The sequence below is a fragment of the Triticum aestivum genome, chromosome 6A, assembly GCF_018294505.1.
Source record: "Triticum aestivum cultivar Chinese Spring chromosome 6A, IWGSC CS RefSeq v2.1, whole genome shotgun sequence".
In the NCBI taxonomy this organism is placed as follows: Eukaryota; Viridiplantae; Streptophyta; class Magnoliopsida; order Poales; family Poaceae; genus Triticum; species Triticum aestivum.
The window spans coordinates 85,862,515-85,934,603 of NC_057809.1; the positions used below are offsets into that span (position 1 = coordinate 85,862,515).

Genomic DNA, 72,089 nt, shown 5'->3' on the forward strand with positions numbered 1-72,089 from the left:
TTGTGATATCTTCCTATGAGTCCCTAATCTTGATCGTACACGTTTGCGTGTATGATTAGTGTATGATTGAATCAGGGGCATCACAAGTTGGTATCAGAGCCGACTGCCTGTAGGAATCCCCCTTCCAACTCCTTGGCCGAAGTCGAGTCTAGATGTTGCAAAACTTTTACTAACATGGCTGTGTGGCTTACGGGCCCACGTCGCCATTGGGTGGTATTAGGATCTTTTATTCCTCGACCTATACTCTGGGACTCTGATCTCTCTTCTAATCGGGTTAAATTATTTTACTAACTCTAACTCTAGGATCTCGTGATCGCTTCCGCCCGGAGAGCACCTTATTACCGATGATCGTCTACTGCACCGGGAGACCCTGAAGATACTCTTCGCTGTTAACCCGAGAACTTGTGTTCATCGCGTTTGCAATTCCCCTTCCACCGTCAACCCTTATGGATAACTACATGCAGTTGTCATTCTTACATTCATCCCTAGTTGGTCTTGTTATTACAAGATACCCCTAAATACTCGTCGTTGTTTCGATAATCCTTTAAGCTTACTGCCTTGCTGTTCTTTGTCACATGAATACCCCTATGGATAATTCTCACACTTATCGAGTATCCACTCATCCCACAGTTGTTCATGTGTTTCACAATGGTCTTCGAAATACTATTCAATCCTTCAAAAATCCTTAGTAGCTTATTACGCTGCAATACTTGTCTGCTTGCATTATGGATGCTTCCCATATGTCTGGCAATATTCGTCAGTATCCTTAGACATCGTCATTTTGATCCTATTGATTCGACATGAGTGCGAATGCACGCAATCATCAGTTGATCCTTTCAAATTATCTTTCTGGCTCAGACGTCATTTTTGAACATGAGCTTGTTCTCGACCAATCGGTTTGCTGTCAATTGTACCCTTAGGTCTATTGAACTTATCCACCCTGGATCAGAGCGTTTGCCTCTGATCCTTCTATTTTGGAAATCATAATTCCTTTTATATCTAAGCATCGAATCATTCAGGTGTTCTATAATCTGATGCCCTTGCATCTTTTCTTCAACTGATTGTGTGCCGATGCTCACATCAGCTCTGCTATGGACCGTCATATCCTTTATTGGATTATTATTCGACGGTGTCCTCCTTATTCAATAACCTTGTGAGCCTTTTCTCGGATACATAATGCTTTGGTAAATTGTATCCTCTGCTTTCTCAACCATGCTCTGCCTTCGAGCTTGAGTTATTTACTCCTGAAGTTTGTGGTTTATGTTCCAAAGAGGCCCCGATGGATTGAACCTATGCCTTTTCTAATATGTGTGAACCCGAAAGTTTTCATGAGTCATACTCTTCTGGTGCTTCCCAGATAAAATTTCAACACTACAACTTCGTCGTAAACGAGAAGTGAATGAAAGGTTATGCACTACAGAAGTGGGAGTCGACCTTGAACTTTGTGTTCATGCCCATGGATCCGATGTGGAACTTATCATGGAAGCTTCTCGCAAAATATTTAATCATTTGGGTAATTCTTTTGGTGTCAATAAATTGGATCCCTTGCAGCTATGGTTCTGACCATATTGTTCTTCCTTGATCCCATTTCTCGGCCAAGTTTAAGCATTTGTCTTCTGCGGATCAATGCCCCAGTCCAACCTTTATTTTGATCTACCTTCAAGTATACCCCCTGGTATCTCGAGGATATCAACCAATTGCACTATATCTTATGCATTCCTGATGAAGTAGCGCCTTTCCCCGTCATAGTCACTCCATGGGTTCTGGGTTGCCGTCAACCGAGAACACCGATTAGTGAATCGAACCACCCCTATGATTCAGTACTCCTAGTACTTTGTGGTTGAGAAGTTTAATACTCCATCACGTCATTCCTAGTCTGATCGACTATATCATTTTGTGCTAAATTTTAACTGTGCTACCTGGTCCTTCCTCCCAGAGCACAATTTTCGATGATGAGATAACCTTATGCCGCTCTTCCTCGTCGTATCATTTCGCCTTGAACAGCAAGATCGATTTCGAGTTTGGGCCGTACCTTTGGTTCCAATAACCTTTTGCTTCATCATTCCTTTGACTTGATGTCATCGCCGATCGATTACATCTTCATGAAATCTCTCAACAAATGCATCATGATCATCATCACCATTCTGAGCTCTTCCAGGATATCAATTGAATTCATGATGAGAAATACCATCCTTGCCCTCGATGATTTGTGTTATCATCGACCATCTTATTGCCTTTCGTTCAACACAAACTTGTTCGTGTTTGGTGTTATACCTTGATTTCCTTGCTATCTAGCTTAGGTTATGTTCTACCTTGTAGTATTACTGTCTTCTATATCAATAATGTTGTGAGGATTGCTCCACCTCTTAAGAATTCTTGGTATAGTGATACTTCTCACCATCACCATTCTTTCTTGGTCCCTATGTTGATTCTAACCGGGATACCAATGAGTGAACGACGCTGTTTGGATTCTACCCTTCTAGCAACCCTATTGCTTCGAAGTTAATGATTGAAAGTTCATTCTTAGCCTATCGGTTATTGAATCCCCATTCTAACCTTGATCATGCTCCCTATGCCCATATTTCGGGTGCACCTTTCAACCAATGTTTAATTGTGTATGTTTTCCTCGAGCATACACCATCATATCATTTGATCTGACTAATGTTATCTCCTTGTTTACATAACCGTGGAAATCCATCTTTTGGAAATCTCGACTAGTTGTCGCTGAGTCCATCAGCCACCTCCCCACCCTCTCCTTGGTTTAAATGATGAACTCTTGTTTCAGAACTCGCTTCCATAGTTCATTTTCCGAGGATCTTACAATGTCATCTCATCAATTTGTGTTGCAGCTTTTCTTCTCACGCATCTTGAGTCTGAGGTATCCTGACACCAATCAGACCTGAATCCCGATCAGATATGATGGTTGGGACATTTTCCAAGAGTTATAACATTGGTCTTTATATGACCCGGTAAGATGATGACATGCCTAGCACACCTGGCCGGAGCCCTATTGTTATAGTTCCCTTTTCAGCAAGGTTATCCATTCTTGCATGAGGAAATTGTAAGACTTATTCTACAAGTTGTTCCTGATAAATCCTTCGTGTATCCAAAGTCTGACCTTTGCTTGAAGACAATGTTAATGCTATCTCGAAGCATGTCTGTGGTACTCCGATTGTCGATAAAAACATTTGAAGCACAATGCTAAATTTTCCTGCTTGATTATCCAAACACTGTTGTATGGGTAATGTCATAAAAAATTTCTCCCCTACCTAAAGAGTTTTCTACATTATATCCTGTCATGGATATCATGCTCTGCTTATCCTTGGAAAGAATATACCCTTGAAATATGTGTTTAAACACATTTTCCTTTCCATTGTTCTGTTTAATCTGATAATCACATTTTCCTTTCCATTGTTTTGTTTAACCTTCTTGAGGTTTATATGATCTAAGCAGTAATAAGTCACTGCTTTTGTAAGCACCTCGGTGTGCAACTCTGTCAGTAAGAACCTGTTACTATTGTTGATGACATCCCGGTATCCACCGATGGACGAGAACTTTGCCTATTGGTCTGCCTCGTTTCAACGAGCAGGAAAGTGGTTCTCTTCATCCCTCGCCCTTGGTACCGATGTTGTTGCCGACATAACTAACATGCTATCCCCTGACATGCCTTGCTTACATGATCATGCAAGACGTCACCGCCCTTCCTACTTTTACCCCACCTGGTGGGCCCATAACCCACAGGTCCCAGGATCGAAACCTGACTCTCCTGTACACCCCCTGTTCCCAAAGTTATTCCTCCCGCGTGGACTCGTATGTAATTCATGAGCCACCTTCCCATGCGATCATCAATTCTGGCATCGGAAACAATAATTATTCCGTTGCTTGAAACCCCTTTCACCTTTTGACTAGGCATTGAACGATTGCCTGGCTGCTTGAAACTTCTTGTTGGACCTTCCAACTTTACTCTCGATGTGTTCTATTTGTTCAACTCGAGAGGTCCTCATATGCTCATTCATGGGTTAATCCCAGGTTATTACCCTTATAGCATTATGTCGTTTCCGATCTACCCCGTTACCTACTCGTAAATATGATGAAGATCCCGAAGAAAGGATGACAACTTCATCATGATGACCTGAAGCAGCGAAATGAAGACATCAATGTAATGGATCAACCTCTTCGAGAAGAGCAACCAAGACTGAGAAGACCCGCTAGATTCGTAACCAAACTTTCCCCCCTTTCACTACCTCTTAAATCTCGGGACGAGATTTCTTGTAGTGGAGGATAATTGTGACGCCCGGATAATTAGGCTACAGTAATCCCATATTAACGATGCCACGTCACCACGGTTACTGTTGTTAAATCTCGTGTTAGTTCAAAACCGATTCAAATTCAAATTTAAAATAAAGTCAAACACTAAAAGATTTCAAAAGTTAAAACTATAATGTTCTCAATGTGACAAATAAACCATAAGTAATTATAGTGGAGGATCCACATTATTATAAAATAATTAGAGGCACTAAAATAAATAAAACAATGACCGAAACAATAACTTAAATGTCTTCTTAATTAATAGAGAATACAAGGTACTTTACTTTTGTCCCAAACTTTTTGTGGGAACAGTTGATTTTACAAATCTAATTGGGGGTGAGTTTCACTTCTTCTAAAAACTATAAACTATTAAATAAGAAAAAGAAAAGAGTAAAGAATAAATAAAAACAGAAAAGGAACAAATGAAAGAAAGACAAATGAAAACAAATCAAAAGAAAAGAACACCCCCTGGGCTCCGGCCCAGCAGGCCATCAACCCCACTGGGCCAACCCACCAGGCCCAACCCCCCCCCCCAATTCCCTTATCCCCCACCGGTGAGACCCCGAACCGCCACCGACACCCCACGACCCCCACTCTCTCTCTCGTTTCCCTCCCCCCCACTAGATCTGGATCGGGGAACGACACCCCGACCCCGTCGCCGATTCCCACCGCTCGACGCCACCCGGACCTTCCTCGCCGGCCTGCCCCTCTCCGCCGCGTCGTCCCCGACATCCCCCTCGACCCCCGCTGCCATTTCCCCTACGGCCCCAGTGAGCACGCGCCTCGCTTCCTCCCTCTCCCTCGCGCGCTCGCGCTCGTCGCCGCAAGCCCCCGCGCGCGCTCACTGCATCGGTCGTGCGCCCCGGCCGAAACGCCCGCGCCACTGCCTTCCCTCTCCCCGGTCTCTGCTGCCGCGCCCGCTGTCACATCCCCTCGCCCGAGCTCGCGCGCGCCCCACCGCCGCGTCCTGCGCCCGCGCTCGCCGTGCCCCACCGCCGCATCCCGCGCTCCGGCCGCGCTCCCGCACGCCCTGCACGTGCCTTGCCCCGAGCGCTGGTCCGCGTCCGCGCGTCCCCTTCCACGCCAGCGCCTGCAGCCGCGCGTTCGGCCGCGCCCCCCTCGCCCCTTGCCCGCGCTCATCGGGGCTCCGCCTGCTGCCTTCCTCCGTCGGAGCCACCACGCTCGCTGGCCCGCCGCTCACCGTGCCACCCCCCTTGGTGCTGTTGCTCAAGCAGTGGCCGCGGCCATAGCCGCCGCCGGCGCCGGACCCCAGTAGCCTGTGGCTGCGCCATTTGGGCAGCGCCCAACGCCCGGCGTGCCGCGCCGCCGAGCCTGAGGTCTGTGGTCGGGCGCCCACACGCCCTTCGCCCGTTACGCCCGATCTGCTTAGGCCCCAGGGGCCACTGGACAACGGGCCCCACGCCCAGAACAAAAAAATGTGTTATAAAAAATAAATAATTAATTAAATAATTAAATTAATGAATTATTTAAAGAATTAATTAACTTAATTAATCCTAATTTAATTAACCTAATTAACTACTGTTAATTAACAGTATAGCCAATGACAGGTGGGCCTGCTGTCTAGTTTGACCAAGTCAAACTGCTGACTGGACTAGCCTACTCATTGACAAGAGGGTCCCACTAGACCCCTTTGACCAGTCAACGGTCCCAGTTGACTGTTGATTGGGAAGTCAACTGGACCCCACCTGTCAGCCCCTTTAGTACATTGTTGTGTACAAGCTGCGGGTACACTTAGCAATTTCACCTTTAATTTTGAAATAATAAATAAATTCAGAAAATTTTACAAATTGTTTAAAACTTTGAAAAATCATATAAAATAAACCGTAGCTCGAATGAAAAAACTTTGTACATGAAAGTTGCTCAGAACGACGAGACGAACCCGGATACACAGCCCGTTCGTCCGCCACGCATCCCTAGCATAGCAAACACGCAACTTTCCCCCTCCGGTTCATTTGTCCGAAAACGCGAAACACCGGGAATACGTTCCCGGATGTTTTCCCCCTTCACCGGTACCACCTCGTACCACGTTAGGGCACACCTAGCATCACGCTTTGTCATGTCATGCATCGTCATGCATTTGTTTGCATTATATTTATTGTTTCTTCCCCCTCTTCTCTCGCTAGGCACCGAGACCGACGCCGCTGCTACCCAGTACGACTACGGGGTTGACGACCACTCTCTCTTGCCAGAGCAACCAGGCAAGCCCCCCCCCTTGATCACCAGATATCGCCTACTCTCCTCTATACTGCTTGCATTAGAGTAGTGTAGCATGTTACTGCTTTCCGTTAATCCTATCCTGATGCATAGCCTGTCATTGTTGCTACAACTGTTGATACCTTACCTGCAATCATAAATGCTTAGTATAGGATGCTAGTTTATCATCAGTGGCCATACATTCTTGTCCGTCTGCCATGCTATACTATCGGGCCGTGATCACTCGGGAGTTGATCACGGGTATATACCTATACTTTATACATGATACATGTGATGACTAAAGTCGGGTTGGCTCGAGGAGTACCCGCGAGTGATTCACGAATTGGGGGCTGAAAGGACCTTTGTCCCAACGGCCCTCTAGGTGGATCGTTGTGGCGGAGCGACAAGGCAGGTTGAGACCACCTAGGAGAGAGGTGGGCCTGGCCCTGGTCGGCGTTCGTGGTGTCTTCAAGATAACACATTTAACGAGATCTTGGTATTTGATCTGAGTCTGGCTACTGGCCTATACGCACTAACCATCTACGCGGGGACAGTTATGGGCACTCGACGTCGTGGTATCAGCCGAAGCCTTCGTGACGTCAGCAACTGAGTGGCGCACGCCGGATTGGACCGTAAGCCTGCTCTTGTATTAAGGGGGCTAGTTCTACTTTCGGCCGCGTTCGCAACGTGCAGGTGTGCAAAGGGCGATGGGCCCAGACCCCTGCGCCATAAGATTTAGACCGGCGTGCCGGCCTCTCTGTTGTGCCTAGGTAGGGCTGCGACGTGTTGATCTTCTGAGGCCAGGCATGACCCAGGAAAGTGTGTCCGGCCAAATGGTATTGAGCGTGTTGGGTTATGTGGTGCACCCCTGCAGGGAAGTTAATCTATTCGAATAGTCGTGATCTTCGGTAACAGGACGACTTGGATTTGTACCTTGACCTTATGACAACTAGAACCGGATACTTAATAAAACACACCCTTCCAAGTGCCAGATACAACCGGTGATCGCTCTCTCACAGGGCGACGAGGGGAGGATCATCGGTTAGGATTATGCTATGCGATGATACTTGGAGGACTTCAGTCTACTCTCTTCTACATGCTACAAGACAGAGGCTGCCAGAAGCGTAGTCTTCGAAAGGACTAGCTATCCCCCCTTATTCCGGCTTTCTGCAGTTCAGTCCACATATAATAGCCTTATTCCAGTTGATACCAATGCATACATATGTAGTGTAGCTCCTTGCTTGCGAGTACTTTGGATGAGTACTCACGGTTGCTTTTCTCCCCCTTTTCCCCTTTCCTATACCTGATTGCTGCGACCAGACATTGGAGCCCAGGAGCCAGACGCCACCGTCGACGATGACTACTACTACTCGGGAGGTGCCTACTACTATGTGCAGCCCGCTGACAGCGACCAGGAGTAGTTTAGGAGGATCCCAGGCAGGAGGCCTGCACCTCTTTCGATCTGTATCCTAGTTTGTGCTAGCCATCTTATGGCAACTTGTATAACTTATGTCTGTACTCAGATATTGTTGCTTCCGCTGACTCGTGTACAATCGAGCTCTTGTATTCGAGCCCTCGAGGCCCCTGGCTTGTAATATGATGCTTGTATGACTTATTTTGTTTGTAGAGTTGTGTTGTGATATCTTCCCGTGAGTCCCTGATCTTGATCGTACACCTTTGCATGTATGATTAGTGTACGATTGAATCGGGGGTGTCACATTAGTCTAAAATCTTTACACTATGTCTTGTAGATCAAATGTCCCACGCTAATGTTGCCCTCAACTTCAACGCGTTCCTAGAGAAAACCAAGCTGAAAGATGATGGCAGCAACTATACGGACTGGGTCCGGAACCTGAGGATCATCCTCATAGCTGCCAAGAAAGATTATGTCCTAGAAGCACCGCTAGGTGACGCACCCATCCTAGAGAACCAAGATGTTATGAATGTTGGCAGTCACGTGCTGATGATTACTCCCTCGTTCAGTGCGGCATGCTTTACAGCTTTGAACCGGTGCTCCAAAAGCGTTTTGGGAGACACGGAGCATATGAGATGTTCGAAGAGCTGAAAATGGTTTTCCAAGCTCATGCCCAGGTTGAGAGATATGAAGTCTCCGACAAGATCTTCAGTTGTAAGATGGAGGAAAACAATTCTGTCAGTGAACACATACTCAAAATGTCTGGGTTTCATAACCACTTGACTCAGCTGGGAGTTAATCTCCCGGATGACACGGTCATTGACATAATCCTTCAGTCGCTTCCACCGAGCTACAAGAGCTTTGTGATGAACTTCAATATGCAGGGGATGGAAAAGACCATTCCTGAGGTATATTCAATGCTGAAATCAGCGGAGGTGGAAATCAAAAAGGAACATCAAGTGTTGATGGTGAATAAAACCACTAAGTTCAAGAAAGGCAAGGGTAAAAATAACTTCAAGAAGGACGGCAAGGGAGTTACCGCGCCTGGTAAGCAAGCTGCCGGGAAGAAGCCAAAGAATGGACCCAAGCCCGAGACTGAGTGTTTTTATTGCAAGGGAAGTGGTCACTGGAAGCGAAACTGCCCGAAATACTTAGCGGACAAGAAGGCCGGCAACACTAAAGGTATATGTGATATACATGTAATTGATGTGTACCTTACCAATACTCGTAGTAGCTCCTGGGTATTTGATACCGGTGCGGTTGCTCACATTTGTAACTCAAAGCAGGAGCTTCGGAATAAGCGGAGACTGGCGAAGGACGAGGTGACGATGCGCGTCGGGAATGGTTCCAAGGTCGATGTGATCGCCGTCGGCATGCTGCCTCTACATTTACCTATGGGGTTAGTTTTAAACCTCAATAATTGTTATTTAGTGCCAGCTTTGAGCATGAACATTGTATCAGGATCTCGTTTAATTCGAGATGGCTACTCATTTAAATCCGAGAATAATGGTTGTTCTATTTATATGAGAGATATGTTTTATGGTCATGCTCCACTGGTGAATGGTTTATTCTTAATGAATCTCGAGCGTAATGTTACACATATTCATAGTGTGAATACCAAAAGATGTAAGCTTGATAATGATAGTCCCACATACTTGTGGCACTGCCGCCTTGGTCACATAGGTGTCAAACGCATGAAGAAGCTCCATGCAGATGGGCTTTTGGAGTCTCTTGATTACGAATCATTTGACACGTGCGAACCATGCCTCATGGGTAAAATGACCAAGAATCCATTCTCAGGAACAATGGAGTGAGCAATCAACTTATTGGAAATCATACATACTCATGTGTGCGGTCCAATGAGTGTTGAGGCTCGCGGCGGCTATCGTTATGTTTGTTGGGGAACGTAGCAGAAATTCAAAATTTTCCTACGTGTCACCAAGATCTATCTATGGAGAGACTAGCAATGAGGGGAAGGAGAGTGCATCTACATACCCTTGTAGATCGCTAAGCGGAAGCGTTCAAGTGAACAGGGTTGATGGAGTCGTACTCGTCATGATTCAGATCACCGATGATCCTAGTGCCGAACGGACGGCACCTCCGCGTTCAACACACGTACAGCTCGACGATGTCTCCCACGCCTTGATCCAGCAAGGAGAGAGGGATAGGTTGAGGAAGACTCCATCCAGCAGCAGCACAACGGCGTGGTGGTGATGGAGGAGCGTGGCAATCCTGCAGGGCTTCGCCAAGCACCTACGGGAGAGGAGGAGGTGTCACGGAAGGGAGGGAGGCGCCAAGGGCTCAGGTATGGATGCCCTCCCTCCCCTCCACTATATATAGGGGCAGGGGAGAGGGGGGAGGCGCAGCCTTGCCCCTTCCTCCAAGGAAGGGGTGCGGCTAAGAGGGGGGGAGGAGTCCATCCTCCCCAAGGCACCTCGGAGGTGCCTTCCCCCTTTAGGACTCTCCCCTTTTTCCTATATCTTGGCGCATGGGCCTCTAGGGGCTGGTGCCCTTGGCCCATGTAGGCCAAGGCGCACCCCCTACAGCCCATGTGGCCCCCCGGGGCAGGTGGCCCCACCCGGTGGGCCCCCGGGACCCTTCCGGTGGTCCCGGTACAATACCGATGACCCCGAAACTTGTCCCGATGGCCGAAACAGGACTTCCTATATATAAATCTTTACCTCCGGACCATTCCGGAACTCCTCGTGACGTCCGGGATCTCATCCGGGACTCCGAACAACATTCGGTAACCACATACAAACTTCCTTTATAACCCTAGCGTCATCGAACCTTAAGTGTGTAGACCCTACGGGTTCGGGAGACATGTAGTCATGACCGAGATGTTCTCCGGTCAATAACCAACAGCGGGATCTGGATACCCATGTTGGCTCCCACATGTTCCACGATGATCTCATCGGATGAACCACGATGTCAAGGACTCAATCAATCCCGTATACAATTCCCTTTGTCTAGCGGTATGGTACTTGCCCGAGATTCGATCGTCGGTATACCGATACCTTGTTCAATCTCGTTACCGGCAAGTCTCTTTACTCGTTCCGTAACACATCATCCCGTGATCAACCCCTTGGTCACATTGTGCACATTATGATGATGTCCTACCGAGTGGGCCCAGAGATACCTCTCCGTTTACACGGAGTGACAAAATCCCAATCTCGATTCGTGCCAACCCAACAGACACTTTCAGAGATACCCGTAGTGTACCTTTATAGCCACCCAGTTACGTTGTGACGTTTGGCACACCCAAAGCACTCCTACGGTATCCGGGAGTTGCACAATCTCATGGTCTAAGGAAATGATACTTGACATTAGAAAAGCTTTAGCATACGAACTACATGATCTTGTGCTAGGCTTAGGATTGGGTCTTGTCCATCACATCATTCTCCTAATGATGTGATCCCGTTATCAACGACATCCAATGTCCATGGTCAGGAAACCGTAACCATCTATTGATTAACGAGCTAGTCAACTAGAGGCTTACTAGGGACATGGTGTTGTCTATGTATCCACACATGTATCTGAGTTTCCTATCAATACAATTCTAGCATGGATAATAAACGATTATCATGAACAAGGAAATATAATAATAATCAATTTATTATTGCCTCTAGGGCATATTTCCAACAGTCTCCCACTTGCACTAGAGTCAATAATCTAGTTCACATCGATATGTGATTAACACTCAAGGTCACATCCCCATGTGACTAACACCCAAAGAGTTTACTAGAGTCAATAATCTAGTTCACATTTACCATGTGATTAACACTCGATGAGTTCTGGGTTTGATCATGTTATGCTTGTGAGAGAGGTTATAGTCAACGGGTCTGAACCTTTCAGATCCGTGTGTGCTTTACAAATCTCTATGTCATCTCCTAGATGCAGCTACCACGTTCTATTTGGAGCTATTCCAAATAACTGTTCTACTTGGAGCTATTCTAAATTGTTGCTCCATTATACGTATCCGGTATCTCTACTCAGAGCTATCCGGATAGGTGTTAAGCTTGCATCGACGTAACCCTTTACGACGAACTCTTTTACCACCTCCATAATTGAGAAAATTCCTTAGTCCACTAGTTACTAAGGATAACTTTGACCGCTGTCCTGTGATCCATTCTTGGATCACTCTTGTACCCCTTGACTGACTCATGGTAAAGCACACTTCAGGTGCGGTACACAGCATAGCATACTGTAGAGCCTATGTCTTAAGCATAGGGGACGACCTTCGTTCCTTTCTCTCTATTCTGCCATGGTCGAGCTTTAAGTCTTAACTTCATACCTTACAACTCAGGCAAGAACTCCTTCTTTGACTGATCCATCTTGAACACCTTCAAGATCACGTCAAGGCATGTGCTCATTTGAAAGTACTATTAAGCGTTTTGATCTATCCTTATAGATCTTGATGCTCAATGTTCAAGTAGCTTAATCCAGGTTTTCCATTGAAAACACTTTCCAAATAACCCTATATGCTTTCCAGAAATTCTACGTCATTTCTGATCATTAATATGTCAACAACATATACTCATCAGAAATTCTATAGTGCTCCCACTCACTTCTTTGGAAATACAAGTTTCTCATAAACTTTGTATACACCCAAAATCTTTGATCATCATCAAAGCATACATTCCAACTCCGAGATGCTCACTCCAGTCCTCAGAAGGATTGCTGGAGCTTTGCATACTTATTAGCATATTTCAGGATAGACAAAACCTTCCGGTTGTATCACATACAACCTTTCCTCAAGAATCGTCGAGGAAACAATGTTTTGACATCCTATCTGCAAGATTTCATAAATAATGCAGTAATTGCTAATATAATTCCAACAGACTCTTAGCATCGCTACGAGTGAGAAAGTCTCATCGTAGTCAACTCCTTGAACTTGTCGAAAAACATCTTAACGACAAGTCGAGCTTTCTCAATGGTGACACTTACCATCATTGTCTGTCTTCCTTTCAAAATCCATATGTACCTAACAGCCTTACGACCATCAAGTAGTTCTTCCAAAGTCTACACTTTGTTTTCATACATGGATCCTCTCTCGGGTTTTATGGCCTTGAGCCATTTATCGGAATCCGGGCCCACCATCGCTTCTCCATAGCTCGTAGGTTCATTGTTGTCTAGCAACATGACTTCCAAGACAGGATTACGTACCACTCTGAAGTAGTACGCATCCTTGTCATCCCACGAGGTTTGGTAGTGACTCGATCCGAAGTTTCATGATCACTATCATAAGCTTCCACTTCAGTTGGTGTACGTGCCACAGGAACAACTTCCTGTGCCCTGCTACACACTTGTTGAAGTGACGGTTCAATAACCTCATCAAGTCTCCACCATCCTCCCACTCAACTTTTCGAGAGAAACCTTTCCTCGAAAAAGGACCCGATTCAAGAAACAATCCCTATTGCTTTCGGATCTGAATTAGGAGGTATACCCAACTGTTTTTGGGTGTCCTATGAAGATGCATTTTATCTGCTTTGGGTTCGAGCTTATCAACCTGAAACCTTTTCACATAAGCGTCGCAGCCCCAAACTTTCAAGAAACGGCAACTTAGGTTTCTCCAAACCATAGTTCATACGGTGTCGTCTCAACGAAATTATGTGGTGCCCTATTTAAAGTGAATGTGGTTGTCTCTAATGCCTAACCCATGAACGATAGTGGTAACTCGATAAGAGACATCATGGTATGCACCATATCCAATAGGGTGCAACTATGACGTTTGGACACACCATCACACTATGGTGTTCCAGGCTGTATCAGTTGTGAAACAATTTCCACAATGTCTTAATTCTGTGCCAAACTCGTGATTCAGATATTCATCTCTATGATCATATCATAGATCTTTTATCCTCTTGTCACGACGATCTTTCAACTTCACACTGAAATTACTTGAACCTTTCAATAATTCAGACTCGTGATTCATCAAGTAAATATACTCAACATCTACTCGAATCATCTGTGAAGTAAGAACATAACGATATTCACTGCATGCCTCAGCACTCATTGGACTGCACACATCAAAATGTGTTACTTCCAACAAGTTGCTATCTTGTTCCATCTTACTGAAAACGAGGCTTTTCAGTCATCTTGCCCATGTGGTATGATTTGCATGTCCCAAGTGATTCAAAATCAAGTGAGTCAAAACGGTCCATTTGCATGGAGTTTCTTCATGCATATACACCAATAGACATGGTTCGCATGTCTCAAACTTTTCAAAAACGAGTGAGCCCAAAGATCCATCAATATGGAGCTTCTTCATGCGTTTTATACCGATATGACTTACGTGGCAGTGCCACAAGTAGGTGGTACTATCATTACTATCTTTTGGCATGAACATGTGTATCACTACGATCGAGATTTAATAAACCATTCATTTAGGTGTAAGACCATTGAAGGTATTATTCAAATAAACAGAGTAACCATTATTCTCCTTAAATGAATAACCGTATTGCGATAGACGTAATCCAATCATGTCTATGCTCAACGCAAACACCAAATAACAATTATTTAGGTTTAACACCAATCTCTTTGGTAGAGGGAGCGTGCGATGCTTGATCATATCAAGCTTGGAAAAACTTCCAACACATATCGTCAGCTCACCTTTAGCTAGTCTCCGTTTATTCCGTAGCCTTTTGTTTCGAGTTACTAACACTTAGCAACCGAACCGGTATCTAATACCCTGGTGCTACTAGGAGTACTAGCAAAGTACACATTAACACAATGTATATCCAATATACTTCTATCGACCTTGCCAGCCTTCTTATCTACCAAGTATCTAGGGTAATTCTGCTCTAGTGGTTGTTCCCCTTATTACAGAAGCACTTAGTCTCGGGTTTGGGTTTTACCTTGGGTTTCTTCACTAGAGCAGCAGCTGATTTGCCGTTTCATGAAGTATCCCTTCTTGCCCTTGCCCTTCTTGAAACTAGTGGTTTCACCAACCATCAACAATTGATGCTCCTTCTTGATTTCTACTTTCGCGGTGTCAAACATCGCGAATACCTCAAGGATCATCATATCTATCCCTGATATGTTATAGTTCATCACGAAGCTCTAACAGCTTGGTGGCAATGACTTTGGAGAACCATCACTGTCTTATCTGGAAGATCAACTCCCACTCGATTCAAATGATTGTTGTACTCAGACAATCTGAGCACAAGCTCAACAATTGAGCTTTTCTCCTTAGTTTGCAGGTTAAGAAAGTCATCGGAGGTCTTATACCTCTTGACATGGGCACGAGCCTGAAATCCCAATTTCAGCCCTCAAAACATCTCATATGTTTCGCGATGTTTCAAAAACGTCTTTGGTGCCTCAACTCTAAACCGTTTAACTGAACTATCACGTAGTTATCAAAACGTGTATGTCAGATGTTCGCAACAACCACAGACAACGTTCGAGGTTCAGCACACTGAGCGGTGCATTAAGGACATAAGCCTTCTATGAAGCAATGAGGACAATCCTCAGTTTACGGACCTAGTCCGCATAATTGCTACTATCAACTTTCAACTAATTTTTCTCTAGGAACATATCTAAACAGTAGAACTATAGCGTGAGCTACGACATAATTTGCAAAAACCTTTTGACTATGTTCAGGATAATTAAGTTCATCTTATGAACTCCCACTCAGATAGACATCCCTCTAGTCATCTAAGTGATTACATGATCCGAGTCAAACTAGGCCGTGTCCGATCATCACGTGAGACGGACTAGTCATCATCGGTGAACATCTTCATGTTGATCGTATCTTCTATACGACTCATGTTCGACCTTTCGGTCTCCGTGTTCCGAGGCCATGTCTGTACATGCTAGGCTCGTCAAGTTAACCCTAAGTGTTTCGCGTGTGTAAATCTGTCTTACACCCGTTGTATGTGAACGTTAGAATCTAACACCCGATCATCACGTGGTGCTTCGAAACACGAACTGTCGCAACGGTGCACAGTTAGGGGAGAACACTTCTTGAAATTGTTGTAAGGGATCATCTTATTTACTACCGTCGTTCTAAGCAAATAAGATGTATAAACATGATAAACATCACATGCAATCAAATAGTGACATGATATGGCCATCATCACTTTGCTCCTTTTGATCTCCATCTTCGGGGCTCCATGATCATCATCGTCACCGGCATGACACCATGATCTCCATCATCATGATCTCCATCATCGTGTCTTCATGAAGTTGCCTCGCCAACTATTACTTCTACTACTATGGCTAACGGTTAGCAATAAAGTAAAGTAATTACATGACGTTTAAGTTGACACGCAGGTCACAAATAAATAAAGACAACTCCTATGGCTCCTGCCGGTTGTCATACTCATCGACATGCAAGTCGTGATTCCTATTACAAGAACATGATCAATCTCATACATCACATATATCATTCATCACATCCTTTTTGGCCATATCACATCACATAGCATACCCTGCAAAAACAAGTTAGACGTCCTCTAATTGTTGTTTGCATGTTTTACGTGGCTGCTATGGGTTTCTAGCAAGAACGTTTCTTACCTACGCATGAACCACAACGTGATATGCCAATTGCTATTTACCCTTCATAAGGACCCTTTTCATCGAATCCGATCCGACTAAAGTGGGAGAGACAGACACCCGCCAGCCACCTTATGCAACTAGTGCATGTTTGTCGGTGGAACCGGTCTCACGTAAGCGTACGTGTAAGGTTGGTCCGGGCCGCTTCATCCCACGATGCCGCCGAATCAAGATAAGACTAGTAACGGCAAGCATATTGAACAATATCGACGCCCACAACTACTTTGTGTTCTACTCGTGCAAAGAATCTACGCAATAGACCTAGCTCATGATGCCACTGTTGGGGAACGTAGCAGAAATTCAAAATTTTCCTACGTGTCACCAAGATCTATCTATGGAGAGACTAGCAACGAGGGGAAGGAGAGTGCATCTACATACCCTTGTAGATCGCTAAGCGGAAGCGTTCAAGTGAACGGGGTTGATGGAGTCGTACTCGTCGTGATTCAGATCACCGATGATCCTAGTGCCGAACGGACGGCACCTCCGCGTTCAACACACGTACAGCTCGACGATGTCTCCCACGCCTTGATCCAGCAAGGAGAGAGGGAGAGGTTGAGGAAGACTCCATCCAGCAGCAGCACAACGGCGTGGTGGTGATGGAGGAGCGTGGCAATCCTGCAGGGCTTCGCCAAGCACCTACGGGAGAGGAGGAGGTGTCACGGGAGGGAGGGAGGCGCCAAGGGCTCAGGTATGGATGCCCTCCCTCCCCTCCACTATATATAGGGGCAGGGGAGAGGGGGGAGGCGCAGCCTTGCCCCTTCCTCCAAGGAAGGGGTGCGGCTAAGAGGGGGGGAGGAGTCCATCCTCCCCAAGGCACCTCGGAGGTGCCTTCCCCCTTTAGGACTCTCCCCTTTTTCCTATATCTTGGCGCATGGGCCTCTAGGGGCTGGTGCCCTTGGCCCATGTAGGCCAAGGCGCACCCCCTACAGCCCATGTGGCCCCCCGGGGCAGGTGGCCCCACCCGGTGGGCCCCCGGGACCCTTCCGGTGGTCCCGGTACAATACCGATGACCCCGAAACTTGTCCCGATGGCCGAAACAGGACTTCCTATATATAAATCTTTACCTCCGGACCATTCCGGAACTCCTCGTGACGTCCGGGATCTCATCCGGGACTCCGAACAACATTCGGTAACCACATACAAACTTCCTTTATAACCCTAGCGTCATCGAACCTTAAGTGTGTAGACCCTACGGGTTCGGGAGACATGTAGTCATGACCGAGATGTTCTCCGGTCAATAACCAACAGCGGGATCTGGATACCCATGTTGGCTCCCACATGTTCCACGATGATCTCATCGGATGAACCACGATGTCAAGGACTCAATCAATCCCGTATACAATTCCCTTTGTCTAGCGGTATGGTACTTGCCCGAGATTCGATCGTCGGTATACCGATACCTTGTTCAATCTCGTTACCGGCAAGTCTCTTTACTCGTTCCGTAACACATCATCCCGTGATCAACCCCTTGGTCACATTGTGCACATTATGATGATGTCCTACCGAGTGGGCCCAGAGATACCTCTCCGTTTACACGGAGTGACAAAATCCCAATCTCGATTCGTGCCAACCCAACAGACACTTTCAGAGATACCCGTAGTGTACCTTTATAGCCACCCAGTTACGTTGTGACGTTTGGCACACCCAAAGCACTCCTACGGTATCCGGGAGTTGCACAATCTCATGGTCTAAGGAAATGATACTTGACATTAGAAAAGCTTTAGCATACGAACTACATGATCTTGTGCTAGGCTTAGGATTGGGTCTTGTCCATCACATCATTCTCCTAATGATGTGATCCCGTTATCAACAACATCCAATGTCCATGGTCAGGAAACCGTAACCATCTATTGATTAATGAGCTAGTCAACTAGAGGCTTACTAGGGACATGGTGTTGTCTATGTATCCACACATGTATCTGAGTTTCCTATCAATACAATTCTAGCATGGATAATAAACGATTATCATGAACAAGGAAATATAATAATAATCAATTTATTATTGCCTCTAGGGCATATTTCCAACAATGTTCTCACCTCACTGATGACTTGAGTAGATATGGGTATGTCTACTTAATGAAACACAAGTCTGAGACCTTTGAAAAGTTCAAGGAATTTCAGAGTGAGGTTGAGAATCAACGTGATAGAAAAATCAAGTTTTCGCGATCAGGTCGTGGGGGAGAATACTTGAGTCACGAATTTGGCACACACTTAAGGAAATGTGGAATAGTTTCACAACTCATGCCGCCTGGAACACCTCAGCGTAATGGTGTGTCCAAACGTTGTAATCGCACTCTATTGGATATGGTGCGATCTATGATGTCTCTTAACGATTTATCGCTGTCATTTTGGGGCTGTGCTTTAGAGACTGCCGCATTCACTTTAAATAGGGCTCCGTCGAAATCCGTTGAGACGACACCGTATGAATTATGGTTTGGGAAGAAACCTAAGCTGTCGTTTCTAAAAGTTTGGGGATGCGATGCTTATGTCAAGAAACTTCAACCTGAAAAGCTCGAACCCAAGTCGGAAAAATGCGTCTTCATAGGATACCCTAAAGAATCTATTGGTTATACCTTCTACCTTAGATCCGAAGGCAAGATCTTTGTTGCCAAGAATGGATCCTTTCTAGAGAAAGAGTTTCTCTCGAAAGAAATAAGTGGGAGGAAAGTAGAACTTGATGAAGTATTACCTCTTGAACCCGAGAGTGGCGCGGCTCAAGAAATTATTCCTGAGGTGCCTGCACCGACTAGAGAGGAAGTTAATGATGATGATCATGAAACTTTAGATCAAGTTGCTACTGAACTTCGTAGGTCCACAAGGACACGTTCCGCACCAGAGTGGTACGGCAACCCTATCTTGGAAATCATGTTGTTAGACAACGGTGAACCTTCGAACTATGAAGAAGCGATGGTGGGCCCGGATTCCGACAGATGGTTGGAAGCCATGAAATCCGAGATAGGATCCATGTATGAAAACAAAGTATGGACTTTGACTGACTTGCCCGATGATCGGCGAGCCATAGAAAATAAATGGATCTTTAAGAAGAAGACAGGCGCGGATGGTAATGTGACCATCTATAAAGCTCGGCTAGTCGCTAAGGGTTATCGACAAGTTCAAGGGGTTGACTACGATGAGACTTTCTCACCCGTAGCGAAGCTGAAGTCTGTCCGAATCATGTTAGCAATCGTCGCATTCTATGATTATGAGATATGGCAAATGGACGTCAAAACGGCATTCCTTAATGGTTTCCTTAAGGAAGAATTGTATATGATGCAGCGGAAGGTTTTGTCGATCCTAAGAATGCTGCAAGGTGTGCAAGATCCAACGCTCGATCTATGGGCTGGTGCAAGCATCTCGGAGTTGGAACATTCGTTTTGATGAGATGATCAAAGCGTTTGGGTTTACGCAGACTTATGGAGAAGCCTGCATTTATAAGAAAGTGAGTGGGAGCTCTGTAGCATTTCTCATATTGTATGTGGATGACATAATGTTGATGGGAAATGATATAGAATTCTTGAAAAGCATAAAGGCCTACTTGAACAAGTGTTTTCTTAGGCATCAAGATATATAGAGATAGATCGAGACACCTCATTGGTCTTTCACAGAGTACGTACCTTGACAAGATATTGAAGAAGTTCAATATGGATCAGTCAAAGAAGGGGTTCTTGCCTGTATTGCAAGGTACGAGATTGAGCATGGCTCAATGCCCGACCACGGCAGAAGATAGAGAAAAGATGAGTGTCGTCCCCTATGCCTCGGCCATAGGGTCTATCATGTATGCTATGATGTCTACCAGACCTGATATAAACCTTGCCGTAAGTTTTGTAGGAAGGTACCAAAGTAATCCCGGCATGGAACACTGGACAGCGGTCAAGAATATCTTGAAGTACCTGAAGAGGACTAAGGATATGTGTCTCGTTTATGGAGGTGACGAAGAGCTCGTCGTAAAGGGTTACGTCGATGCTAGCTTCGACACAGATCTGGATGACTCTAAGTCACAAACCGGATACGTGTATATTTTGAATGGTGGGGCAGTAAGCTGGTGCAGTTGCAAGCAAAGTGTTGTGGCGGGATCTACATGTGAAGCGGAGTACATGGAAGCCTCGGAGGCAGCACAAGAGGCAATCTGGGTGAAGGAGTTCATTACCGACCTAGGAGTCATACCCAATGCGTCGGGCCCGATGACTCTCTTCTGTGACAACACTGGAGCTATTCCCCTTGCCAAGGAGCCCAGGTTTCACAGGAAGACCAGGCATATCAAGCGTCGCTTCAACTCCATTCGTGAAAGTGTTCAAAATAGAGACATAGATATTTGTAAAGTACATGCGAACCTAAATGTGGCAGATCCGTTGACTAAACCTCTCCCTAGAGCAAAACATGATCAACACCAGAACTGCATGGGTGTTCGATTCATCACAATGTAACTAGACTATTGACTCTAGTGCAAGTGGGAGACTGTTGGAAATATGACCTAGAGGCAATAATAAAATGGTTATTATTATATTTCTTTGTTCATGATAATTGTCTATTGTTCATGCTACAATTGTGTTATCCGGAAATCGTAATACATGTGTGAATATATAGACCACAACACGTCCCTAGTGACCCTCTAGTTGACTAGCTCGTTGATCAAAAGATAGTCATGGTTTCCTGACTATGGACATTGGATGTCATTGATAACGGGATCACATCATTAGGAGAATGATGTGATGGACAAGACCCAATCCTAAGCATAGCTCAAAGATCGTGTAGTTTGTTTGCTATAGCTTTTCCGAATGTCAAGTATCATTTCCTTAGACCATGAGATTGTGCAACTCCCGGATACCGTAGGAGTGCTTTGGGTGTGCCAAACGTCACAACGTAACTGGGTGACTATAAAGGTACACTACAGGTATCTCTGAAAGTGTCTATTGGGTTGGCACGAATCGAGACTGGGACTTGTCACTCCGTATGACAGAGAGGTATCTCTGGGCCCACTCGATAATGCATCATCATAATGAGCTCAATGTGACCAAGTGGTTGATCATGGGATCATGCATTACGGTACGAGTAAAGTGACTTCCCGGTAACGAGATTGAACGAGGTATTGGGATACCGACGATCGAGTCTCGGGCAAGTAACGTACCGATTGACAAAGGGAATTGTATACGGGATTGATTGAATCCTCGATATCGTGGTTCATCCGATGAGATCATCGAGGAGCATGTGGGAGCCAACATGGGTATCCAGATCCCGCTGTTGGTTATTGACCGGAGAGCCGTCTCGGTCATGTCTGGGTGTCTCCCGAACCCGTAGGGTCTACACACTTAAGGTTCGGTGACGCTAGGATTGTTGAGATATTAGCATACGGTAACCCGAAAGTTGTTCGGAGTCCTGGATGAGATCCCGGACGTCACGAGGAGTTTCGGAATGGTCAGGAGGTGAAGATTTATATATAGGAAGTCAAGTTTCGGCCATCGGGAAGGTTTCGGGGGTAATCGGTATTGTACCGGGACCACCGAAAGGGTCCCGGGGGTCCACCGGGTGGGGCCACCTATCCCGGAGGGCCCCATGGGCTGAAGTGGGAGGGGAACCAGCCCCTAGTGGGCTGGTGCGCCCCCCCCCCATGGGCCTCCCCTGCGCCTAGGGTTGGAAACCCTAGGGGTGGGGGCGCCCCACTTGGCTTGGGGGGCACTCCACCCCCTTGGGCGCCGCCCCCCTTGGAGATTCAATCTCCTAGGGATAGCGCCCCCCTTAGGGGTCCTATATATAGTGGGGGGAGGGAGGGCAGCCGCACCCTAGCCCCTGGCGCCTCCCTCTCCCTCCCGTGACACTCCTCCCTCTCCCTGAGCATGGCGAAGCCCTGCCGAGATCACCGTTGCTTCCACCACCACGCCGTCGTGCTGCTGGATCTTCATCAACCTCTCCTTCCCCCTTGCTGGATCAAGTTGGAGGAGACATCTTCCCAACCGTACGTGTGTTCAACGCGGAGGTGCCGTCCATTCGGCGCTAGGTCATCGGTGATTTGGATCACGACGAATACGACTCCATCAACCCTGTTCTCTTGAACGCTTCCGCGCGCGATCTACAAGGGTATGTAGATGCACTTCCCTCTCCCTCGTTGCTAGATGACTCCATAGATTGATCTTGGTGATGCGTAGAAAATTTTAAAATCCTGCTACGTTCCCCAACAGTTTCGTACCCTACCATAATCTCTTCATTTGTTCTCCGCTATTAGTGACTTTGGAGTGACTCTTTGTTGCATGTTGAGGGATAGTTATATGATCCAATTATGTTATTATTGTTGAGGGAACTTGCACTAGTGAAAGTATGAACCCTAGGCCTTGTTTCCTAGCATTGCAATACCGTTTATGCTCACTTTTATCATTAGTTACCTTGCTGTTTTTATAATTTCAGATTACACAAACCTTTATCTACTATCCATATTGCACCTGTATCACCATCTCTTCGCCGAACTAGTGCACCTATACAATTTACCATTGTATTGGGTGTGTTGGGGACACAAGAGACTCTTTGTTATTTGGTTGCAGGGTTGCTTGAGAGAGACCATCTTCATCCTACGCCTCCTACGGATTGATAAACCTTAGGTCATCCACTTGAGGGAAATTTGCTACTGTCCTACAAACCTCTGCACTTGGAGGCCCAATAACGTCTACAAGAAGAAGGTTGTGTAGTAGACATCAGGCCCCAACCGGCGTCGTCGATGTAGAGCTTGCCACGGCAACTCTTCGTCATCCTGCCGATGGCGTATCCCTCGATCCTTGGGAAAGAGCCATTCAAGAACTCGAAACCACCGTGCACTGGCCCCACGATGGGCGCCAACTATTGTGGTTTTGTCATGGCAGATGTCCTAGTGTGAGGGCTTAGTCGTGAGACCATTACAACCATGTGGTTAGCTTGTCGGGTTGATCAAATTGAGAGACGCGGATTTACCCAGGTCCGGCCCCTCATGATCGAGGTAATAGCCTACTTCCTGCTTGTTGCTTATTGCTTTGGGATCAATTACAAGGGAGTGGATTCGCTTGGCCTAGCTATTGACCGATTGTCCCCTCCCCCTATCTGCCTCTGGGACTCACCTTTATATATAGGTCGAGGCCCAGAGCTTACAAGAGTTCGGGTCGTATTACGATCCATGACCAAGCATGCTTTTGACTTGTCTTGCTTCCTAAGTAAGGAACCTCCAGGCGGCTTACACTTTTGGGCCTTGAGTCGATGTCTTCGGATATTGGGCCGCAAGCCAGCCTACCCCATGGTGAGCCGCCCTACTAGTCTTGTTCCTCAGCGCCACGACCTGTCTTGAGTCTTTCTCATCAGCTGCCACCTGGAAGACCCGGCCCAGTATGGCGGGTCATATCCCCAACAGTAAGTAAATTAATATGATTGAGCGACATATTCGGAAGGTGCGGCTAAGTATGACGTGGTGGGAAAAACTGACTGGATGAAAAAAAAATGATGGAGAACATGGTGGGAGGGGTAAACCTGTTGACCAAGACTTGTGCTACTAGCCACGGTGATACCACCACTTTAGATGCTCCCATAATACCAATTCAAATAATTCAAAGTTAAATGCTTAAAAAAATCTGAGAAAAATCAAGGATGTTCACAACACACGTGTCTACAATCTCTACAAATTTCATATCCAAACTCTATATACACACCGAGAAACAAAAAAAGGACAAATCCAGATGTAAATAGTGCAGTTTTTCACACTTTTTGTGGTTTTGTCATTGCTGACACTATTCATGCTGAATTTGTCTTTTTTGTAGCACACCTGTTGTGAACGTCCATAATTCTTCTCATAATTTTTTGAAGCATTTAAATTTGAAATTGTTTTCAATTGGTATCGTGGAGCATCTAAGTGGTGGTATCACCTCATATATTCTCCCTATGAGTCCATCGTGTCTCTGTACTTGCCTGGACTGGTAGTCTTTGTTCGTATAAATCACACATATTTTCTATACATCTAGTTTTAAATCCCGGACGTCAATTTTTGCGGCTAACGAAGATTTGACGGATTAGGCAATTTAGCCTATGTGCAAGAACGTGGAATCTTGTTTGTTTTATGTTTTAATAATATAGTGTAAAATAGACATATGAGTCAATCTTTCCCCCCGCTAGAGCCCAAGGGATGGTCTCATTCTCCATACACTGCCACCCTTAACCTTATCTTGGTTGAAAGAAGTCTTTGGGCGACATGTTTGTCTTTTGACCAAGCGGTTCAGCGCAAGGAGGAGGAGGAAGAAGATGAAAGGCTATTAGTGACATGAACAAGGTTTACTTATATGTTCATGGGCCTGGCCCACCCATTTATATACTCAAGGCGAAGACGGCGATCTTAATTAACGGAGTCTCAGCCGCGCCCGAATCCCCAGTACCATTTCGATTTTCTTTCTCTTTTGAACACACAAGTGCCGGTTGGGTGATAATGGGAGGGATATGCGGGAATCATTGCTGCAGATAAACCCATATCCTATCCTACTCCGCCCCTCCCTCCACGTCACTCTCATCATGGCTCAGATCAGAACTGAGATCGACTTCACAGTGCAGCGTTGCGTGCCCGTGACACGGACGAGTCCGTCACCCAGCAGAGCACAGCAGATCGCCGGAAGTGGATAAGCAATAGCGGCACAACAAACCGGGCACTAAAAGAGGGCCGGCCGCGGGACTCGGATAGAACCAAACGTCCACGCCCCGGACTCTCGCTCACTCCCCGTCCCACGGGAGGAGGATGAGATAGCCCCACGACTTACTATAAGAAGGCCCGATCAGCCGACCCAGTCTCCCAACAGTGAGTACACGCCAACGGACTGTGACACCACCGCAGTCACCGCCCGGAGCAGAGAAGGCAGGGAGGGATCGATCGCGGAGGATGGTGGCCCGGGGAAGCGGCGCGGAGGAGGCGCCGCCGCCGACGCAGCAGCGCCTCGTCTTCGCCTACTACATCACCGGCCACGGCTTCGGCCACGCCACCCGCGCCCTCGAGGTCCGCCTCTGTTTCCTCTCGGTGGGCGCGCGCGCGCCCCGACCTGCCCTGCCCTGGGATTTTGATGACGAATTTCCGTTCGATTTTCGCGCAGGTGGTGAGGCACCTGATCGGCGCGGGGCACGAGGTGCACGTGGTCACCGCCGCGCCGGAGTTCGTCTTCACCACCGAGATCGACTCCCCCAGCCTCCACATCCGCAGGGTCCTGCTCGACTGCGGCGCCGTGCAGGCCGACGCGCTCACCGTCGACCGACTCGCATCCCTCGAGAAGGTCCAACCCCAACCCGACCGGCCGTGTTGTTTCTCTTTAATATCCCCCCCTCGCCTTCTACTAGTTGATTGACTGATCGTACGGTGGCCGCGGAATGCAGTACCATCAGACGGCCGTGGTGCCCCGCGAGGCGATACTCAGGACTGAAGTGGAGTGGCTCCACTCAATCAAGGCCGACTTAGTGGTACTTACTTTTTTTCTCCTCCGGCGACTCCTGCCAGTTTACTTTTACTGTTATATGATATCTGAAATCTCCATGAACGCTGCCATGCAGCATCTGAATTCAGAGTTATGTTGTCTGTTGACCATGGGCAGGTTTCGGATGTTGTCCCGGTGGCGTGCAGGGCGGCTGCAGATGCTGGCATTCGCTCCGTGTGTGTCACGAATTTCAGGTGAGTTGTTCCTCTGCTTGCTTCGTTCCAAGTGTTGCGAATGCCATGAGGCTGTACAAACGGCCGAGCCAGTTGTCACTTAGGTTGAGTATTTTAGGGAATCAGTGTTTACTTACTTACTGTAGTCAACTCAACTAATTTATGTCTACTTTCTGCTGCTAACATCTTGATGGCATGGCACATACATACTGATGCATTTTCTGTAACTTCTTGATGATCTCTGTATAAATTGTTATCTGGTATATTTAAGCCACAAAATTCTGCAGCTGTGTGTAATGCTAACAAATACCATATAGTTATAAAAAAACAATACCTTATAATTCAATTACTCCCTCTGTTCACAAATATAAGATGTTTTAACTTTTTCCTGAATCAGATGTATATAAGCATGATTTAGTGTGTTTGTTCACTTATTTCAGTCCGAATGTAGTCCATATTGAAGTACTCCCTCCGTCCCAAAATTCTTGTCTTAGATTTGTCTAGATACGGGTGTATCGTCATACATCCGTATCTAGACAAATTTAAGACACATCCGTATCTAGACAAATCTAAGACAAGAATTTTGGGACAGAGGTAAGATTTGTTAACGGAGGGAGTAGCTTTTATCTGGAACTGACAGGCAGTATGCAAATAATTGTTTTACAATTTTTCATAGCCATCTTATTTGGACTTCCATACAAAAATGCCCTGATCTTTATCTCCAATTTGCAGTTGGGACTTCATTTATGCAGAGTACGTTGTAGCAGCTGGAAATCATCATCGCTCAATTGTGTGGCAGGTGCCCTGCTTGCAGACTTAGTTCCTTATTGTAGCACTTGCTGGCATGCTAAATTCAAGTTTAAAAGTTTTCTACCTTTAGGATAAATCTTCTATATATGCTGGTTTGTTATTAAATGCAGTGTTAATTAGTTGGCTGGCACTAAGTTCTAAAAGCATCCTCCTTCCAGAGCTGAAACCGACATCTGTATTTTTCCTTAATATTGGCCATTCACAGTGTACATATGCAAGCTGCGATTTATTACGTTTGTTTAATAACCATGTGCACCTGTTGACAATAACTGTAGATAGCAGAGGATTACTCACATTGTGAGTTCTTACTACGACTCCCTGGATACTGCCCTAGTATGTCCCCCTGACTGAGTGATAATATTTCCAAAGATCTTAAATATTGGCTTGCACTTCTCATGAATAAGAAGTGATTAATTTTATCTTCTACAGTGCCTGCTTTCCGTGACGTTATTGATGTGCCTCTTGTGGTGAGAAGATTACACAAATCTCGATCCGAGGTCTGTATGATTCTGCTTGAGAATGTTACTCTATAAACTAATCCATATTATTTGTGTCTAACTTCTACAATTTTCATATATCAGGTGAGAAAGGAACTAGGGATTGCAGAGGATGTTAAGGTGGTCATTTTCAACTTTGGAGGACAGGTGGGCCAGTAACTAAGGACTTTTTTCTTATATATGAATGCTTACTTCATTTCAATAAATTAACTGATGTCAGCTAATTACACATATCTGTTAAAATTTGATCTTTGTTTTTTATACTAGTTCAATGTTAATGTCATTATGATGATACTACTCTATTCTCCAGCCGGCAGGATGGAAACTGAAGAAAGAGTGGTTGCCTGATGGTTGGCTTTGTTTGGTACAGTTTGTTTGACGACAATTTATTTACTTCCTTTCAGTTCCTTGCCAACCTTTCTGACTAAAATTATGCTATTTTCTGACAGGTATGTGGTGCATCTGATACTCAAGAGCTTCCTCCAAATTATGTCAAGCTCGCAAAGGATGCGTACACACCTGATTTAATGGCAGCATCTGACTGCATGCTTGGTAAACACAATGTTATACACATTGGTGTTATTTTCTCTGTTTTTCTTTTTCTTGCCCGACACATAACAATTGTGGCTCTCTCATGTAGGGAAAATTGGATATGGTACCGTGAGTGAGGCTTTGGCGTACAAGCTGCCATTTGTATTTGTTCGTAGAGATTATTTCAATGAAGAGCCTTTTCTGCGGAATATGCTTGAGGTTAAAACATCTCTGAGCATCACCTTACATAAATGGCATTTCAGGCTATATAAGACTGTCATTCAAGTACCATGACACACTGTCTTGTATCCTCTTTTGTCCCTTAAAAAACAGCATTATCAATGTGGCATTGAGATGATACGGAGGGATTTACTTACTGGACATTGGAAACCTTATCTGCTACGCGCTTTAACACTTAAGCCCTGCTATGATCGTCCAATAAATGGTGGCGAGGTAATCTACTTTCCGCTCCCAGGTGCAATATTTGTGAATGTTATTCGCCAACTCAATTAGAAATCATGTTGATGATTATATTTGCACAGAACAACCAGGGACAGTTTGGTTTTAAATATAAGAAGCATTTAAATAGCTTGCAGAATCAGTTCTTCCAAAAAAATCAGGAGGCAGCAACTTAGGCCGTGTTCGGCAGCCCTCCGCTCCGCGGCTCTGCTCCTGGAGCGGCCGGAGCAGAGCAGCCTGTAGTGCATTTTTGTGAAGTTGTAAAACTGGCGCTCCGTCCGCTCCCGTATTATACGGAGTTGGAGAGCTGCCGAACAAGGCCTTAACATCCCATTTCCTTTTTTCCTTGGAAAAAGATATAACGTGTTTGCAGCACAGTCCACTTTATGAGATTGCATTGTGAACGCCCTTTCATTCTAAGCTTTTATTTCTTCGTTCAGGTGGCTGCACATATCCTCCAGGATACTGCTGTCGGGAAGAAGTATATTTCCGGCAAGGTGAGTGACTGCACATATAATAATGCTGAGTATGATCATTGGGCTTATTTTACCTTCTGTTGTACCTTGATTTTCGTATCGACTCAGTCTTCTGATTTATTTTCATGTTGTTATGAAGCCATAGTTTTGCTTTATTTATCTCCAAATAGTGTTATACTAAAAAATTCTTGCTTTAACACTTCATATAAGTAATCTGTATATAACAAAAGAAAACTATCATTGCTTGTCCCAATACTTGTTAAAAGGAGATCTACTCTAGAAGTGTAAGAGAAAATTTGTGTGTGAAATTAAGGACTTATCATGCAACTTTTCATGTAGTTGATAACTGCTAAGTTGGAATAAGTGTTTGCTGCTTTGGAAATTTTAAACTATAAACTTTTGTTAAAAAAATTCACATCTTTTGCCCTTATTTAATAAACTTTTTTGATTGTGCAATTTCAGTTGAGTGGGGCAAGACGATTACGTGATGCCATAGTGCTAGGATACCAACTACAGAGGGCTCCCGGGAGAGATGTAGGAATCCCTGAATGGTATTCTCTCTCCGAGAAAGAAATCGGTGTTCGCCCAGCACCCGCGTCTCGTCGGATTAATGGAAGTGCAGAATCGTAAGTTCACATTTCCTTTCTTTTTTCCTTCATACCATTTGCCATTTCTCCAACAGCGTACGCTGTTATGTTCCCGTTTATTTACCTTTACCTTTTTGTCAGATCTTTTGAGGACTTCGAGATTCTCCATGGAGACATGCAAGGATTAACCGATACTATGGCTTTCCTGACAAGTTTATCTGGGCTTGTTGGAAACGATCCGAGGATCCCTGAGAAGCAATCCCGAGAAAGGACTGCTGCTTCTGTACTCTTTGACTTGGAGGTATGCAGTTCTGCATTTTCCAGTCCCTGAATAGTGAATTATGTAATCTGTCCCAGGTTCTGCTTCTTTTCCCTATACTAGACTAGATAATGCAAAAGTTACAACCATGTCTGATGACACACCCTTCATTTTCTTGATACTTGAGGAAAATATTTTGTCAAATGATATTCGTATGCAGTGTTAATTAGTGATTTGTTCTGTCGCAGGAGGATATATATGTTGCAAGAGCACCTGGACGATTGGATGTCATGGGTGGCATTGCAGATTATTCAGGAAGTCTTGTACTACAGGTAATTCTGAAATAGTTTTGTTCTTGTGCTCTGCTTGCATGTCAATTCTACGAAAATAGTAAACTCAATTTTCAGTATGTACAGATTACAGATTCTTCCATTATGTGTTTACTTTGCTTTTAGTTTGTTTCTCCTCCTATGTGTCGCTTCATCATAGGGTTTATCCTGGACTCCTGTGTGCATTGTGAAAGGATGTGCTTACATTTACTATCTCAAAATGCACACGCCTTGCATAGTGATTGATTATTTTTTATTAGATGGTGATTAGTTTAGTGGGTTGTTAGTATTTCTAATATAGGTGTTAGGAAACATTTTGAGGCTCTGTCCTCCTCCTCCAAAATGAATGGGTTATAGCAAGGATTGATTATCTTACTTGATACTTTATCAGCATTCTACTTTTCTTTACAAATACCACCTTAGGAAATTGGTCCATTCAGTTTACTTAAGTAAAATGGAAGAGTGTTAGTTTTTTGGCATGTCTGATTGACGTTGTGGTTGTCCAATTACCAGATGCCCATTCGAGAGGCCTGTCATGTTGCTATTCAGAGAAGCGATCCTGTCAAGCAGAAGCTATGGAAGCATACTCAGGCTAGGCAGCTAGCAAATGGAGCAGTGCCGATTTTGCAAATTGTATGTATAATTAAATCTCCAAGCTTCTTTATCTTCTTATCTTGCACATAGTCATGCGTTCCAACAGGTTTTTTTTTCACCTTTCATTTCTTGCATTGTCCACTGGATAACTAAAAAAATGCAGCATGTTAAGTTTCATTTTTCTTGTTCTTCTGACATTCTCTTTCACAGAGAGCAGCCAGCCAGAGTAGATGCGACATGTTAAGTTGAATGTGTAATATGCTCATTTTGGACAACTGAATGTTTGTGCAGGTATCATTTGGCTCTGAATTGAGTAACCGGGCACCAACATTCGATATGGACCTGTCTGATTTTATGGATGGTGACAAACCAATATCGTATGAAAAGGCCAAAGAATATTTCTCCCAGGATCCATCTCAAAAGTAAGAAAAATGCTTTTCTTTCCTCTCTAAGTGATAACATGGCATTTGCATTCTTATTGAAAAAACTGTTCTATCTCAGATGGGCTGCCTATGTTGCTGGAACAGTTCTTGTGTTGATGACTGAACTAGGTGTTCAATTCACAGACAGCATGAGCATTTTGGTGGGTATTGACCCTTTCTTCTAAGTTTCATCAAAACTCTTGTCATGGTTTAAAATATGTAACAGTTCATCTATTTCCCACCTTGCTCAAATTGGGGAGGTGTGCTTTAAGAATTCATCAACAAAGGACTGCTTGTATGCTCACCTTTTGATATTCTTGTTTGGATTATCAGGTTTCTTCTTCTGTTCCTGAAGGCAAAGGTGTCTCATCTTCTGCATCAGTGGAGGTTGCTACAATGTCTGCTATTGCCGCAGTCTATGGTTAGTACATTGATTACATCGATGCATGTTGCTTGTACGAAAATCTAATAGAATGGTTCTTGTTTTAGTTAATATTATTTGAACTCCCTACTTCGTCTGCAGCTACTGGTGCGCATTCAACTAACTGAACATACTAAATTGTAACCCATGTGTTTTTCTTTGCTGTAGGTTTAAATATTGCTCCAAGGGATCTTGCTATACTCTGTCAAAAGGTACGGTATTTGTAAAGATAAAGTTACCCCTTGATGGGTTCAAACTGTGTTGCAATCATCACTTCATCTTCTGTTCAAGTTATTCATCCATTGGTGAACAATTATGCAGGTTGAGAATCACATTGTTGGAGCTCCTTGTGGTGTAATGGACCAAATGACATCTGCTTGCGGAGAAGCCAACAAACTTCTGGCTATGGTTTGCCAGGTTAGTGAGGGTTATCGTGTTCCAATAGCTGGTTGATACAATCATTCATCCAGTCCAGCTCTGTGATCTTTATATTTATTTTGTCAACTTCCGTGCAGCCTGCTGAAGTGAAAGAATTGGTCAGCATTCCAACTCATATACGATTTTGGGGTCTGGACTCTGGGATACGACATAGGTAGATCTTGTCCTGATTGTGCCTAGTGTACTTCTGAGATGATTTCAGTAATGAACTGAAGCTAATTGCACTCTCTTTTGTGTTGTGTAGTGTTGGTGGGACTGATTATGGATCTGTGAGGGTAGGCACATATATGGGACGCAAGATGATTAAGTGTGCTGCATCTGACCTAATTTCTCAATCCTTTCCGTCTGCTCCTACGCAATCATGCGACGCTTCTGAAGAATATGAAAAATATGGTGTGGATCTTCTGAAATCTGAAGCTTCACTGCAGTATCTATGCAACCTACCACCTCATAGGTCTGATTTACATTACTGAAATTGGCGAAGACTTGTGATTCTGCATTGCGTTTTCCTTGTCGCTTAGATTCACATGTTAATTCTTCTACTACAGATATGAAGCTGCCTATGCAAGAGATATTCCTGAGTTCATTACTGGGGATGAATTTAAGGAGAAATATGGAGATCACAACGATGCAGTAACAGTTATTGACCCAAAAAGATCTTACAGTGTGAAGGCTCCTACTAGACATCCCATATACGAGAACTTCCGTGTTGAGGTTTAGTATCTTGAACCTTATTGCCAATTCTTCTGCATAATAGTTGATGAAAACTTGCAGGATTTTTAGTTTTTTGTTTTCTTTCCATTTTCATGTGTTTACCAATTTTATACTCCCTCCGTCTCATTAGCTGTCGCTGAAATTGATGTATCTAGACAACTAATATGAGACAGAGGAAACATAGCTTACCAATTATTTTAGAGCTCTGAGCTCAAAAGCATTTAAAAAGCTTGTTTTCCCATACAAGCTGCACACAGAGAGGCATTTGGTTTTATCTTAAGCTAGATAGCGTAAAAAAAAGCTTAGATAAAACCTGCAATTATATTATGCTTTCGCAAACAGCTTTAAGATTTTCTTTTTAAAAATATATATCATCTGCTATGTAGGCCTTCAAAGCATTGTTAACAGCAGCCAAAACAGATGAGCAACTTTCAGCCCTTGGAGAACTTATGTATCAGGTAAATTTCATGCACTCTGACACTTGGTTATCAATCTATGTGCTTCTGTATTATTTTAAATTCAGAAATTGTGGCATACTGTTGACCCTCTTGTTTTCTCCTTGATGGCAGTGCCATTACAGCTACAATGCTTGCGGGCTTGGTTCTGATGGGACTGATAGGCTGGTGAATCTAGTACAAGAAATCCAGCACAGGAAGACCACCTCGCAACATGAAGGCCCGAGTCTATTTGGTGCAAAGATCACTGGTGGAGGTTCTGGTGGTTCAGTTTGTGTTATTGGGAAAAATAGCCTGAAAAGTAGTGAAGAGATTTTCGAGGTAATTGTCCATGTATTTTTTTGTATTAGTGAACACCCCGAATTCTCTAATTGTAAGCACGTCAATTACAACCATACTACTAACTCTCCTCTGATTTCTCATCACAAAAGATAGATAAATCTTGAATCCTTCCCCAAAGGATATCACAATTCACCATAGTATCCATGAATACTAACTCTTGTTGGACCCTTTCAGATCCAGAAAAGATACAAAGCAGCCACCGGTTACCTACCAATTGTCTTCGAGGGTTCGTCTCCCGGCGCGGGCAAATTCGGGTACCTGAAGATCCGATGGCGGTCGGCATAAGTATCGCCTGACTTCCAACATTCGTCAAGACAAGAACATCGATACAAGTTGTTCATGTCGAACAACATGGCACTTCATTCCACCAGTAGATTAAACATAGTAGTGTAGTAGTGGTACACAATAATGTCAACAATCTGGTGCAAACTTGCAGAGCAAGTGCCGCTGTTGAATCTGTAAAGGATGCTTCTGATCAAATCCAGTTTGTCACTAGGCAAATTAGATACGAACATGTGATTGGTCCTGGAACTTTGTAGGTTGTTCTGCCCATGGCTACGCGCAGATATTGCCGAATAAAAATGCCAAGATTGCAAGCATGTGTTGGTTTGGCATATATACTTGAAACACATTGTCGAATTTGCCACACCGCACCAGGTTGCGTAATGCGTCTGATCTGAAGGCAGAATCTGACTGTCATCTTTTGTCACAGGTTGCTGCATGTTAGCACAACAGTGCATTTGGTCAGAGATTGTTGAATGTACTCTCTGGATCAGCCAGCCATTTGCGATGGCCACGGGCCATCTACCGACTTCGACTATTCCGAGGCCGCCATCAAGGGCCACTCCCCCTGGCTCCTTGCAGTTGCGGCGACAATAGCTTGGTTATCAAGCACACACCATCACAGCAAAGGGGCTCTGCTTCAGCTGGCAAGTTGGCGACCCGGGAGAGGCCCGAACATGCAGGCGCGGCCTGAGCCCGATCATGAACAGGGTTCAGCGAGTGGTCTGGAACGATCACCCGGCAGAAATCGCAGTAAGAAATCGCTGTTTGGAGAAGTTGACGGCGCAAGTGCCTGACAGAAGATGCTATATTCCCTGTTGCAAAAACATGACATTTTGGACATGGACATGGACGACGTGTTTTCGAACACGCACACGCAACTTTGACCGTCGCCCTTTCATATTCATATGAATATGCAACTTCCAGACACAGCAGCCTCGTCTATTTCTGTGTGTCGGCAGTATCTATCTATCCATACATCGCCGTTGATTTCTGCTCCGGCGTTCTGGCAAAAATGTTCCGAACAACCTTCCGATTGGATATCCCTTTCGCAGGACAAAAGTTTTCGATTGAATTTCTCTTTCGGTGGGTCCAAACTGACCCAGAAACTTCATCAAAGAAGGGGCGGGCGAGCAGGCCCACTCTGCTCCTGTGCAGATGCACTGTTTGTTGTTGTGCCTTTGGGGGCTGAGGCTGTGGCGATTGGCTGGGCCATGTCTTTTGATTGGCCCTGAGCCAGCCTACCCATGCACTGTCCATCTCAGGAAAACCTTCCAAACCACCAACTAGAGCGCCTGCTGCCAGGCTTTAAATCAGACTATATGTAGGGTTTTTTCTAATAATTAGAGCACGAGATAAGGAGGAAGATAATGCCATGCAAACCACAAGTTATGTCTTCCAATGGAAACATATTAGGTGCAGTGCCAGTGTCACCTCAGCACATATTCTGTTCAGATGCATGCACTTGGTTGGACCTGAGGCACCAAAGGGGGTTGAACTTGAACAATGGATCTAAGCTTCTGGCCTCCATTGTGATCCTTGCACTGTTGCTACCTCTTCAATGCTAGATTTGGCTGTTCTTTTCTTCCTTCCACATCTAGTTCCAAGATCTAGTGGTGTACTCACCTTGACTTCCGACATAGTAGTGTATACTTAAAATATTTTTCATAATCTTCAACGTGAGGCTTTGGATATGTTTTCCTTGTCATGCTATCTGGACTTTGCATATTAGGGTAGTATTTTAAGAATTGGCGTGATCTTGTTAAACTATTTTCTCATAAAAGCAATTACAAGTTTTAAAGTGGTTGGGCTTTTTTAGAACTGTTCGTTGATGTCGATCTAACGGCAGACAAATACGAAGTACTGGGTAGTACTCCGATGAAAGTACGCGAAAGTACTAAAACGAGTGGGGCCGGTACTCGTGACAAGGTGGGGACGCGTTTTAATCTAGGGGCAGTTTAGTCCTAGGAAAATTTGCACGCGCCGCCCCTCTCGTCGAATGCATAACCGCCGCCATGGTGCTACACATTCCACAATTACTCATCGGCGGCCATCTCCTCCCTCTCCTCCAAGTCCACCGCAGTCATCTCCTCCTTGCCGCTGCAACTTCGCTCCACTCAGGCAACCCCCCCCCACCCCACCCCACCCCCTCTTCCACGGCAGATCGAGCCGATGGCCGGCGACGAGAACACCGACTTCGTGCAGATCGCCGGCGGCGACCAGGTCAAGTTGGCCAGGTTGAGGGAGATCCGTTCTTGGTTTGACAACACAAGGCAGATGAGCTGGACGACAATGGCCACTCTCAAGAATTTGACGAAGAAGGAGAGGGCAAAGCTTTGCCCCCCGCCCGCACAACCGATTCACAAGATCGAGATCCTCCTCTGGGCGATGGAGCAGGCCAATTCGTCCAGCGAGTGGACCAGACGGAGGTGGTGGGCGTTCAGATCCAGGGTAGAGCATCCACTGGATCAGGAACCCACCGTGCACGAGGTGCCATTGCAGATTGTGCAGCCTCCAACCGAGTCACCAGAGACTCCGAAGCGCAAGATGAGGAGGACAGTGGTCGCGACCTCGCTTCCCCGCCGTTCTCCACGCTTCCCTCGCCGCTCTCCTCGTCTGAACGGCGGCGGTAGCTATGTTTAGAGTAAGCTTCCCCACTCCTCATCTTCCTACTGCTTGTGCTTACATCGTGGTGATACTGATCGTAATAGCTCAGAAAGTGAATGCTAGATGGCATTTTAATCTCAATGAATTGCGTGAATATTTGAGTATATGGATTTGGAGGATGGATTATGATGTATGTGAACCCTAGACATCATATGAACCCCAGAAAAAATTAGTAATGTTCTAGTGCTAGACACTGAAATATTTCGGTACACACCGGTAGGCACTGAAATATTTGGGAATTGCCCTAGGCAAAATTTGTAATGTTGTAGTGGTGGACACTGAAATATTTCGGTACACACCGATAGGCACTGAAATATTTCGGTACTGCCCTAGGCAAAATTTGTAATGTTCTAGTGGTAGACACTGAAATATTTCGGTACACATCGGTAGGCACTGAAATATTTCGTTACTACAATTTCAGTACACACCGATGCACACTGAATTATTTCACTACTGCAGTTTCAGTACACACCGGTACACACTGAAATATTTCAGTACTGCAAATTCTATACAAAGTTGGCATTTTGTCATTTATTTGTGAATTAATCCATGCATCATATGGCCTAACTTTGTACATGAGTTTGGGTCAATTTCATGTCTATTTATTGTTAAAATTATTGTCATGCCATGAAACACAAGACAAGTCACTGACCCAAGCTTGCAAAGATGCCATATCAATGTTGCTGATATGAATATGCATGTTTTCACCAAGTCTTGTGTCTGAATTAAAACTGAGCATTTTTTCATGATGGTATCCATGGATCTATAACTCCTATGAATTCGCTTAGGTTGGTTGTTTTGTTCTCCATCATTTGTACTAGCATTCCGTGCGATTAGATGCCATGACAAGACCCCTGGCATATTTATTTTCTTGCCTCCATCATCCCATGTGTGTTTTGCAGGAAAAAACCTGGAGTTCACCAGGCTGGCTGAAGTTGTGAGGCTGGGAGGCTGATGGTGCTACTACTGGTTGATCCTTCTTCTTTCAGCTTTTGTTCGTCCTTTCTCAAGCCATTAGACCAGGGCTAGTTCCCTATGTGCTGTTAATGTATTAAGTAGTTCCTTCGAATTTGTAGTATTAGTTAGTTTGAATGTGGAAGTACCTTAATTTTTAGGAACGAAATGTTGCTATGTGTGACCAAGGGTTTGATACTTTAATCTTTGGATAATTAGTTACGTGAACTGTTGGATGTGGCGCACAACGAAACGCCTCTACCATTGATACTAGTTAAACATTTCGGTCCAATTAGAGACCAGCCACTACCATATAGAACAGTTAGCATTTCATACTACAACCTGGCATGTAGAAAACATCACGCAGTGGAATAATCCCAGCGAGTAGACCATTAATTACCGAAAACATCACAACATGTCAGAAGTGTTTTAAGCATTTTATCGTTGCAAAAACCTTAGAAAATCCATATAGAAAAAATCACTTTATTTTAAGCGGTTGGTGTGGATGACAAGGGGACCCACTAGTGAGACCGATAGCAATTGATGGCAAACCGCCTCCGCCTGCACGACCGCCACGTCCTCACGTGGAATGGGGACGGCCGGGTGGGTGTGTCAAGTCAAATCAGCACCCGCGGCGCCTCGGTAACTCCAAGAGGCAGGAGCAGTGCATTTCTTCCCCAAATCGGGTAGAAAACCCTCGTCCTCTCCCGAACCGCCCCACCCTCTCTTCCTTCCTCACCACCTCACCACCCTCTCCTCCTTCCTCACCACCCTCCTCCCTTCCTACGCCTCCCTCCTCCCTTCCTACGCCTCCCTCATCCTGTCTTTGACCGACGATGAAACGCGGGCGTGAAGATGTGGCGGACGAGCCGGAGGCAACCATCGGAGCAGAGCAGCCTGCTGCCGTCGCTGCAGCCGTGGGTGGAGCGGCCGAGTCCGCCGTAGCGGCGAAAGCTAGCGGTGCAGTGACCGATGTGCCTGCTCCCGCTGCCATCGCACCGTCGAGGCACCCGTCAGCGAGCACAAGGTCGGGGAAGATCTGGAGGAGGAGGAGATGAGAAGGCTTAAGTGCCAGGTGCATGACGAAATCGATGAGCTCTACGAGGAGAACGCCATAAAGGAGTTCGACCTAGATTGCAGGAAGGGCAGCGACTTCGAGGAGGATGCCATCGACGAGCTATCTGAGGTATTACTCTGTTTTTTGCTCTGTTTTTTTCATGACATTGGGGTTTTTCTTGTTAACTAGATGAGCATCAATTTCACTTGGGCGTGCTAGTTGTATGTATGTAGGATTGTAGGGATCTAGCATAGATCTTCATGTTGGATCTGGATTTTTAAATCTGATTCCAGCAGATACTCTGGGTTTTTTTCATGGCATTGAGGTTTTTCTTGTTAACTAGATGAGCATCAAATTCATTTGGGCATGTGTCACGCCCTCGATGTGGCTATATCTCCCACGTGTCGAAGCACGACTTAGAGGCATAACCGCATTGAAAGCAATATCGCAAGTGAGGTAATCTTCGCACACAACCCATGTAATACAATAGGGGAAAAGATACATAGTTGGCTTACAATCGCCACTTCACACAATTACATGAATAAAGAATTACATCATCCAAATACAATCAAGGCCCGACTACGGAGCCAAAATAAAAGAAGAACCCCAAATGCGACAAAGGTCCTCGATCGACCCCAACTGGGCTCCACTATTGATCAACTAAAACGAAACAACACAAAGGACAAGATCTTCATCGAGCTCCTCCTGAGCTTGGTTGCGTCATCTGCATGGACTCATCGACACCTGCAAGCTGGTTTTGGAAGTATCTGTGAGCCACGGGGACTCAGCAATCTCGCACCCTCGCGATCAAGACTATTTAAGCTTATGGGTAAGGTAAAGGTATGAGGTGGAGCTGCAGCAAGCGACTAGCATATATGGTGGCTAACATACGCAAAAGAGAGCGAGAAGAGAAGGCAAAGCACGGTCGATAAAAGTATGATCAAGAAGTGATCCTAGAACAACCTACGTCAAGCATAACTCCAACAACCGTGTTCACTTCCCGGACTCCGCCGGAAAGAGACCATCACGGTTACACACGCGGTTGATGCATTTTAATTAAGGTCAACTTCAGGTTTCTACAACCGGACATTAACAAATTCCCATCTGCCCATAACCGCGGGCACGGCTTTCGAAAGTTCAAATCCCTGCAGGGGTGTCCCAACTTAGCCCATGACAAGCTCTCACGGTCAACGAAGGAATAGACCTCCTCCCGAGACATTCCGATCAGACTCGGTATCCCGGTTCTACAAGACATCCTCGACAATGGTAAAACAAGTCCAGCAAAGACCGCCCGATGCGCCGACATCCTGATGGGAGCTGCACATATCTCGTTCTCAGGGCAACACCGGATGAGCGCTCAGCTACAACTAAAACCAGCCCTCAAGTTTCCCTGAGGTGGCCCGCAAGGACTCCATTTCGGACCAACACTTAGACAAGCACTGGCCCGGGGGGGGGTTAAAATAAAGATGACCCTCGGGATGCGCGACTCCCAAGGGAAAAAGGCTAGGTGGCGAATGGTAAAACCAAGGTTGGGCCTTGCTGGAGGAGTTTTATTCAAGCGAACTGTCAAGGGGTTCCCATTATAACCCAACCGCGTAAGGAACGCAAAATCCGGGAACATAACACCGATATGACGGAAACTAGGGCGGCAAGAGTGGAACAAAACACCAGGCATAAGGCCGAGCCTTCCACCCTTTACCAAGTATATAGATGCATTAATTAAATAAGATATATTGTGATATCCCAACAAGTAAAACATGTTCCAACAAGGAACAACATCTCCATGTTCCAACAAGGAACAAACTTCAATCTTCACCTGCAACTAACAACGCTATAAGAGGGGATGATCAAAGCGGTAACGTAGCCAATCAACGGTTTGCTAGGACAAGGTGGGTTAGAGGCTTGGCTTAACAATATGGGAGGCATGATAAGCAAGCGGTAGGTATCGCAGCATAGGCATAGCAAAAGAGCGAGCAACTAGCAAGCAAAGATAGAAGTGATTTCGAGGGTATGGTCATCTTGCCTGAGATCCCGCAAGGAAGAAGAACGAGTCCATGAAGAAGACAATCGGACGAAGTCGAACGGATCCTCACAATCACGACATTACTGGAAACAACCCGAAGAAGCACACCGGAAAGAAGTAAACAACCATCACATAACATGGCATGATGCGCAAACAAGTATGATGCATGTCCAGTTTAATGATACATGACATGGCAAAGTGCAACAACCAAAACTACAAATTAAGTGGACCTCAATATGCAACGGGTTGCATATTGATGGAACACCACATCAATTATTTAGTTCACTCCCGGTTAGGTACTCAACAATATTAAATGTTGGTTAACATGGCAAGAGGTGAAGCATGTGTAAACTAAACATTTAGGCAAGTTTAAATGAGGCCGGAACAACAAACAACAATTCCGGTAAATCCTCATATGCATTTAGCAATTTAAAGCAAACAACATTCTTAACATTTTAAATGTTATTATCATGATGCGAATGACATATGCAAGTTTTTAGCATTTTTTATGAAAATGTTGATAAGAGCATTTTATGAAGCATTAGTCATCGTGGCGAAAACGAAAGGGGTGCCATGGCAACGAATCCGAAAATGGTGCCACAGCAACATATCGGTTCCGGTAGCTCATGGAGATACCGGTGCAAAAGGAAAAGTGACATGAGCGTGTCATGCAAGATGGTGGGGTGATCCCGGGAACCGGGTTTCTACATGTCGGTGACATGGAAAAAGAGGGCAACGTGCACCGACAATTCGAGCACGGTGCAAGCACGAGCATCTCATACATCACACATGCATTCGTTCACGGGCGGTCGTCTCGGGGTTATACCTTCGAAGCGTGCGTTATCGGAGCGGTTCGAGTTCGATGCGGTGTAGGGGAAGTAGACGTTCTCGGGACAGTCATAGCGGAAGTAGTCATTCACGGTTTGTTGTGGGAAGTAGTCCTTCTCGTGGCGATGGTAGTGGAAGTAGTGGTACTATCGGTCCTCGGCGATGGTGGTGGTACTAGCGATCTTGGCAATGGTAGTCGTTCACGTTCTTAGTCGCACAAGTTTCCATAGATGTTTGGGGTCACGGCGAGGTACTCGGCGTTTCGGTGCGGTGTAGGGGTACATGTCGATGGTCGTCGTGGTACTTGGTGTTTCGCACTTGCCAATCTCGTCAACCCGAAGGGGTACTTGGTACAATCTGCATAGTCATGCACTTGTCGTCGAGGAACTTGACGGATCCGAGGCTTCCGGAGGCGACGGTAGTGGGACTTGGTGAAACCGAGTTCTTCGGAGGTCGTCATGGTACTTGTTCACGTTGTAGTCGTACACTTGGTCTTGTCGGATTCGCGACAACGGTAGTGGAACTTGACGCTTGAGGTTCGAATACAGGGTCGGACGTGCAGCCATTCATAGTCAAACTTGGCGCCTCCGGGTCACGTACTTGGCGAGTTTGCATGTAGAGGTACTTGGCGAAAATCCTGGAGACGAAGCGTCCGCGTACGGTTCTTGGAGACGTTCTGGTTGGTCCAAAAAGAAGCAAGACAAAAGGCTGGAGGTGCAGCAGCGGCGACAGCACGGCTTGGCTGCGGGGTGAGGGTCGGCCCTAGGACTGATGCAGGGAGCAGCAGGGGGGGTACAGCGATGGGCATGGAGCGGCAAGGCGACGAGGACGAGGCCGGGGCAGCAAGGCGGAGCGGAGCAGAGGCGGAGGCGCCTGGCACAGGGACTTGGCGCGGCGACTCCTCGACGCAGGGAGCAGCGGCTACAGGCTGGAGCCATGCAGGCGGCGGGGCGACGACATGCGCTGGCAAAGCCGGGGAAGCAGGGCATCAACGTGACTTGACGCGGCTCCGGCGAGGGAAGAAAACAGTAGGAGGCGGGGGGGCTTGACGGATCCGGACGAGGGACTTGGCAGGAGCGGCGGCCGCCATGGACGAAGAAGGAGAGCTGCTCGCTGGCAACGTCCGAAGGCAGAGGCACAGCGAGGAAGGAGGAGAGGCCGGTGTGGTCCTGGTGGAGCTCGGCGGTGGCGTCGCAGGCCGGCATGGCAGTGCCAAGGGGAGGGTGAGGATCGAGGAGAGGGTCTCCTCTGGTGGCGCAAGAGGAGGGGGAGACGTGCGGGATCGAGAGAAGCGCGAGGGGATCGAGCGCTGGGAGGGACGAAGGGAGAGGCGGCGGTGCGGGAAGGGGTCGAGGGAGAGATGGCATCGAGAGGGAGAGGAGATGGGCTCTCTCCCTGCGCTAGGGTTAGCTGGGGAGTGGGCCTTGGGAGGCCAGCCCAATGGAAAGGAAAACAGCCAGGCTGCTGGGCTCTCTCTTCTCCCTCCAAATCTTTAGCAGAAAAGACAATAAGAGAGGAAAAGAAAGAGATGATTAGGAAACGATTTTTGGACATGGGGATAATATGCAAGTGTGTTATGGTGATTTACAAATTAAAGAAATATTTAATATAGCTCCCTAATATTGGGACGATATGTTATAAAGAGAAGTCAACCTTCCCTCGATTTAAATAGATCAACCATCTATGCAATTTGTTAGTTGAGTTGAGATGCAAAGGTTAATGACATGATGGCATGATGACATGATGCAATGCAAAAGTAAAAGAGCAAGCACAAAAGAAAAACACAGCGAAACTCGGAATAGCTGGAAGTCTTCTGGAGCGTCGGTCTCGGGGCGTTACAACACTCCACCACTACGAGAGGATCTCGTCCCGAGATCTAGAATGGCACCGGAGGGAAAACGGTAGAGAAGAGAGAAGAGGTAAAACTAAGTTGCTTCTTTGACAAACGAGTGAAACCAAAGAACCTTGCGAGGTTGAGCAAAAGACAGAAAGAAAGCAACGGAGAAGAACAAAGTTGAAGGCAATCCGGTAGGGAAGAGGAACAAGGAAGAACAAATTCATATGGCACTCCGGTTAAAAGAGATGAAGACTTGATAAGGCAAAAAGAACTTGAGCAAAAGGGCACAACACTCCGGTTAAATGGACAATCATGAAAAAAACACAATCTTTGATGAAACGAGATGATGGTTAAAGAGAGCAACATCACAATGCCTCCGGAACAGAAGAATAGAAGATAGATAATTGGAAAAGGAGAAATGAGAAGAAAATTCCAACTTCTGCCAAAAGAGTTTGAGAAGGCATCCTTAGGAGAAGGGTCGAACGGAGTTGTTGGAAAACCAACAATGAAAAGAAAAGCTTGATATGGACTTATAGAAGACATCTCAAAATTATGAGGTGACAACTCTCCACTAATGGGAACAAGATTAGATAAGAACAAAGAGAGGAGAAACTATTTTACCGGGAGGATAAAGAAGAACTTGGGTCAATTATGAGCACCATAGATAGCAACAATCCTTAGGGAAAGCTTTAGGTTAAATATAACCCAAGATAGCTCCAACGATGAGATTGAAGGATTAAAATATCTCATTCTTGACAACATGTGAATCATGAAAAATGAACTCAAATTACCAACAATGACATAATACCACCTCCAATGATACGGAAGAAAGAATTGCACTCCGGATAGCAAGATGAAGAAAACTTGAGCTTCTTAGCAAAGACTGTCGATGAACACTTCTAGAAGGAATTAAATCCTTGATGAATCCATCATGTAGAACCTCCATGAAGAACTCCGGTAAACAAAAGAATGATCAAACGGAAAGAAAGGGTAGTTGAAAACACAAGGAGAAGCCTTGCAATGATTTAGATGGAGCTTCGCGACGAGATAATGCAGAAAAGCTTGTAACTCCAGAAAAGAAAAGATAAGCATCTCAAACTGAGAATGTGATACGATGAACCACTTCGGAAAAGAAATTGAATAAACTTGATGAAACAAGAATAAGAATTATGTTATGCGTATCCTTCACCAATTTAATTGATGACGAGCAAATGGATTTGGCACACAACTTATTCTCGTAGAAAGGATAGCGCAAACTTGAGAAGGTCTTGAACGACCCACCGGTAGAATAGAAACAACGAATAAACTGATAAGGAAGAGAAATCTTGAACGAACCACCGTAAGAATTGAAAATGAACGAAGAAAAGATAAAGAAACACCGGGAGGAATTAAGCAAATGAACGAAGACGCTTGAGAGAATTTAGATACATGAGAGCGAAGAGATCACGAGCTGATTAGAGATCACTTGATGCACCGGTAAAATTTGAGAATGATAGCTGAAAGCTGAGAATGAATAAACTCTGAGATGATGGACTCCGAAGAAGCAAACTGAAAAGAATCTTGAAATGCTCCGGATAGGTGAAAAGAATTCTCACGATCAAAACAATTATGAGAGGATGGCAACAAGCTAGAATCACGAATCTTGAAGAGAATGGAGCAAGATTGAGAGAAAATCTTCTTCGGTCTCCAAAATCTGAGAATTACGACGAGAAACACCACCATGAATTGTTGAGGCACCGGAATAAAGAAGAATATAAAAGTTGAATCAACGACGAAATGAATTTGAAAGATCTTGGAGAAGGACATTTGACTGATGATAATTCATTCTTGCGTCAAAGTTTAAAAGGAATTTAGGATATCTCCGGGAAATAAGAAGAGTCAGGTAAGATCCTGGGAATAGAGCTGTGGGTTAGGGCCCACTCAAAAGAAACACCGTTGAGCGATTACTTGAAAAGAGATATTGCACCGGTTGAATTAAATGACTTGAATAAGATAACAACCTCGAACTAGGTTGAACGGATCTTGGATGACAAGACGAGCCTTTTGAGAAAGCTTGAGCACGCCGGAACAAAATAATAGTGAGAAGTGAATTATTATGAGGTGCACCGATATGAGAAGGCATTGGAATGAGGAAAGGGTAAGATCAACAAAGCTTGACTTGCAACCACCGGAGAAGATAAAAGAAACGAAGAATGATGAACTAGAAGCTCCGTTAGTATCTTCATGAGAATTACCAGATAAGAACATTGAAGGAAAAGAATGGAGAGGCTTCACATCAATAAGGTGGATACTCGATTAAGAGATCTGAATCCTTGGAGAAAAACAAGGGAGGGAGGGCGGGAAAAACAAAGACAATTTGGAATGGAAGAAACAAACACCATTGAGAATAACTGAGATTGAATCTTGCGGATGTTGAAAAGATCAGATCCACTTGAAGAGAAAACACGCCGGTTGAAAAGGATTGACAAGACAGACTCGATGATCAAGAAGGATTAGTGTTCACATCGAGGTATGAGAACACCGCATAGGAAAAGGTATGGAATCAACATTTGACTTCGAAGCAACTCGAATACCACAACTCAAAACAAAACAAAGGATTGGCTTGCAAAATAAGCCAGAACAAACATATGGTAGAGATTTCGTCCGAAGTTTTCGTGGTGGGGCCTACACGGGCTTGATCGTACAGCACCATCATGTACAAGGCAGTGCACATGACATACGAAGCGTCCCCGAGTCGGCATAGCCAAGGACTCTTTAAGACACAACGAGACCACTGTAAAACCAACCATGAATAGGCGGACCACTAGACGTCGAACCCCAATTTCATATCATACATCTGTTGGAAAGATATCCTATGAGCTACTTGAATTCCCACTTATAAACTCCCGAAATTTTCCGGTTATGCAATCAGGTGTTGGGGATACAGGGGAAGCATAATATCTCACCCAAAACTAGCAAATCCTACATCCAGCTGTATCCATCCTTCAACACATAACCAAGAAACCATCGGAAATCATCTACCTCAACCTTCAAAAAGCATCTATTATACAAGTTATGGCAATACTCCCGAACTCCCGCCCCAGTACTGGGTGGCGTCGAGGTTATCTCACCAACAAACTGCATAAAAGAGATTTTCGATGTCGGCGTACTAAACTCAGGTATTCCAGAACTGCAACGATAAAATTGTGACGACAACACCTCGGAGCTCAACTCCCCGGGACACTGCCACAAAACCCCTAACAGGAGGCACCAAGACAATGTTCTCGTCACAAAACCATCGGAACGATTCCAAGATACCCGCGTGATCCTAATAAATATTTTTAGTGAAATTTGATAAGAGAAGAGTCAAAACTCTATGTCAGGATGCCTTACCAGAGCGATGAGGAGACTGGGAAGTAAAAAGAATTCCTAAACTCTCCGATATATAATTCCTAAATGACACAAAACATTTTTCTAGACACAACTCGGCTGCTAAAAACGATCAAGCAATGGGGGCTCCTAAGGTCGGTGAAGGCTCTGATTACCAACTTGTCACGCCCTCGATGCGGCTATATCTCCCACGTGTCGAAGCACGACTTAGAGGCATAACCGCATTGAAAGCAATGTCGCAAGTGAGGTAATCTTCGCACACAACCCATGTAATACATAAGGGAAAAGATACATAGTTGGCTTACAGTCGCCACTTCACACAATTACATGAATAAAGCATTACATCATCCAAATACAATCCAGGCCCGACTACGGTGCCAAAATAAAAGAAGAACCCCAAATGCTACAAAGGTCCCCGGTCGACCCCAACTGGGCTCCACTACTGATCAACTAAAACGAAACAACACAAAGGACAAGATCTTCATCGAGCTCCTCCTGAGCTTGGTTGCATCATCTGCATGGACTCATCGGCACCTGCAAGCTGGTTTTGGAAGTATCTGTGAGCCACGGGGACTCAGCAATCTCGCACCCTCGCGATCAAGACTATTTAAGCTTATGGGTAAGGTAAAGGTATGAGGTGGAGCTGCAGCAAGCGACTAGCATATATGGTGGCTAACATACGCAAATGAGAGCGAGAAGAGAAGGCAAAGCACGTCGAGAAAGTATGATCAAGAAGTGATCCTAAAGCAACCTACGTCAAGCATAACTCCAACACCGTGTTCACTTCCCGGACTCCGCCGGAAAGAGACCATCATGGTTACACACGCGGTTCATGAATTTTAATTGAGTTAAGGTTCAAGTTATCTACAACCGGACATTAACAAATTCCCATCTGCCCATAACCGCGGGCACGGCTTTCGAAAGTTCAAATCCCTGCAGGGGAGTCCCAACTTAGCCCATGACAAGTTCTCACGGTCAACGAAGGAATAGACCTCCTCCCGAGACATTTCGATCAGACTCGGTATCCCGGTTCTACAAGACATCCTCGACAATGGTAAAACGAGTCCAGCAAAGCCGCCCGATGTGCCGACATCCTGATGGGAGCTGCACATATCTCGTTCTCAGGGCAACACCGGATAGGTCAAGCTATGAGTAAAACCAGCCCTCAAGTTTCCCCGAGGTGGCCCCACAGGTTGCCCATTTCGGACCAACACTTAGACAAGCACTGGCCCGGGGGGGGGTTAAAATAAAGATGACCCTCGGGATGGCGACTCCCAAGGGAAAAAGGCTAGGTGGCGAATGGTAAAACCAAGGTTGGGCCTTGCTGGAGGAGTTTTATTCAAAGCGAACTGTCAAGGGGTTCCCATTATAACCCAACCGCGTAAGGAACGCAAAATCCGGGAACATAACACCGATATGACGGAAACTAGGGCGGCAAGAGTGGAACAAAACACCAGGCATAAGGCCGAGCCTTCCACCCTTTACCAAGTATATAGATGCATTAATTAAATAAGATATAATGTGATATCCCAACAAGTAAACATCTTCCAACAAGGAACAACATCTCCATGTTCCAACAAGGAACAAAACTTCAATCTTCACCTGCAACTATCAACGCTATAAGAGGGGCTGAGCAAAGCGGTAACATAGCCAAACAACGGTTTGCTAGGACAAGGTGGGTTAGAGGCTTGGCTCAACAATATAGGAGGCATGATAAGCAAGTGGTAGGTATCGCAGCATAGGCATAGCAAAAGAGCGAGCAACTAGCAAGCAAAGATAGAAGTGATTTCGAGGGTATGGTCCTCTTGCCTGAAATCCCGCAAGGAAGAAGAACGAGTCCATGAAGCAGACAGACGGACGTAGTCGAACGGTTCCTCACAAACGCGACGTTACCAGAAACAACCCGAAGAAGCACACCGGAAAGAAGCAGACAACATAGTAAACAACCACCACATAGACATGGCATGATGCACAAACAATTATGATGCATGTCCGGTTTAAAGAAGCATGGCATGGCAAAAGCACAAACAATCCTACAAATTAAGTGGAGCTCAATATGCATCGGGATGCATATTGTCAAAACACCACATCCCATTATTTAGTTCACTCCCGGTTAGGTACTCAACAATATTAAATGTTGTTAAGCATGTCAAGAGGTGAAACATAAAGGGATTATCTATCTAACCAATTTAAATGGGGCCGGATATAGCAAACAACAAATCCGGTAAATCCCCATATGCATTAGTAAATTAATGCAAACAACAATTTAAACATTCTTGAAGTTGTTATCATGATGCGGATGACATGCAAGTTTTATGCAATATTTATGAATAAGTTGATAAGAGCATATTATGAAGCATTTGTCACCATGGTGGAAGGAAAAAGGGTGCCACGGCAATGATAACGATAACGGTGCCACGACAGCGTTCCAGTTCCGGTAACTCGATTGAGATACCGATGCAAAGGAGAAGTGTGCGGATGCGCGGAACATGCTAGAGATGGTGGGGTGATCCCGGCTACCGGGTTCCCACGGGTTAGTGGCATGGAAAACGAGTGACAATTCGGACACGGTGCAAACACGAGCATCTCATACATCACACATGCATTCGTTCACGGGTGGTCGTCTCGGGGTTATACATTCGAAGCATGCGTTATCGGAGCGGTTCGAGTTCGATGTGGTGTAGGGGAAGTAGACGTTCTCGGGACAGTCATAGCGGAAGTAGTCGTTCACGGTTTGTTGTGGGAAGTAGTCCTTCCCGTGGCGACGGTAGTGGAAGTAGTGGTACTATCGGTCATCGGCGATGGTGGTGGTACTAGCGATCTTGGCAACGGTAGTCATTCACGTTCTTAGTCGCACAAGTTTCCGTAGATGTTCGGGGTCACGGCGAGGTACTCGACGTTTCGGTGCGGTGTAGGGGTACATGTCGATGGTCGTCGTGGTACTTGGTGTTTCGCACTTGCCAATCTCGTCAACCCGAAGGGGTACTTGGTACAATCTGCATAGTCATGCACTTGTCGTTGAGGAACTTGACGGATCTGAGGCTTCCGGAGGCGACGGTAGTGGGACTTGGTGAAATCGAGTTCTTCGGAGGTCGTCATGGTACTTGTTCATGTTGTAGTCGTACACTTGATCTTGTCGGATTCGCGACAACGGTAGTGGAACTTGACGCTTCAGGTTCGAATACAGGGTCGGACGTGCAGCCATTCATAGTCAAACTTGGCGCCTCCGGGTCACGTAGTTGGCGAGTTTGCATGTAGAGGTACTTGGTGAAAATCCTGGAGACGAAGCGTCCGCGTACGGTTCTTGGCGACGTTCTGGTTGGTCCAAAAAGAAGCAAGACAAAAGGCTGGAGGTGCAGCAGCGGCGATAGCACGGCTTGGCCGCGGGGTGAGGGTCGGCCCTAGGACTGATGCAGGGAGCAGCAGGGGGGTACAGCGATGGGCATGGAGCGGCAAGGCGACGAGGACGAGGCCGGGGCAGCAAGGCGGAGCGGAGCAGAGGCGGAGGCGCCTGGCACAGGGACTTGGCGCGGCGACTCCTCGACGCAGGGAGCAGCGGCTGCAGGCTGGAGCCATGCGGGCGGCGGGGCGGCGACGTGCGCTGGCGAAGACGGGGAAGCGGGGCATCAACGTGACTTGACGCGGCTCCGTCGAGGGAAGAAAACAGCAGGAGGCGGCGGGGCTTGACGGATCCGGACGAGGGACTTGGCAGGAGCGGCGGCCACCATGGACGAAGGAGGAGAGCTGCTCGCTGGCAACGGCCAAAGGCAGAGGCATGGCAAGGAAGGGGAGAGGCCGGTGTCGTCCTGGTGGAGCTCGGCGGTGGCGTCACAGGCCGGCATGACAGCGCCAAGGGGAGGGTGAGGATCGAGGAGAGGGTCTCCTCTGGTGGCGCAAGAGGAGGAGGGGGAGACGTGCGAGATCGAGAGAAGCGCGAGGGGATCGAGCGCTGGGAGGGACGAAGGGAGAGGCGGCGGTGCGGGAAGGGGTCGAGGGAGAGATGGGATCGAGAGGGAGAGGAGATGGGCTCTCTCCCTGCGCTAGGGTTAGCTGGGGAATGGGCCTTGGGAGGCCGGCCCAATGGAAAGGAAAATGGCCAGGCTGCTGGGCTCTCTCTTCTCCCTCCAAATCTTTAGCAGAAAAGATAATAAGAGAGGAAAAGAAAGAGATGATTAGGAAAAGATTTTTGGACATGGGGATAATATGCAAGTGTGTTATGGTGATTTCCAAATTAAAGAAATATTTAATATAGCTCCCTAATATTGGGACGATATGTTATAAAGAGAAGTCACCCTTCCCTCGATTTGTTAGTTGAGTTGAGATGCAAAGGTTAATGACATGATGGCATGATGACATGATGCAATGCAAAAGTAAAAGAGCAAGCACAAAAGAAACACACGGCGAAACTTGGAATAGCTGGAAGTCTTCTGGAGCGTCGGTCTCGGGACATTACAGCATGCTAGTTGTACGTATGTAGGATTGTAGGGATCTAGCATAGATCTTCATGTTGGATCTAGATTTTTAAATCTGATTCACATTCTGATTCCAGCAGATACTCTGTTTTTTTCATGGCATTGGGGTTTGTCTTGTTAACTAGATGAGCATAAGTTTCACAAGGGATACATTAATGAAAGAAGTGGGGTAATGAACCCAAATACAAGAAAATGTTCATGGCAGGGATACATTAATGAAAAAAGTGGGTTAAACAATGGATATATGGCAGGATGCTCATAGCTATTTCTAGCGATCTCATGTGCGACACCATTGGCTTCCCCAGGACAGTGACAAAATGTTGCAGTTCCTGATTCATTTTAGTTTATGTAGATGAATTAATTTGCACACATGTTCATAGATGATTAGTTTGCACACATGTTCATAGATGATCCATTTGCAAATTCTATACATATTTCCATTTTGCAAAGGAAGTGATCGCTCCCTTAATAATTATGGGCTGACAGTACATATCCACTGGATACCAAAAAATCAAAACATTTCATCTAGCCAATTTTCCACAGTATGTTATCTAGATGATCACAGCCACATCTCTCATCAATATGAGCAGTGAGACACCCCATAGCTCCTTTACCATTTTCCTTCTGAAACTTATCAGGGTCTAACAATGTTGGAGAAGCAGTATTGCCGCTGTCAGAAAGAATAATGGTTTCTTCATTCCAGTAGATAGAACAAACCCCCCTTGTGTGAAACATGGAGGAGTATAATGAAGCCATTTTTCTGATTCCAATAAGAATTACACCTGTAACAAGTATCAAATATCATTAAACCAAGCCACTTCATGAAGTCTTTCATGTGTTAATTATGTACTACTTGTGCACTAATCTATAAATGCAACTATTCCACCGTCCATATTTATGCATGTCAATTTCTTTGGCTCAATTATGTATGTGCACATACGCCTTATTTCTAGCAAATAGATAGTTGCCATGTTACACATGTGTACTTTCAAAACATTGTAATTAAAGTCAATGTACCATAATAGATTAGCTGAATTCTTCTATGTGTACTAATTCACTAATTCATAGGAGGATGACGACGACGTGGACTACAGCATGGACAGCAGGCACAACAAGAGCCGGTACACCCTGAGGCATCTGATTGCTGGGAAGATCAAGTACCGTTTCTTTGGCAAGATTGGGTGCCCTTTCTGTTGCAAGGTGATCGGTGGCGGCATAGATGGCATGATCCAGCATGCCTTCAGCACTGGCAATGGACATGGTAAGAAGCATAAAGCCAGTACTCTGGCTAAACATGCTGCCTACACACGCTTCCTCGAGATTGTCAAAGTCAATGAGCCCTACAACATGCATTGAAGAAGGGAGAGAAGTGATGTGCTGCTAGAGTGCTGCCGCTGCCCCAGGACCGCCGTGTCCTCTTATGTTATCTATGTTTCTTTGTTGTTCGAGTCTAAAACTGATGTCCTATGGCATGTCTGAACCTATGCTGAGCGGTGGTTGATCTACCGTTTATGTTAAGAGTTTGCTGCTACTCTGGTTTAGTGTTCCTAGTTATTAATACTATTTTGGTGATGCATGTTTAAACCTTGTACAATGCTAGATGCTTAGGGTGGTGCTTAGAAAAATAAACAGGGTTTTTCTGAAGCACCGGTGCCTATTTCTACAGGAGAGACGCATAGTTATGCGTCTACCTTGTACAAATAAGCACCTGTGCTTAAGAAAAGCCTGGTTTATTTCTATAAGCAACTCCCCTAAGCACCTTGCATTGTACAAGGCCTTAGCAACTCAAGTATCGTACGGTGGTCTATGTTATGGTTGCTGTGTTATTCTGCCGTACGGTGATGCATGCTAGGAACTCTAATAATATGACTATGGTACTTATAGCTTGGCATGACTATGTTTAGTGTATAACTCAGCATGTTCCTGCCATATCTATGAGCAGTTACAACTAAACTATGCATTAATTTTTGACAAAATTAAAGCATGCAAATGATTGCCGATTCCACCTATTGCCAAATCAAGCTTTGTACTGATGATGCATTAGATATTGCAATAAGTGGAGGATGCTCATGATTGCCAAAAGTACCTATTTCCACTTTCGGATAAGAACTAAACGTGTATCAAATGATGCTAAAAGTAGAGCATGAGCATGAGAATGTATCAATGCATTAGATATTGCAATAAGTAGAGGATGCTCATGATTGCCAAAAGTACCTATTTCCACTTTCTGATAAGAACTAAACGTGTATCAAATGATGCTAAAAGTAGAGCATGAGCATGAGAATGTATCAATGCATTAGATATTGCAATAAGTAGAGGATGCTCATGATTGCCAAAAGTACCTATTTCCACTTTCCGATAAGAACAAAACGTGTATCAAATTATGCTAAAAGTAGAGCATGAGCATGAGCATGTATCAATTGATGATCAGTTGATGCTACCTATTTGTGTTTGAATGGGCTCAATAAAGCTGGTGTTGGTTTATGCTCTCTGTGTGACCGTGATGGTAACGAAGACACTTGGTTGGCTATGGTCTTGCTGTCAAATTTAAGTTTTAGTTCTTTAAGACTCTTTGTTTTTGCTGCTTCCTCGGGATCGACTAGCTTTCTCAGGCGTCCACGTGCTCTCTTCCTTTTGGGGGAGTTGGGTGCACCATTTTTGGGGGAGTTGGGTGCACCGGTATCCTTCTGGAGTTGGATGTGTCAGGTTCGTTGGAACCATCAGGATTGTTGACTAATTGTACGTCCTCTTCTGAAGCATTAGGTAGAACTGCTTGTTGGGCATCGTACACCTCCTTCTGTATAAGAGGGAGTGCTGCGTTAGTTCTAATCATGAGACTTATGAAATAAATGATATATTCTTCATGTAGCGCTAACCGTTATGGGGAACTTATATGATTCGAGACGAAGCGCATTGCAATTTGAATGCAGTAAGGTTGTACATATTTCCCCCTAAAAATATCTATCCTTGCCTATATTGGATAACCGACACTGACGTCAGCATAGCTTTCAAGCTAAACAAAGTACACATTTAAATTAGGCATTCAATTACCTGGTTCAAAAATATCGGTTATTTCATCCCCGTTCCATTTGTAACAGCTTTTCGGTTTCTTGAGGGGATATGATTGAGGTAGTATCATTCTCAATTTGGCTAATGCGAGCATATGCCATAATAACCTGCCAAATTTTCAATCATACAATAATAAGACCGTTGTTGCAGTAATGATGTAGAATAGAGTATAATGGGCTTACATCACCATAAATGTATTTGTCGTCCAAATTTCGCTTCAGATTTTCTGCTGTGAGGGTAATGTCTCCGATTCTAGCTATTTCAACGGGGGCGTATGTTCCGCGGATGTAAACGGCTGTCTCTATGTCCTCATCCATGAACTTGTAATCATTACCAAAGACAGGCTTCATCGGAGTTAATTGTGGTTCCTCATTGTTTTCCGTCACATGTCTTGCACTTGGTGTACTCGAAGTCCCTGTCGTGAATTGGCTAGCCCTAGGAGTTCCTGTCAGGGATGAATTGCACACATTGACTTGATCATACAATGAACAAAGGTAGTTCATCATTAGTTTGTTACTTTTAGATATTGACGTGTTGGGCCATATTGATCACCTGCATGCCTCCTTTCTGTGACACTGATTGTCGGTTGCTTGTAAATTCGTATTTTAATGCCTGTAACAATGCAAACAATAATGAACATGAAGGAACATATTCATAAAAAATACAAAATACAAAGTATGACATACATGGAGTTCCCTCCTTAAGTCTTTAATTTTGTCCTCGGCCTTCGACAACCTAGGATTAGTGCCAGTTTTAGTCTTCATGTCGATCAAGTCTTCACCTAGAGTCTGGTATTTGACATCAAATCTGTGCTCAATTTCCATTAACTTCCAGCCTACCTTCTTTTCATGATCAGCAATGCGTGCATTCATGACTTCAACTACCATTTCAATCTGTGTAAACAAAATAAAACCCCGTTGATAACAATAGCTAAATGAATGAGGTTCCATGACACCTATTTGTGATATTGGAAAAACAAATAGTCTTTGGAGTACATACTTGCTGGCTACTAAATTGCTGTCCTTGTGATGGTGCTCGATACGAATCATGTTGATGCACATGTTCATCTTTTTTTCTTGGAAAATTATTAGAATTCTTGGACGGTCGTTGAGGAGCACAAATTTCCATGACAGCCTATTTTTATAAAATATAATGAACCATTAGTACCAAATAAAAAATCGGATATAGAAAGTTCAATTGTAGATAGGTACCAGCCCGTTATGAAGAACTCATTTCTCGTAAGCATCGCTTCTTAAAGTAGTCATCATTTCGTCCCATCATGCGATCAATGGAGGGGGTCTAGAAGCATACATTAGTCGGCCACTACGCACGTGCTCCCAGTACCAATACTACACAATAAATTAGTTCATCACCATACAGATATGCAATAGAACAATAATTAAAGGACATTAAGTAGTGATCTAGCACTAACCTGGAGCAGAATTAGATTTCCTTGTAGATTTACGTGATCTCGATTTCTAAACTTGTGAACGGACTTGAAGAAGTGATTAAGTGTGAAACATCCCCAGTTAAATTTCCGAAGGTTTTCAAGATCTGTAACAAGGTTGAGAAATTTCGAGTCCACATAATGTTGTGCTGTTGGTGCTAGAACAGTACCAATTGCGTATAGAATGAACCGTCTCAGGAAATCGCCGTCTAGGGCTTTGGAAGCTCGGATCACCGTTTCAAGGTCAGAAATCAAAATTTGCCCATTGTTTGCATAGGCGGTAAACAATTTTGTGTCGGTTTGCATTTCCAGATGTGGCTCTATATCCTCCCCTTCTATCGGAATGCCAAATATACCTTGCACGTCCTCTTTTGTTATAGGAATTGGCGTTTTACCGATGGTAATGGATTGTGTGTCCATATCCATGCTCTTGGCTAGTCTAACCAACATTATGCGCCGTAGAGTCACTTCATGCATCTGGGTTAGACCGCCAAGATTGGTTTCTGATATGATGTACTTTTTATGGTCTTGTGACAACAGTTTCATAGTTTTTCCGAACCTTGTCTGTGAGCATACTAACTTCATATGACCATGCTTTTCGGTGAGTTCCTGTTACATGCCATTAAATTATACTGAGTACACATGAATTATGTGTACGAAACGATTGTACACAAACAGTCAATTACTTACCGCATCGGTAATTTCAGAGATGGGCTTTTCTCCATTATGAAGGTTCGTATCTGAAACTGACATTGCTGGCTCGTATGCAATGATAAAATCCGGCTCAATTAATCTGAACAAAATTGGAAAATGTATAACAAAATTAGCAGAGAATTAATTTTAACAAAATTAACTGGGTCATTTAACATATGATCCACTTATGGGTTTAAGCACAGAACCTATTTGGGTGCAAAACCTATGAGGGTTCAACTACTAAAGGAGCGGCGGACAACGATTATAAAGAGTTACGATCAGGTAATACCTTATCTCGGAGACGGTGCCGCGGAGTAGATGGCGGCGGTTAGTGCGTCGCAAACTATAAGTGCCGGTATAGCGCGGTCGACGGCGCAAAGGAAAAACGGCGCGTTCATGCGAGGAGGAGGCGGCGAGAAGAACACTGACGTTTGAGCCCTCAGATCACGTTGGCGGTGGGCGGCGAGTGGTGGCCGCCGACTCCTGTATTCCGTGGGCGACCGGCGTCTCCGATTTGATCTTGCAGCTGTCGTGGGAGGTGCGGACGGCCCGGGTGGTTAGAATGTGGAGCTGTAATCGCGGGATTTAGGGAGGGGTGGGCCGCATGAGTTATGTGAGATTTGGATACATGATATAAAGAAATAAGAAAATCTTGTCAACTCGTTTAGGGGTTTAGGGGTTTAGGGTTATTAGGGTTTAGGGGTTTAGGGGTTCAGGGTTTAGGGTTTAGTGGGGGGGGGTTAGGGTTATCAGGGTTCAGGGTTTAGGGTTTAGTGGGGGGGTTAGGGTTATCAGGGTTTAGGGTTGAGTGTTGACATGCAAGCCCGGAAATGCGCGTGTCAGAGATCGTACTTGCATGTATATGTACTAATGATCCCAAACTTTCTTAATGGCATCCCATGACCACATAGAGAATGCATGCATAATGGTTTCCATGTGGGGCAAAATTTTGAATGTTTTTACGGTTTAGTGGGGGGTTAAGGGTTATCAGGGTTTAGGGTTTTAGGGTTGACGGAACTATGTTTGTCTTATGGTGGACGTAGCACACACACCGGACATTGGTGGAGCGTTGGTCTACAGTGGATTCCCTCCGGTAGCATCGATCCGGTCCATTGACTGGCTCGGCCGACAAACTTCGTGCCACATAGAGCATGCATCCATTCACTGGACCGGATCGATGTTGGGTTGGTTTCATACAGGTGAGGAACCCAGCTAGTGCTTTCGGGGTGTTGACATGCTAGGCCGGAAATGCGCATGTCAGAGATCGTACTTGCGTGTATAATCCCAAACTTTCTTCATGGCATCCCATGACCCCATAGAGAATGCATGCATAGTGGTTTCCATGTGGGGTAAAATTTTGAATGTTTTTACGGTTTAGGGGGGGTTAGGGTTATCACTGTTTAGGGTTTTAGGGTTGACGGAACTATGTTTGTCTTACAGTGGACCTATCACACACACAGGACAGAGGTCGGGCGTTGGTCTACAATGGAATCCCTCCGGTAGCATCGATCTGGTCCATCGACTGGCTCGGCCGACATACTTCGTGCCACATAGAGCATGCATCCATCCACTGAACCGGATCGATGTTGGGTTGGTTTACATGTACATGTACAGGGACCGGAAATGCGCGTGTCAGAGATCATACTTGCGTGTACATGTACTAATGATCCCTAACTTTCTTCATGGCATCCCATGACCCCATAGAGAATTCATGCATAACAGTTTCCATGTGGGGCAAAATTTTGAATGTTTTTACGGTTTCGTGTGTGTGTGGGGGAGGGTGGGGGTTAGGGTTATCAGGGTTTAGGGTTCAAGGTTTTTTGGTTTTTTGGGTTTAGGGTTTAGGGTTGGTTTACAATGGATTCCATCCGGTACCATCGATACGGTCCATCCACTGGCTGGGCCGACAACCTTCGTGCCACATTGTTCACATTGTCCAATTAACACTTTGTATAGATTTTTTGGGTAAAAAATGAACGAAATAATGCAACTAATCTGAACGTAACGTTTGGCATGTATCAAACCAAGTAGCCACTATTCCTCAAAAAACCAGTTAGCCACTAATTGCGCCAAACATATCTCGTAATTACCAACGAAAATGGGTTGACAATTATTTCTGGAAATTCTTGGAATGAATTTATTGCTCTTCCTTTTTTAGAGAAGAATAAGTTACAAATTTGCTAACATAACAAATTTGTTGTTCAAACAGAAACTGCCTCATCGTGTTGTGCCCCAAGACATGGCAGAATATGGTGCCATAACCATTGTTTTTCATCCTAACTCTTGATGATGCTGCTGTACCTGGGAAATCAAGGGATTTATCTGTTTGTTTCCCATGTTCCAGATGTGCCTCTGGAGTTCTTACATCACAACGTAGTAAAATAATTTGCTTCTTTATAAATCGTTGATGTAATGTGCTACTTTACAAATCATCATTATCGTACTATTTGTGTTAGATCAACTATATTGATGTTCGTGGTACTATGTTATGTTCGAGCTATTTCCTCTTTGCTAAATTTTATTTTGGAAACAAGAAATCAGTTTTCAATTTTATTTGTCCTTTCCAATAGATTTCAAATGAGTTTTTCCTTGGTCTGGTCATACAAGGCATTAAGCACAAATGACATTGCTTATACAGAAGCTAACTGAAATAATTGGTTAACAACTTCTAATGAGTGATGATCAACAAGTTAACAAATCCCACAACAATTATTGAAAAACTAAAATCCCGCGGCCATCAGATTTGCGTGCTTATTCAGATTGATCAACTGCCTTAAGTTCTTGTTCATCTTCTTCAATTCCACCTTGAGTTTCGCATCCGCCACCATCAGAGGAACATTGGCATAGCCCTTATTATCCACTGCCGATGGCAGATCTACCTCTAGGGTTGCCCCGTGCCTCAAATCAATGGGCAAATCAATTAAGCCATCCGTTTGAAGCCTCTCAACGTATTCATCCAGCCACTCAAAATGCTTGCATGTTTTCAGCTTCTGAAAAATGGAAGGGAAACCCTAAATCCCAATTCCGAGGAAATAAATATAAATCTGGGGTCAGAATTCATAGCAAAAAGACACAACAGAACATAGATTTAACCTTCCCCGCTTCTGGTTTGCTCTCGCATTTCACAAATTCTCGTCCATGGTTTCCATTCTTCTCCAATATGGTTGTCAAACGCTTCAGTGGCGCGATGCGTGGGCAGTCGGGGCATCTGGTCATCGGCAGTGAACCATACCGCGGCCATGATGACGGAGAGGCCGAGCTGGACATGGACATCTCTCGTCTCTCACCATCCGCCGGTGATGGCAGGCTTCATCGCCGGAGAAGAATAATAATTTGGTGGGGCAAGGGAAAGGGAGGCAATGGTGGGCGGCGGCTTGGCACGGGCACGGCGATGGCTCGGGCTTCTGTGATATGTGGTTGGACCCGCGGTCAGTGCACATGTTTTGGAAGCCCCGAAAAGATCACGCTCGTTAAAAAAAACTTGCATCTAAGCGCATTACTTCAACATAACTAATTAACCCTACAATCACGGATATATACCTTCCCATTATACCGCAGATCTACCCTATCCTAACCACCCCCATCTACCTTGTTTCTCCTCACATAGCCATCACCGGGATCGCGCCATCGCTTCTCAAGCAACCACGCCGATGCCGGATTAAAAAGGTCTCCTCCACGGCTCCTCCCATCTTCGATTGCAGTGCTGATTATTTTTTCCATTGATTCGACCAAGAAGTCATTTCCAAAGAGATTAGAAAATCTAGCTTTTGCCATAGTTGAGTAGTTCTGGTGTAATTGGATTACATGATGTCATGCAAGAGCTTTTTGATTGATAGTTTGTAGTAGTTGATCGTACGAACTGGTTCTGAATATTTTTTCATGGTCGTATTGTTTCGAATTAGTTGGATGAGGTTGTGGATACAGTTTTCATACTATGGGTATATGTGTTGCTGTAGGGACCATGGTCTCGGAGGCGCATAACAACCATGCGGAGTACGACAAGTCTTTGCATGAAGCGCGCCGGGAGATCGACTTGAAGGTGCAAAAGGATCGCGATGAGGTAGATAAGAAACTGAAAAAAGAACGTTCATACGTGGACAGGATGATAAAGGAGGAGCGTGAGGAGTTTTCCCATAAGATGGCGAAGATGCGTCTTGAGATTGAAGAAAAGTATAAGCGGGACTGTGAGTACATGGAAAAAAAGTTTGCCCTTGGCTACAAGGAAATGCATCAAATGTTGCAGAAGGACTGGAAGCTTGTGGACAGTATTATACAGACAGAGCGAGTCAGGATGGATGCGTATGTGTTTCAGGCACGTGCGGATATGGACAGTAAGCTGCTATAGGAGCGGTCGGACATGGATTATAAGGCCATGCTGGAGAAGGTCCGCTTGGAAGGACATATGTTAGAAGACCGTGCGATCTCACGGCCACCCCGACAACATGTCTTCAATTATTCTCCCCCTGTAAGTATCTCGCACCGATTCTATATATTAAGGACCTACATATTCTATGATACAAACATCTTCAATTTGTGGCAACCTTATGTCGGCGATTGTATGTAGGCTAAGCATCATGAGACGGCACAGTCGCCATTCACTCGAGACATTGCGATAGAGTCACCCGTTCAATGCCACATCAGTCCACCCCAACAACATATCGTCAATTCTCCCCTTGTAAGTACCTCGCAACGATGCATACCCAAGATATGGTATGACCTTTCAAAACTTGTGTGTAAACCCACTGTCCATGTTTCATACGCAGGATAAGAAACCTGTGATGGCAGAGTCCCCAGTCACACCACATGAAGGATACATTCCACATAACAAGGTGAGACGGTTTGAGATGGCACAATCCCCAGTCACTCCACATGAAGGATACATTCCACAAAAGCAGGTAACAACGCCGCAATGTTGCTATGCACATAAAAATTATGTTTGCCCCTTTACTCATTGAATGTATTAACTCTGATGTGAGATACTAGGTGCTGGACATGGAATTTTTTGTTTGTAGGGATGATGAGATGTCACATGTCCCGAGAGCATACTTTGATGAACACCCGGCAGAAGTCAGAATTTTTGAACCCGCCAAAGTGACCTACGATCTCATTATGAGTGAAATGAGAGATACTTTTGGTTGCAAACTGGGAGCAGAACTGTACTACTTCTTACCCGGGTCTGCGTGGAAGCTGCCAGAAGGAATGTTCTTGATTGCAGGACCAGATGATGTACAAAAAATTCTTTCTGATCTGAATGGCAGCAAGACATGTCACCTATACATTGTGTACAATAGAACTACGGGTTGTTTTTCCGAGGATGACATTGATCCAGAGGTTCAAATTTTACATGTTACATGAATCTAGTTTATGGCTACGTCTTTTTTGAGTTCTTCCTAATACAATTCCTATGGTTTTCTACAGGAAGTGAGAATCCAAGAAATGGAGGGTCTTGCTAGAGAGTTGGCAGAGAAAGACCAAGAACAACTTAAGTTGTATGGTTACATTGATGTTAAAGAGAAAAAGATTGAAGCACATGGGTCGTCGCCAAGCCCGACGCAACGCAAGAGGTCACTGGATTTTGGCAGTGCAGAAGACAATATGGAGTAGGCTCAATTGTTTATCAACCAGTTTAAGCTTCAAACCAGGATTATTTTGTTGCAAACAAACATTTTTTTCTGTTTCACACTATGTTCGCAATTATGGTACAATTTATTCATGAGACAGTTCTTTGAACAACAATGCATGTGTTTTATGATCAATCATACAGTTGTTTCTGAGTTGTTTGTGAGATGGCATTGCATCTAAAGAAGTTTCCATCTATAAAACTTGTAAAAAATCATTTATGTTGTCTTTGTTGAAATTGTTTATTCGTGCCTTTCATCTACACATGTGTGTAATCATTATAGCCTACAAAACCATACAACGTCGAAAAACAATTTCCAGTTAACCAACGACATATCAAATAGACGGGTAGAAATCATAACAAAGTACTAGACATTATAGAACGGAACAGAACCCACAACCAACATGAAAAACAACCCACCAAAAGGCCAACACAGGCCACAACAACTCTGTAACTCCGAGGGGCAACAAAGCCCAGAGCAAATAAGTCTTACACAAACCAATACATCAACAGCAAAATAGCAACTACCATCTAGAAGAAACAAGAAGACTGAGAACCGCAGCAGCAGTGTGAAGATGTCACAGTCGTTCATCCGGGAAGCCTCGCCACGTTGATCCGCCACCCTTGCCCAGCTGTATACACCTCATTTGCTGCCCGTTCTAGTACTCTTGCTCCTAGCTACAACATTTTTCTTCATGGCTCCTTTATCTGCAAGATGGACCAATCAACCAACCATCCCCTTCCACCCATTTTTCTTTTTACTATCATCTCTCAATCATAACATTGTTCCCCTTTTTCTTCCCAATTCTAGTATCATCTACCTAAATTGAAGCAGTAGATACCAAGTATTTTGGGTTTGGAAACATATCTGAAGAGAAAACAAAGGGCTCCCTCACCTCCACCTCCTCGGAGCCTTCACCGGCCAGTAACTAGAAACGGCTACCAGCCGGCGAGCGTCCTATTGGCGGCGGGAGAGGGCAAGGAGGCGAGGCGAGCGCCTCGGGAAGCGAGGGGAGCGGCGGGGAAGCGTGGTTGGAGTCGCTGGCGTCCTGGCCCTGCGTCTTGGAGTCACAGCCACCACTTCGTCCTCCTCGATTTCGATTGGGAGCCATCTGGATCCAGGAGACGGAATCCCCATCACCACCACCTGCGGTGGCACCTGCGGCGGCGCCCGCAGCTGGATCAGGCGGTAGCGGAGGGAGCGGAACACCTTCCACTTCTCCCTCTGCTCTGGATCCAGATACTCCGCCTCCATCATCACCCAGAGGAGCACCCCCATCGCCGGCTGGTGCTCGTAGTTGGGGAAGCAGCGGAGGATTTCTTCTCCCCTGAGCTTGTCTCTCACCATTTCCGACGCGTCATTGAGGGCCTTCGCCGTCGGGAACCAGCCGTTGAGCTCCTGAAGCCTCCCCATCAGCACTTTGTCGCCAGCGGCGAGAGCCCACATATGCTGCTCGCGCGTCGTCATCAAACCCTAGCTCTGGGAGCGTCACGTCGCAACAGTTGTTTTGGATGAGAGGGAGGGAGTGGTGGAGGAAGTGGCGGAGAGCCGATGTGTAGGCCTAATAACCTCTCCCCTCCCCCCCCCCCCCCCCCCCCCCCCCGTCGCCATTACTCACCTCGGGAACCGCCATGGGGTCGCCCCACCGGTCAGCCGCCGCGATATGTGCCAAATGGCACGGGAATTCCACCATTCGGCCCATCGTGAACCCAACATCCTCGGGCCAGCTTCGCGCGTCCACCACCACCCCATCGACGTCGGCGAGCTCCAGGCGGCGCCCTCGCCGGCGGATCGAACCTGGTCGGAAGATCAACAATGCCGTGCCGAGATTTGGCACGCAGTCGCATCGGAATCGCGTATCACGCGAGAGGCGTGCGTCACACGGGAGCGCGTCGCACGGGAGCTTGTTTTAGGGTAGAAATCATAACATAGTTCGGGTAGATAAAGTTCACGTCCGCCACCCGCGCATGCAAACCCATGTCGCCGCCATTCCCATGCATGCATGCCTCAGGCGCAGACAACGAGATGGCCCAACGGTCCATCCAGCGACCCAGCGGGTGAGGCTGGCGTGGGACGGCCCATCCGAATTAGGCCCAAGCGAGCGTCGCGCCAGGCACATCCCAAGGGTGCAGGGAGTTTAGTCCCACCTCGCCGAGCAAGCGGAGCTAGCACCGGTTTATATAGCGGGCTGAGCTTTCCCTCTCAAGTTCCTTTCTAAAGCAGGCAGCACATTGCCTAACCGTCTCCGTCCCTGCCCTGTGGGGCCTACTTGCTACCTGTTATCACAATCTGACGGGCCTCTGCATCCTGGCCCAATAATTGATTGGGTTACTAGTCATATGCAAGCCGTTGAATTGTGAACTTTAAGCGGCAAGTAAGCGGGCTTTTTTGTCATATTTCATTTTTTGCATTTGTCACCATTATTTCCATTGCAGCCAGTCCATCATGCTGCATTTTGCACTACTAGGAAAAAGGCTATAGATGGAATGGACACTAATGGCGCACCTGTCATGTGGTGCGCCACTACTATATAGCAGTAGCATCACATCATAACCATAAGTGTTCTGCACCAGCATCATAACAATCACATAACTACATAACAAAAGCAAACTTGTTCATCATTACAAAAGCAAACTTGTTCAACATAACAAAAGCAAACTTGTTCATCATTACAAAAGCAAAGTTGTTCAACATAACAAAAGCAAACTTGTTCACCACATAACTACAAACTGAGACACATAATACAACAAACAACTCAATATCCCCAATAGTAGGGGTCATCCCAATGATCCTCCGCCTCTTGCCATTGCTTCAAACCTTCTTTGATGGTTTCGATTTTCTTCCATGCCTCGTAGGTGACGTACGCATCTTTCGCTGCATACTCGATGAGGTTGTTTGGCAGTGGGCTGTCCCCCCATAGTTTGTGGTCCAATTTCTTGTTGATCTTCTGCATCATTTCCTTGTAGGATGGGTGGATGAGGTTGGCTGCAAACTCAGCCAAAGACTGCCACTTCTTTCCATCATTTGGAACTCTCCATTTGCGCTGCATGTCAACGTACTTGTCGGGGTTGATCTCCAAACCAGACAACTTCAGCTTCTCCTTGTCACCTCCAATGGAGAAGCCAACAAAGGTGTACAGCTTCTTCTCCTGCAGGAGCGGACGGAGTTCCTTGGGCCTGCATCAAATTAATCTGGTGCATCAAATTCATCTACTTCAAAAACTTCAGAAACTACTAATTAGACAGAAACTTTAGAACTAGTATTGCATCTACTTCAAAACTTCAGAACTAGTATTGCATCTACTTCAGAACTTCAGAACTATTGCATCTACTTCAGAAACTTCAGAAACTACTAATTAGACAGAAACTTCATAACTAGTATTGCATCTACTTCAGAACTTCAGAACTATTGCATCTACTTCAGAAACTTCAGAAACTACTAATTAGACAGAAACTTCAGAACTTCAGAAAGTTTAGAACTTCAAAACTAGTATTGCATCTACTTCAGAACTTCAGAACTATTGCATCTACTTCAGAAACTTCAGAAACTACTAATTAGACAGAAACTTCAGAACTTCAGAAACTTCAGAACTGGATGTTTTTACCATTTGGTTGCCACGATGATGTGGTATACCAGGACGAGATCCTCCACGCATAACTGCAGAACTGCAGCCATTTGCGGAGGTTCGTCTTCCCTGGTATACTCGACATCAACGCCGATCGACCGAGAAAGCATGCCGCTGAGCCTCCTCCTGATGTCGCGGATCCTCTTGTCGGCTTCGTCTGGATTGCTGGTGCATACGACATTCAGCTTCTCCTTCTTCAGGTGGATATCAACCATGAGCGGCATGGTGTAGTCCTGCTTCTACCTGGGGACCGGAACATCGTCGTCGACCACCAGCGGCTCCTTGCCAGACGCCTCACCACGGTGATGCTTGGCAGACGGAGGGGAGTTGCTCTACGATGCCTCCGCCATTCTCTTGGCAGACGGAGGGGAGTTGCTCCATGATTCCTCCGCCATTGCCCTCCTGGCCAGCGATGGTGGAGGCAGAGGGGAGTTGCTTGATGGTGGAGGCAGAGGGAGGCAGAGGGGGGAAGATGAAGCGGCAATGGAATGAGGAGGGAGGCAGAGGGAGGAAGATGGAGCGGCAATGGAATAGGAGGGGAGTTACCTACGTCGTGGTCGTGGGGAGTTGCCAGTGGAGGGGAGACGTGGGGAGTTGCCAGTGGAGGGGAGACATGGGGAGTTGCCTCGAAAACTCAAATGTCCTGCCCTTTGACCCTCGAAAACTCTGGAGGGGAGACGTGGGCCCTTTGATTTCTCCTGTTTCCGAAACAAAACAAAAAAATAACAGCCATATTTTGCTCTAAAATTAATGATCACTGCAACCATATTAGGAGATCAAAAATGGCACCAAAACAGTCACTGCAGCCATCAAAAATGGCACCAAAACAACATGAGCCAAAACAATAGCCAGTGGCGCACCAGTAGTGCGCCATTAGAAGGCAAAATCGGTGCGCCACTAGCATGCCTTTTCCTAGTAGTGTTGGCAAGAACAAGCTAGAGTTGTACACACCCTGATTTAATGCTGCATTTTCCAAGTTTTTGTATTTTTTGAATTTTTTTGAATTTATAATGCCCTCTAGACTGACTGCTGAAAACATCGGTCTATGCCTGAAGGGGGCATTGTAAATATTTTTTTTCAAAATTTTCTTTCATAGACATGTGTAACACCCCGTGACCGATGTGCCAGGTGTCCTCCAGTTATTCGTTGTTGTTGCCTTGTCATTGCTTGCGTGTCATGCATTGCATACCATGTCATCATGTGCATTTCGTTTGCATACATGTTCGTCTCATGCATCCGAGCATTTTCCCCGTTGTCCGTTTTGCAATCCGGCGCTCCGTTCTCCTCCGGTGGTCATTTCTACCTTCTTTTCATGTGTAGGGGTTAAACATTTCCGGATTGGATCGAGACTTGCCAAGCGGCCTTGGTTTACTACCGGTAGACCGCCTGTCAAGTTTCGTACCATTTGGACTTCGTTTGATACTCCAAAGGTTAACCGAGGGACCGAGAAGGCCTCGTGTGTGTTGCAGCCCAACACCCTTCCAAAGTGGCCCAAAACCCACCTAAACCTCCTCCATCATCTCGGTCGGTCGATCACGATCGCGTGGCCGAAAACTGCACCTCATTTAGACTCTCCTAACTCCCTCTACCTATATATATGTGCTCCCCTCCCGAAATTCGCGGATGAACCCTAGCCTTCCCCTTCCTCGCGCCGCCGGACATGTCCGTCCGCGCTGGACGAGTCCGCCGGCCACCTCACTCCGCCCAATGGCGTTGCGCCACGTCACCTCCTCCACCGCCCGAACCAACCAGCGGCCGCCACCTCAGCGCGCCGCTCCACTCTCTCTCCTCCTGCGCCGCCGCGGCCCGCGGGGCCCGAGGCAGGCCTGCCCGGGCCCGGAGCCGCCACCGCCGCACTCGCATGCCCGCCCAGTGCCTGGCCCCGCTCGAGCCATTGTGCCGCGCCTCGCTGTCGCCGGGTGGCCGCACCGGCGAGCCACCGCCACCGCACCTCGCCGCCGGCGAGCGCGCCCGCAGCGCCCACCGCGGGATCCTCGCGCGCGCCGCCCGCGGAGGAGTTCGCCGCCGACCTCCTGCGCGCCTCTGCTCCTCCTCTCGCCGGCCTTCCCTCGTCCCGGAGCTGGAGTGCCCCGCCGCGTCCTTCGCCGCCACTCGCGAGTTCGCCGGAGTTGCCATCGCCGGACGCCTCGTCGCCGGATCCCGGCAAGGTGGATCAGATCCACCCCTTCATCCATCCAAACGCTGCCGCACCCGATCCGGATCCACCCCGTCCCGGATGCCCTCGTCCCGGGTTGACTTTTCCTGCGGGGTAAAATTCCACTAAGTCCCCGAAATTCCCAGATTCATATGCCCATGTTCATCGCATCGTAACTTTGCATCTGTAGCTCCGATTCATGCGTGTAGCATATCAAAATGTTCGTCTCAGAGAGTACATCATTTCATCTCATCGCATCATTTTCATTTGAGTTCATCTTGATGCCCGAAATGCTGTTGGAAGAGTGTTATTTGCGATAATTGTCAGATCTGCTGCTCCAATTAGATATTTGTCATTTTTGCCATGATTATTGTGTGCATGATATGCCCCTGAGCTCTACATGAGTTTTGTTATATGTTTTGCCATCTATCCAGAGGTGCAACCCATGTATTTTTGTGATGTGTGTGGTGACTAGCACAAGCTTGCAAAGTGGTGCATTCGTTAATGCTGATTTCAGGGACTTAGCATTTCCACTAAGTCCTTGATCTGCTTATCTCAATATGCCATATGTTCATGTTGTTTCCTAGTGATCCGTGCCTCTTTTGAGGATGATCAGTAAGGATGTTTTGTTAATCTTGTAGTGCTCTATCCATCCATGTCTTTGTTTGCAATTATGGAGCACCCTAGCTTGAGTCAATCGAGCTCTACTTTTACTATTTCACGAATCTGGGCAGATTGTCTACTTGTTAGCGATTTTGCCGAGGATGTTGTAGTTGATCCGTGCATGCTATGTTATTGTTCTGGCCATTTCTATCTTTTATATAGTGTATTCTTGGTGGGTGTATGCTTAGATTGTCATGACATGCTCTGTAGTGAGTGCATCGAGCTCGTAAACATGCCTACTTGATATCTGATTTACATGCTCCAGTTTTTCACTAAGTCTGTAATCTGATTATGTTTTTGCCATGTTCACATGCTTGCAATTGTATTTTCTGATCCCTTTTGGCTCAAGGTCACTAAGGGACTTTTGTTAAGCTCTCTTAGTAGCTCCATGCCATGCTTTACTTTGCCATGTTCAGGTCCTGTAGCATATAGTTTTCATGCTCCAAAGTGTGTTGTCTGATCTGAGATTCCAGACAAGTGCTAATTTCACCAAGTCTGAAATCTGTTTACCGTTTGCTCTTTTGCCATGCTTGTTTGAACCTGTTAATGGATGAATTGGCCGTAGCTCAGTGTTCATCTTTTGTTAAGCATAATGAATGGATTCCTGCCATGTATTTTGATGCCATGTTTGGGTGCTATAGCATGTTTATCTTGTAGCATTTAGATGGCTACTTGCTGTAAATCACAGACCGGTGCCATATTTGAATTGCTTGCCATTTCCAAACCGTAACTCCAATTCCGGTGATCTTTATATCGTTTTCAAGCGATTTAATCTCACCTTTCCAGTGGCACACTTGGATTTCCAAGTTGAGACCAGGTTCAATCATTCCTTGTCAAATCATGCATATGCATCGCATACCGCATCCCGCATATCATACCATGTTCATGTGTTGGTTGTTTACTATGTTGTGTGCTTCTTTCCGGTGTTTGCTTCTTCGGGTTGATTCCGGTAACGTCGCGTTTGTGAGGAACCGTTCAACTACGTCCATTTGTCTGCTTCATGGAATCGTTCTTCTTCCTTGCGGGATTTCAGGCAAGATGATCATACCCTCGAAATCACTTCTATCTTTGCTTGCTTAGTTGCTCGCTCTTTTGCTATGCCTATGCTGTGATACCTACCACTTGCTTATCATGCCTCCTATATTGTTGAACCAAGCCTCTAACCCACCTTGTCCTAGCAAATCGTTGTTTGGCTATGTTACCGCTTTGCTCAGCCCCTCTTATAGTGTTGTTAGTTGCAGGTGAAGATTGAAGTTGTTCCTTGTTGGAACATGGAGATGTTGTTCCTTGTTGGAACATGATCATTGTTGGGATATCACAATATATCTTATTTACTTAATGCATCTATATACTTGGTAAAGGGTGGAAGGCTCAGCCTTATGCCTGGTGTTTTGTTCCACTCTTGCCGTCCTAGTTTCTGTCATATCGGTGTTATGTTCCCGGATTTTGCGTTCCTTACGCGGTTGGGCTATTATGGGAACCCCTTGACAGTTCGCCTTGAGTAAAACTCCTCCAGCAATGCCCAACATTGGTTTTACCATTTGCCACCTAGCCTTTTCTTTTCTCTTGGGAGTCGCGCTCCTGAGGGTCATCGTTATTTTACCACCACCCCCCCGGGCCAGTGCTCCTCTGAGTGTTGGTCCAACCTGTCAGCTGCCCATGGACACCAGGGGCAACTCTGGGCTGGCCTACCCGTACCTAAGACAATCTGAGTGTGCCCTGAGAAAGAGATATGTGCAGCTCCTATCGGGATTTGTCGGCACATTCGGGTGGTGTTGCTGGTTTAGTTTTACCCTGTCGAAATGTCTTGTAACCGGGATTCCGAGATTGATCGGGTCTTCCCGCTAGAAGGAATATCCTTCATTGACCGTGAGAGCTTGTGATGGGCTAAGTTGGGACACCCCTGCAGGGATTTGAACTTTCGAAAGTCGTGCCCGCGGTTATGGGCAGATGGGAATTTGTTAACGTCCGGTTGTAGAAAACCTGAAGTTGACCTTAATTAAAATATATCAACAGCGTGTGTTACCGTGATGGTCTCTTTCCGGCAGAGTCCGGGAAGTGAACACGGTGTTGGAGTTATGCTTGACGTAGGTTGTTTTAGGATCACCTCTTGATCATACTTTCTCGAACGTGCTTTGCCTTCTCTTCTCGCTCTCTTTTGCGTATGTTAGCCTCCATATATGCTAGCCGCTTGCTGCAGCTCCACCTCATACCTTTACCTTACCCATAAGCTTAAATAGTCTTGATCACGAGGGTGCGAGATTGCTGAGTCCCCGTGGCTCACAGATACTTCCAAAACCAGTTTGCAGGTACCGATGTTACCGAGAAGGTGACGCAACCAAGCTCAAGGAGGATCTCGATGAAGATCTTGTCCTTTGCGTTGTTTCGTTCTAGTTGATCAGTAGTGGAGCCCAGTTGGGGTCGATCGGGGATCTGTGTAGCATTTGGGGTAGTCTTCTTTTATTTTGGTTCCGTAGTCGGACCTTGATTGTATTTGGATGATGTAATGCTTTAATCATGTAATTGTGTGAAGTGGCAATTGTCAGCCAACTATGTATCTCTTTCCCTTATGTATTACATGGGTTGTGTGAAGATTACCTCTCTTGCGACATTGCTTTCAATGCGGTTATGCCTCTAAGTCGTGCTTCGACACGTGGGAGATATAGCCGCATCGAGGGCGTGACAACATGTTTGGCACATGTGGGTCACCATGTACAAGAAAATTTGGGTGATTTGGAGGTGGTGGAAAAATTCACCTTTTTTCAAAAACTGGCTTAAGTTAGACAAAATGGTCCCTCCGGAATGCGGGCATTTTTTCGACCACCTCCAAATCACCTCAATTTTGGCACACATGATCTCTTCCACAAACAAAACTTGGTTTCCAAGTTTTTGTATTTTTTTGAATTTTTTTGAATTTATAATGCCCTCTAGACTGACTGCTGAAAACATCGGTCTATGCCTCAAGGGGGCATTGTAAAATAATTTTTTTCAAAATTTTCTTTCATAGACATGTTTGGCACATGTGGGTCACCATGTACAAGATAATTTGGGACCTGCATGCAAGAGTCGGGGACCTGTCGGGGACCTGCATGCAAGAGTCGGGGACCTGCATGCAAGAGTCGGGGACCTGCATGTGAATAGTGATTCATCAAGGCCTTGACAGCTACTGGCACAGCGACTGCCGCTCGATTTGCATGCAGCAAAGATGAACATGCATGGAGGTTTCTCAAAGATTTCCAAGCACACCCCAGTGGGCCCCGCTTATTTAAAAAATACGTCAGTCATTATTGCTCTGTAAATGAAGAATATGCATGACAACCATAGTAAGGGTGAAGAATCATATTCATCCTACAATGAGGACCAACGCTTGCTAAAATCACCTCGATGAAGGTATTTAAGCAGGTAAAGGAGCTGGTCGAGGGGCGAGGTGGGACTATTTTTAGTTAGACGAGAACAATGCGCGAGATCGTACGCGACGTGGGCCGTCCGGAGCTGCAACCTCGGATGGGCCGGTGTTTGGGTCGACGTAGGAAAACGGCCTACCATGCATGCATGGCGTCGGTAGTCTTGCCTAAACGATGGACACGCACTAAGCCAGCCATGCAGACCGTGGGATCACGCGGGAGATCCGTCTGGCGGCCGTGTGTGCGTGCAAAAATACATCCCAAAAATTATTCTACTTGATAATAACAAGTGCTCCATGCTAGCCCTTATTCCTGTTCGAAATACATCATCATTCTTAAATTTGGACATCAAATGATACACACAGAAAATGGAAACGAAAGATGTCGAACTAATACAGTAACATGGCAGTACAACCGCACTTCACTAAATTACTGTCACGATGAAATAGAATGTAAAGACCACGTCACACAA

General features: G+C 45.6%; 1 protein-coding gene across 1 annotated transcript; it reads left to right on the forward strand.

Annotated features, from left to right (window-relative positions):
* The first annotated feature begins 25,166 nt into the window (after positions 1-25,166).
* LOC123132207 (L-arabinokinase) lies at positions 25,167-34,050 on the forward strand. Its single transcript, XM_044551980.1, has 29 exons — positions 25,167-25,475; positions 25,570-25,746; positions 25,847-25,930; positions 26,062-26,138; positions 26,850-26,916; positions 27,203-27,260; positions 27,357-27,424; positions 27,509-27,571; positions 27,735-27,788; positions 27,874-27,976; positions 28,065-28,174; positions 28,289-28,408; positions 28,855-28,911; positions 29,353-29,516; positions 29,619-29,778; positions 29,985-30,068; positions 30,579-30,698; positions 30,951-31,081; positions 31,161-31,242; positions 31,415-31,502; positions 31,671-31,714; positions 31,824-31,919; positions 32,018-32,094; positions 32,185-32,394; positions 32,489-32,654; positions 33,041-33,112; positions 33,224-33,430; positions 33,626-33,705; positions 33,888-34,050. Exons 1-29 carry the CDS (start codon positions 25,362-25,364, stop codon positions 33,988-33,990), a joined length of 3,036 nt encoding a protein of 1,011 aa, XP_044407915.1. The 5' UTR covers positions 25,167-25,361; the 3' UTR covers positions 33,991-34,050.
* The last annotated feature ends 38,039 nt before the right edge of the window (positions 34,051-72,089 follow it).

Excerpts from the sequence above, each read along its gene's own strand:
- LOC123132207 (XM_044551980.1), top strand. The coding sequence starts at position 25,362 with ATGGTGGCCCGGGGAAGCGGCGCGGAGGAGGCGCCGCCGCCGACGCAG. Across the intron at positions 26,139-26,849 it reads GTGTGTGTCACGAATTTCAG|TTGGGACTTCATTTATGCAG; the intron begins GTGAGTTGTTCC and ends TCCAATTTGCAG. Across the intron at positions 29,779-29,984 it reads CTGTACTCTTTGACTTGGAG|GAGGATATATATGTTGCAAG; the intron begins GTATGCAGTTCT and ends GTTCTGTCGCAG.